This window comes from Oncorhynchus mykiss, chromosome 15, assembly GCF_057628025.1.
Source record: "Oncorhynchus mykiss isolate SJ-2025 chromosome 15, ASM5762802v1, whole genome shotgun sequence".
NCBI classification, from domain to species: domain Eukaryota; kingdom Metazoa; phylum Chordata; class Actinopteri; order Salmoniformes; family Salmonidae; genus Oncorhynchus; species Oncorhynchus mykiss.
In genome coordinates, this window is record NC_143036.1 from 14900723 (window position 1) to 14970771 (window position 70049).

The following is a 70049-nucleotide window of genomic DNA, read 5'->3' on the forward strand; positions in this document are numbered from 1 at the left end:
CTTAAGTATATTTTAGCAATTAAATGTATATTTTGATACTTAAGTATATTGAAAACCAAATACTTACTGGGTGACTCACTTTTCACATCAATGTAAGGATATTGAGTGAGGAGAGAATTCTGTGATCTCTACATACTGTAGATGCCTGGGATTACCTGATAATAACTACCATTCCTTTCACTGTCTCCAGAGCACAGGCCCAGCAAACAAAGATACAGATTAGGGAGGAGGTGGATCATCTTCACCAGTTTCTACGAGATGAAGAGGAGGCCAGGATTTAAAAAAAAATGTAATCAGGAAGCCAGTGTAGAGAGGCTAGCACTGAGGTAATATGTTCTAATTTTGAGGTTCTAGTCATGATTCCAGCAACCGTATTTAGCACTAGCTGAAATGCATTTAGTGCTTTATCCAGGTAGACGGGGAGTAGAGCATTGCAGTAGTCTAATCTCGAAGTGACAAAAGCATAGATTAGTTTTTCAGCAACATTTTTAGACAAAAAGGTTCAGATTTTTTGCAATGTTATGACAATGGAATAAAGCTGCTCTTGAAATATGTTTTACATTAGTCAAAAGAGAGATCAGGCTCCAGAGTAACACCGAGGACCTTCATTGTTTTATTTGAGTAGACTGTAAAACCATTGAGATACATTTTCAGATCAAACAGAAGATCTCTTTGTTTCTTGGGACCTAGAACTAGCATCTCTGTTTTGTCTGAGTTTAAAAGTACAACATTTGCCACCATCCACTTCCTTATGTCAGAAACGCAGCCTTTCAGGGTAGGCAATTTTGGGACTTCACCATGTTTAATCTAAGTGTACAGCTGTGTGTCATCTGCATAGCCATTGCTAAGACTTAGCATATATACTGAAAACAAAAGTGTTCCTAAAACGGAACCTTGAGGAACACCAAAACTTACCATTGATTTTTCAGAGGACAAACCATCCACAGAGACGAACTGATATCTTTCTGACAGATAAGATCTAAACCAGGCAAGAACTTGTCCGCATAGACCAATTTGGGTTTCCAACCTCTCCAAAAGAATGTGGTGATCGATGGTGTCAAAAACAGGTCTAGGAGCACAAGGAGAGACGCAGAGCCTTGGTCTGACGCCATTAAAAGGTACTTTACCACCTTCATCAGTGTGGTCTCAGTACTATGATGGGGTCTAAAGACAGACTGGAGCGTTTCGTATACATTATTTGTCTTCAGGAAGGCAGTGAGTTGCTGAGCAACAGCTTTATCCCAAACATTATCTGACACTGATAACTACACACATTCACACACACTTTCACTGAGAGAGTATTTCCATGTATTGGTAATGGTTGTAGTCTCCATCCTCCTTACCAATGAAGGCCTCTGTGCAAAAGTACAGCACAGTTTGTCTCTGGAACCACATTCAAATGATATATCAATTCTCCTTGTATAGTATAGATTCTGGCCTTTTAATGCAGAGATAGATTTTTGAATGTACCTTAATTGTACATTAGGCCTAACATATTTTCAGTTTAAAAACATTGAAATATTTACATAAAGTAAATATGTGGCCTTTATGTACAAATGTAGGCTACATAAATTCATCATAGGTTTCCTTTGAGTAGTCTAATTGCCTATTCTTTGAGTAATAAGTAATATAATAACAATAAAGTTGTAATATGAATGTTAATAAAATATTCATTGATCAATCCAAACATCTCAGCCTTACTCAACCCTCTCTGTTTGACCTTTTGACCTAGATGAGAGAATATATTTGAGTATTGCCTTTATTATGTTGCTAGCTGTCTTATTTAATAAAGCAGTTCCATAGTACACTTCCAGGATGGATGGCACACCTGAGCGAATATCCAAAGAAGTCGTACCTAGATGCTAATCTAAGGTCAGTTTGGAGATTTTTTGAGACAATGGTTAAAGGTAGCGTTTGGTGAGAGCAAGCTGATCCTAGATCTGAACAGGACAGCCTCTATGCTACTTAAAACTGAGATAGGCTACACCTGCCACAGACGCTGTTCCGCGGTTAGGTGAGTACATGGATAAACTGGGTTTAAAAAGTAGGTTATGTATTGTAAACTTTAAATGCCGAAGAAAGTTCTGTTTGTCACGATAAAAGAGACAAGACGCCCGCAACTTGTGTTTCTTTGGGGAAGCGCCACTGCGTTTTTAAGATTTCACTGTTAAATTCGGCACACAGATTGATAAAGAATTGTTGCTCCTCTTCTAGTCAGAAAGCGTATTTGATAATGGTATCTGTGTGTATGATCTGTGCTGTCTGTGTACCCGTCTTACTACAGGCAGCTGCTGAGCTGCACTAAAGGGTCAGATATTGATCTCCTAGCCTACTGATGATGTTCTACTGATGATATCCTACTGATCCAGGGTCAGATATTGATCTCATAGCCTACTGATGATGTCCTACTGATCCAGGGGCAGATATTGATCTCCTAGCCTACTGATGATGTTCTACTGATGATATCCTACTGATCCAGGGTCAGATATTGATCTCCTAGCCTACTGATGATGTTCTACTGATGATATCCTACTGATCCAGGGTCAGATATTGATCTCCTAGCCTACTGATGATGTCCTACTGATGGTTAAATTATAATAATGTTTTTTAATGAGGTTAGAACATCTGAATGATCAGTGGTTACAGCCATACATCACTCCTGGACTCAATTGCTCGCTTGACTGGATAGTATGTGTGCTAGAGCTGGGCTGGAACAAAATCCTGCACACCCTGTAGCTCTCCAGGGCTGGGTGGGGGGAGGAGGGTAAGGGACAGGGGTAAGTTTGATTTTAAACATAGCCCTAATCTTAACCTTAAACACACTGCAAACCTTATGCCTAACCCAAAGCTTAAATTAAGACCAAAAAGCATATTTTTGTAGCCAATTTTGATTTTGTGGCTGTGGAATCGTTTTTTGTGGATATAGAAGCTAGTGGAAACCGTCAATGTGGGATTGATAAAATGCCTGCTCATGTAGATGGCGATGGCTTCCTTACTGTAGCCAAGAGTTGCGCGCATCTGTGTGTGACGTCAGTGTGTCGTGTACTGGAAAGTGGTCTATACACATTAAAATACACAATACATGAAAAGCAAATGTATCTATGGTGTTTGTGTCGTGTCCCAGGTGTTTATACTGACCCAGCAGAGTGTACGTGACATGGGATGGGGTTGTGTTTTTCCAGAGGCTGGGGAGGAGCAGCCAGGTCACCCGTGATTCAAGTCAGTATTCGATGTCTGAAGACGTCAGGAGGTGACATGGAAACTGGCCACTAGGGGCAACAGGAAGGGCAAGTAGGTTTCGGTTGGCAGATGGCCTTAAGCATCTGCCTCTGGTGCCAAAGGTTGCATTGATATAAAGTTGTTTTAAAGATTTTTGTTTTAAGCCTTATCCCAAACTTTAATACCTAACATTAAGAGTTCTGAGGTAATGCCTGAACTTAAACCTAACCTTAAAAATTAAACACTTTGAAATTTGAGAAACATGGATGAACGTCTAATTTCGATGTGAGACTGTGAGAGCTAGTTGTGGAATCGAGCAGACAGCAGGACTGAGTCTGGCTCACTGCTACTGATGTAATGGAACTGGGTTAGAACACAAAGACACACACACCGTTGTACAAGGCTAAAGGAAAACTCCACCCAAAAGCTATATTTTGGTATTTGTTTCACTAGTCCATTGTGATATACTCCCAAAATGTTTTGCATGTTGTATGTCAGCAATCAAGTTTTCAAGATATTTCAAAATACAAAAATACAGCCGGTATGATGCGTTTTGCATCCTATGATGCGTTTTGCATCATACCGGCGGTATTTCTGTATTTTTAAAGATATATATCTTGAAAAGTTGAATGCTGACATAATGGTCCGACACATTTAAGGGCTTTGCTATAGACATTTTATTTTTAGATCAGGCACACAATAATCTTATGATATTAAAGCACCTTCACAATACCTTCTGCACATGATCCCCCTGGAAATGACTTTGATTGAAAAGTAAGAACATTCCATCTGTCAAACTACTAACAGTGTGAGTCTACTGATCTGACCTGTTGGCTTTGACTTCACTCTGACATGCTGATGATTGTTTGAATACATGATGTGCCGGTACTTGAATAACAAGTTTGGCTCCTTTATGTGTGTGTCTGTAATATGTCTGCAGGCTGAAAGTAGAGAAAAAACAACAATAAGCTCCTCTCGTTTATCTGTCTTGCTGGCAGGTACATCTTTCTCCTTCACTGCAAGTTTCTTCTCCCTCTCTCCTCCAGTCCCTTGCTCTTCTGTTCTCCTCAAGTTCTCTGAACATTCCAAGGCCCCTCCGCACCTTTAGCCCCCGCCATCACGCCTGGATCCGACCACAGAGAAACAGAATGTACAGTATGTATGTGTGTGACGAACTTTGTACTCCTGTGCGTCACAACATTGTGTTAGTTATAGTTAGTACGCTACAGCCTGATCTTCAGGTCTAGGGCAGTGGTTCTCAAACTGTCAGGGGCGCGAGGTTCGGCAGGGGGGGTCGCGAGTTTCGGCAGGGGATGTGTGGGCCCCCCCCCCCCCCTAAAAAAATGTGTAGAATTGCAGGAAATAACCTTTAAACCTCAACATTCTCTCCACCAATAAAAGGGGTGTGAACAGTTTGTGTCATGAACAGTGCTTGTGCCCACAGAAATAGACGTGGCACATGCACGCAAAGGGGGCGTGTGATGTTCCCCAATGCTGGAAGGGTGGCCCTGAGTGAAAAAGTTTGGGAACCTCTGGTTTAGGGCAAGGGTACTACTCATCATATGAGGGGAGTGGCAAAACTCCATTATTTGCATGTAAGACGTGTAAGTGTGTTTGTGTATTAGCTGTATGGCGTTGCGGAGCTCGAGGCCAGTCTCCTTTAGGTAGAGCATTACAGCCTTGAGGCCTAACTGACAGACGTGGCGGGGAGGGTCTACCAGAGGGTTGTCATTCAACTGTATAACCACCAGGTGGCGCAGGAGAGGAAGCAATCTGGGCAGAGCAGGTAGATGGTTAACATGCATATACAGTGGGGCAAAAAAGTATTTAGTCAGCCACCAATTGTGCAAGTTCTCCCACTTAAAAAAGATGAGAGAGGCCTATAATTTTCATCATAGGTACACTTCAACTATGACAGACAAAATGAGAAAAAAAAATCCAGAAAATCACTTTGTAGGATTTTTGATGAGGTCCAGTTGGTTGTGGCTGATGACAAGGGTGCGTAGCTGACTGAGGTCCAGTGGGATGTGGCTGATGACAAGGGAGCGTAGCTGACTGAGGTCCAGTAGGTTGTGGCTGAGGACAAGGGAGCGTAGCTGACTGAGGTCCAGTGGGTTGTGGCTGAGGACAAGGGAGCGTAGCTGACTGAGGTCCAGTGGGTTGTGGCTGAGGACAAGGGAGCGTAGCTGACTGAGGTCCAGTGGGATGTGGCTGATGACAAGGGAGTGTAGCTGACTGAGGTCCAGTAGGTTGTGGCTGAGGACAAGGGAGCGTAGCTGACTGAGGTCCAGTGGGTTGTGGCTGAGGACAAGGGAGCGTAGCTGACTGAGGTCCAGTGGGTTGTGGCTGAGGACAAGGGAGCGTAGCTGACTGAGGTCCAGTGGGTTGTGGCTGAGGACAAGGGAGCGTAGCTGACTGAGGTCCAGTGGGTTGTGGCTGAGGACAAGGGAGCGTAGCTGACTGAGGTCCAGTGGGATGTGGCTGATGACAAGGGAGCGTAGCTGACTGAGGTCCAGTAGGTTGTGGCTGAGGACAAGGGAGCGTAGCTGACTGAGGTCCAGTGGGTTGTGGCTGAGGACAAGGGAGTGTAGCTGCGCCGTAGTAGGCATCCCAGTTCCTGGCACACGGTGGCCAGCCGCTTGTGGTTAAAGTGGAGAAAAGGCTGGCGTGGTCGGAGATGTCAGGCGGGATATGTTGGAGCTGGATCCTGTCCAAGTGGACCAGGTGGGCAGGGCGATAGTCTGGCTGAGGACACCATCGTCTACGATGTGATTGGACACCAGGTCCAGAATCTCCACGGTTCTATTATTCTTCAGAACCTCAGCGAGACACTACGCCCCATCACGAGTGACACGGTTACTGAGCAGAGGAGATAAATAGAGGGGTGTATGGTGTGAGTAATTATGAGTGCACTTATAGGGGGGGGGGGGTCTTTCCACTCCAGTCTGTCATGCCCATCTTCCCCAGGTGCATCTCCCTCAGACACTGAATAACCACCAACATACCTGACATCTGGCCTGCTGCCTCCTCCTAAAGACAGAGAGATGAAAAGAGAGAGACAGATGAAACCCTTGTTGTGGAAAATTCAATCTAAAGATTAGGCAGAGACTAATTTAATTGCATAATAGTGATTCATTTTTAAAGGGAAAATGAACCCCAAAATGTCATGGATAAGGAGGACAGGAGATATTTTACCATTAAGGCTCAGCTGGAAAACAGACAGTACTTCACAGAGATTTGGGTTCAAGCCGAGCGAAACGGGTCAAAAAGTCATCCGGGTCATGACAACAAATGTTGTGGAAAATTAGATCCAAATATTAGGCAGAGACTAAATTATCATCATAATAGTGAATCTTTAATAAATACGACCAGCTGCAAGCTGTAGATCCCTCTCTGATCGCAGTCAGGGAAGGAGCTCCAAGAGTAAATGGTTCCATGTCCCTTATATAGTGGGAGGTGATCATACTATCATATTGTTTTATACAAGTAACAGTTCCAGAACACAATGGCCTTCTGTTAGGGGGCAGACATTAACAGACTCCTGGTAAGGCATAACATCACAGTCCAACACAGAACATATCCCTTGAGAAGTTATAACAGCTCACCCCAAATTCTGCCACAACACCCTGATCAGTGGTCATTCATTCATTCATTCGTCATTCCGGGCACCGAGTCCCATTCCGAGTCCCACCCGTTTTGAGCACCACACTATTAGGTAAAAAATAATAATGGGGTTGGCTGTTTTGCTTGTTATTTTGGCATCAGTTTGCAAACAATGTAAAAATAAATTAAAATAAATGTCATTGAGTTAATAAATCCGCATACAAACATGGTCTCTTTTTTGCTTTCTTGGGGAATGCAGCTCCTAAATGCAGGCGTTTCAGCCTAGCTCAGTGCTTTCTGTGGTGGTGGGGCTAGCCAGCAGAAAATACAGTGTTGCGCCTGATTGGCTCATTTTTTTGTCATGATTGTCTTAGTTTTCTGTCACTCATGGTACAGTACGTCATCCGCAATTCTAAAGTTAGAGCTCGAAAATTTTGCCATAGAGTTATATTAGAAGTGCCCATCCAAGAAGGCTCAATGTCATTGGCCACAGATAGAACGACATTAAATCACGTTATATCAACAGTAGCTTTGATTGGACTGATCAATATCTTACTTTCAAAGTCTTAGCTAGCAGTGATCATCAGTTGTCATCAAGTCCACAATCTACTGGGAAATCCTTTTTAATCCTTGTCATATGAAGATAAATAATTATGAGAAATTACAGATAAAATGTATCGGTGCCCATCGGCCATTGTACATAAAGATTACACAAAAAGTTGGAAATCACAAATTCAACAATGAGTGGTTTGGAAGGAATAGGAGGCTTACTGCAAGCGTTGCAAAGAAACCACTAACATTAGCCTGCTATTCATTGGATAAGAAACCACTAACATTAGCCTGCTATTCATTGGATAAGAAACCACTAACATTAGCCTGCTATTCATTGGATAAGAAACCACTAACATTAGCCTGCTATTCATTGGATAAGAAACCACTAACATTAGCCTGCTATTCATTGGATAAGAAACCACTAACATTAGCCTGCTATTCATTGGATGAGAAACCACTAACATTAGCCTGCTATTCATTGGATAAGAAACCACTAACATTAGCCTGCTATTCATTGGATAAGAAACCACTAACATTAGCCTGCTATTCATTGGATGAGAAACCACTAACATTGGCCTGCTATTCATTGGATAAGAAACCACTAACATTAGCCTGCTATTCATTGGATAAGAAACCACTAACATTAGCCTGCTATTCATTGGATAAGAAACCACTAACATTAGCCTGCTATTCATTGGATGAGAAACCACTAACATTAGCCTGCTATTCATTGGATAAGAAACCACTAACATTAGCCTGCTATTCATTGGATAAGAAACCACTAACATTAGCCTGCTATTCATTGGATAAGAAACCACTAACATTAGCCTGCTATTCATTGGATAAGAAACCACTAACATTGGCCTGCTATTCATTGGATAAGAAACCACTAACATTAGCCTGCTATTCATTGGATAAGAAACCACTAACATTAGCCTGCTATTCATTGGATAAGAAACCACTAACATTAGCCTGCTATTCATTGGATGAGAAACCACTAACATTAGCCTGCTATTCATTGGATAAGAAACCACTAACATTAGCCTGCTATTCATTGGATAAGAAACCACTAACATTAGCCTGCTATTCATTGGATAAGAAACCACTAACATTAGCCTGCTATTCATTGGATAAGAAACCACTAACATTAGCCTGCTATTCATTGGATAAGAAACCACTAACATTAGCCTGCTATTCATTGGATAAGAAACCACTAACATTAGCCTGCTATTCATTGGATAAGAAACCACTAACATTAGCCTGCTATTCATTGGATAAGAAACCACTAACATTGGCCTGCTATTCATTGGATAAGAAACCACTAACATTAGCCTGCTATTCATTGGATAAGAAACCACTAACATTAGCCTGCTATTCATTGGATAAGAAACCACTAACATTAGCCTGCTATTCATTGGATATGAAACCACTAACATTAAATCAAATCAAATGTATTTATATAGCCCTTCGTAAATCAGCTGATATCTCAAAGTGCTGTACAGAAACCCAGCCTAAAACCCCAAACAGCAAGCAATGCAGGTGTAGAAGCACGGTGGCTAGGAAAAACTCCCTAGAAAGGCCAAAACCTAGGAAGAAACCTAGAGAGGAACCAGGCTATGTGGGGTGGCCAGTCCTCTTCTGGCTGTGCCGGGTGGAGATTATAACAGAACATGGCCAAGATGTTCAAATGTTCATAAATGACCAGCATAGTCCAATAATAATAAGGCAGAACAGTTGAAACTGGAGCAGCAGCATGGCCAGGTGGACTGGGGACAGCAAGGAGTCATCATGTCAGGTAGTCCTGAGGCATGGTCCTAGGGCTCAGGTCCTCCGAGAGAGAGAAAGAAAGAGAGAAAGAGAGAATTAGAGAGAGCACACTTAAATTCACACAGGATACCGAATAGGACAGGAGAAGTACTCCAGATATAACAAACTGACCCTAGCCCCCCCGACACATAAACTACTGCAGCATAAATACTGGAGGCTGAGACAGGAGGGGTCAGGAGACACTGACAATTAGCCTGCTATTCATGGATAAGAAACCACTAACATTAGCCTGCTATTCATGGATAAGAAACCACTAACATTAGCCTGCTATTCATGGATAAGAAACCACTAACATTAGCCTGCTATTCATTGGATAAGAAACCACTGACATTAGCCTGCTATTCATTGGATAAGAAACCACTAACATTAGCCTGCTATTCATTGGATAAGAAACCACTAACATTAGCCTGCTATTCATGGATAAGAAACCACTAACATTAGCCTGCTATTCATTGGATAAGAAACCACTAACATTAGCCTGCTATTCATTGGATAAGAAACCACTAACATTAGCCTGCTATTCATTGGATAAGAAACCACTAACATTAGCCTGCTATTCATTGGATAAGAAACCACTAACATTAGCCTGCTATTCATTGGATAAGAAACCACTAACATTAGCCTGCTATTCAAGAAACCACTAACATTAGCCTGCTATTCAATAGAGTGGCTGTGTTACCACCATAAATCCAGAGAATGTCAGACTTTGATGACAAAGTTTGATGGCAAAATTTGCCCACATAGGACCGCTGCGCCACCTTCACAAGATGAGTCCAAAAATGTCTTGTATGCTGCTGCATAAATGATGAAATATGCCAGGGAGAAATGTATACTGTAGCTAAGAAGGTAATACTAAGTGTATGTTGTGTAGTAAGCCATTAGTAGCCCATGTGCCTCACCCTAATAATTTGGTCTATTTTCACCAACATGGTATTGTAAACACACGTTAGTAGTGGTGGTGCTTGGCTTGCACGTACAAACTCAGCACACACAGCATTCTATAATAGAATTGTGTTATTTGATGTGTCCAATTAAAAGCTTATTTAATGCGTCAAATAGTGTTATATGACGTTTATCTTTTTTTTGCTGGCATGCATCCCACATTTTTTTGTTGTTTGCCCCACCAAGATTTACATGCTAACATCGCCACTGGGTGGGCCTATGCCCTCCCATGGCTTCGCCCCTGCCCAGTCATTTGAAATTCATTGATGAGGGCCTAATGAATGTATTTTAATTGACTCATTTCCTTCTATGAACTGTAACTCAGTGAAATCGTAGAAATGGTTGCATGTTGCGTTTATATTTTGTTCCAGTTACGATCCAGGTGTGCAAAGCCCTTAGATACTTACCCAGAAACACTCATAGCTTTAATCACTGCCAAAGGAGCTTCTACAAAGGATTGACTCAGGGGTGTGAATGCTTTATGAAAATCAGACATTTCTGCATTTCATTTTCAATAAATGTACAACTATTTCTAAAAACATGTTTTCACTTTGTGGCATTGTGTGTAGATGGGTGAGATTTTTGAATTTATTTAATCCATTTTGAATTCAGGCTGTAACACAAGAAAATGTGGCATAAGTCAAGGGGTATGAATACTTTCTGAAGGCACTTTAGCTACTCCAGTGTTTATAATTAATGTATAAATACATACAGTCAAACTCTTGGTGATGTATTCATCTGTCTGAATGTCAGGTCCAGAGAGCGCAGACGCACATTCTCCTGACACAAATAGCACACAGGTTAATACACACCCACCTGTGTTCTCATCAACCTCCAATATATGTGAACAGTACCTCGAGGTCAGCGTCGGTGATGCAGTTGTACCTCAAGTCCAGACCTGTCAATCAACAACACACGTGTGCATCTCAATATCTCGACTTCCTCTACCTGCAATGATCAGAGAACTAGACAGGTGAAAACATGATATCCCTGTGCTTCCATGCGTTCACCTATCCTATTCACTCACTTCTCAGCGCAGATGAAGAGGTTCCCACTTGAGACTTTTGTTAGAATGCAGCCAATGCAAGCTATGTATTGTCTCAACAGTAAACATGACCTAGCTACCTTTAACTGAGTCGTTGTCTCAGAGGGGTCTGGACAGAGTGAGTGTGATGTCCAAACGGAATGCAGAGACAGGCTGGGGTTGTTTATGCTCATTTGTGAAGGAAAAGTGAACACCAGTACAAGTAGAAAATGAACTGTGCATGATGCTGCGAACCTACCCCGTCTTCCCCTCCGTCTCATGCAGGAATTCTAAAATGTTCCATTGGCTGGTAGTTATTTTTCTTGGCAGACAGATTAGTAAACAAACTTCTGTAATACCCATAGAAGAGAAACTAGGCTAGCTGCGAATATAACAAAACCAGGCCTAGGACGAGAATAAAATGTTTACGTTCCTATGGCAAAAGATGCGCTGGGAAAACCAAAATGCAAGGGGAGAACGTGCGCCAACATTCATTAGAATTAATTCTCTGAAATTGTTTTTTAAAAATCAACACTATTTAAAAACGTTAACTCTTTAATCCGCAATGATGGAAAAGGTTCAAAGGTGAAATTGCATCCTAGTGGTGCATCTATAAAGATACTGAAATGTTGTAGAAAGGATGAGAAAGCCCAGAGATTTCAGATATTTATTCCTCAGAATAAAGAATAAAGCTGTTTATTTGAAGAAAAAAAATGTAGACTTTTCATAAATATCCATCCTATCTCAACATAACCTCTAGCTTATACATAAGCCCCATGTTACTGAGACGTGGGTTTAAAACCAGAACAATGAACAGAGAACCATCAGAGAAATGCAAGCCAGCATACGGTGAGCCTGGCTCTTCTGTGGGGTAGGTCCTCAGTGACTATCTCACTTAACTATATACAGCAATTAAAAACACACCAGAAAAATAAAATACTTTTAGATCTGAGATGGAGAGAATTACATGACATATTAACATCGCCACTATTCACACAGTTCTATATCTGACTACAGCTGAATCATATGTGATCTAATCGAATCGGCGGGCTGACTCCAGGCCTGAAAGAGTAACGTTAGGGTCTGGGTTAGGGGTCAGGGCAGAGGTCGTTGTCCAATGTTCTAATGATGATGATCTGCTCTATATTTTCGGCGGGGGAGACTGGGGAAGAGAAGGAGAGGGAAGATGTATGCAGCTGCTCCACTAGAACACAGAGAGGGTTAGGGCTCAAGTTAGGTGTCGCGGGCTCAAGGTTGTCTGGTTCCTCGGGGTCTGAGTTGTCTGGTTCCTCAGGCACAGGGCTGGGCGCATCGCGGGAGATCATTCCCTGGTGATCAATAGGAATGTTGTGGTGGAGAGCACCTTCTGGAACATCCACTGGAGAACACACACACACACACACACACACACACACACACACACACACACACACACACACGTTAAAGAGATTGAACGAAATCTTAAGCACTTACAAACTTGTAACATATTGTACGCGTTGGAATCCGTAACATATCATGCGAATTGCAGAACGTAGCATATCATACAAAATGGATGACGTACACAATAGTAAACCATTTTCAGGGGCCTGTTTTGGCTCGTGAGCACTACTTTCAAAACTACTAGCTGAAATGATACAAAACCTTTATAACATAGATACAGTGCATTTGGAAAGTATTCAGACACCTCCCCCTTTTGTTAACCCCCCCCCCAAATTTTACATTTACATAAGTATTCACACCCTTTACTCAGTACTTTGTTGAATGACATTTTGCAGCGATTACAGCCTTGAGTCTTCTTGGGTATGACGCTACAAGCTTGGCACACCTGTATTTGGGCAGTTTCTCCCATTCTTCTCTGCAGATCCTCTCAAGCGCTGTCAGGTTGGATGGGGAGTGTCGCTGTACAGCTATTTTCAGGTCTCTCCAGAGATGATCAATCGGGTTCATGTCTGGGCTCTGGCTGGGCCACTCAAGGACATTCAGAGACTTGTCCCAAAGCCACTCCTGTGTTGTCTTGGCTGTGAGCTTAGGGTCATTTTCCTGTTGGAATGTGAACCGTCGCACCCAGTCTGAGGTCCTGAACGCTCTGAAGCAGGTTTTCATCAAGGATCTCTCTTTCCCTCGATCCTGACTAGTCTCCCATTCCCTGCCGCTGAAAAACATCCACACAGCATGTATAGCCGTAGAGATGGTGCCATGTTTTCTCCAGACGTGACGCTTGGCATTCAGGCGAAAGAGTTCAATCTTCGTTTCATCAGCCCAGAGCATCTTGTTTCTCATGTTCTGAGAGTCCTTCATGTGCCTTTTGGCAAACTCAAAGTGGGCTGTCATGTGACTTTTACTGAAGAGTGGCTTCCTTCTGGCCACTACCATAAAGGCCTGATTGGTGGAGTTCTGCAGAGATGGTTGTCCTTCCATTTTAGAATAAGGCTGTAACGTAACAACATGTGGAAAAGGTCTGAATACTTTCTGAATGCTCTGTATAGTGCCTTGAAAATGTTTTCAGAACCCTTGGATTTCTTCACGGGGCAATATCTCTCGCTGCCAAATGTGCTTCTAACATGTATGTATTCAGCTCCTTCAGTCAAGAAGCGAATACTATATTTTAGCAATTACATTTTTAGATCATTTTTTTAAAACAAAAGTATTGTGTAGATTTTGGACAATGTATTTATTTTTTAATCCCACTTTGTAACACAATAAAATCAAGAATAATTTTACAAGGCAGTGTAGATGGTAAAAGAGATAGAAGACACAGACAGAATCTCACCTAAGTGTTGTCTCTCTTGGTGTTTCTTCAGGCTGCTCATGCCAGCGTAGGTGTTTCCACACAGCTCACATGTCACACGCTGCTTAACAGCTGGATCTCCACCTACACACACCGCACATATCCCCTCATTCTCTACAACTAGGGCCAGGAGTCTTTCCTGGTCAAGTCACAGTCATGAAAAGCAAAGGGCCATATCTTTAATCTCAAAATAAGCTCCTTTATCAGTCTATCCCTCCTTCTTCATCCTGTTAAATACCTACACCTCTCTCTCCTCTCCTCACCCTCTCCAACCTGTGTTTCCTCCTCACTCTCTCCAACCTGTTTCCTCCTCACTCTCTCCAACCTGTTTCCTCCTCACTCTCTCCAACCTGTGTTTCCTCCTCACTCTCTCCAACCTGTGTTTCCTCCTCACTCTCTCCAACCTGTTTCCTCCTCACTCTCTCCAACCTGTGTTTCCTCCTCACTCTCTCCAACCTGTTTCCTCCTCACTCTCTCCAACCTGTGTTTCCTCCTCACTCTCTCCAATCTGTGTTTCCTCCTCACTCTCTCCAACCTGTGTTTCCTCCTCACTCTCTCCAACCTGTGTTTCCTCCTCACTCTCTCCAACCTGTGTTTCCTCCTCACTCTCTCCAACCTGTTTCCTCCTCACTCTCTCCAACCTGTTTCCTCCTCACTCTCTCCAACCTGTGTTTCCTCCTCACTCTCTCCAACCTGTGTTTCCTCCTCACTCTCTCCACTCCAGGGCAGAAACCCTTCTAGAACACAGTAGATATACTAATAACTAACAGACAGTGATGGATTTGACAGCTGGACACTTCGCGCTTGTCACTCACTCACTCCGTTGCTGTTACTATTTATTTACCTAAGCTGCTCAACCATGTCACTCCCCACTTTAGCGCATTCCATAGTCTATACTGTATACTCTTACTGTGATATATTGCAAACATTACTATTTTCTTCCTTTACTACTTTTTATAACTTGTATTTGTTTTATAAATGTGTATTGCACGGTTGAGGAGAGCTTGTAACTAAGCATTTCACTGTGCCATTTACACCCTGTATCCAGTGCACGTGACCAAAAACTTTGATTTGATCTTTCCCTTGGATGAAGTCAACGTTGTCGGTTCTCACGTGTGCGCGTTACGAAGACTCACCGGTGTGGATGCGAGAGTGTTTGTTGAGTTCTCGTTTGGTAATGAAGGCCCTCTGACACACCAGACATTCATGTGGCGCTTCACCTGGAAAACACACAGACAACCACAGGTCTGAGAAGACAGGGACCCCTGCTCGCTCTCACACTTACACTCTCCTTGCCTCAGTGGGTTACCTGTGTGTTTGCGTTTGTGTGTGATGAGAGAAGAAGAGACGGAGAAGGCCACCCCACAGGTGTCACATTGGTAAGGTTTCTCTCCTGTGTGGACCCTAATGTGATAGGTCAGAGTGCTGGCCTGGGCAAAACCCTTCCCACACCGTTCACACACATACGGCTTCTCTCCACTGTGCTTCCTATATGGACACACACACACACACACAGTTAGATAGATGAACTCACATTCGGCTTCTCTCCACTGTGCTTCCTATATACACACACACACAGTTAGATAAGTCTCTCAGTGTTGCTGCTTGTTATAGACCCCCCTCAGCCCCCAGCTGTACCCTGGACACCATGTGTGAATTAATTGACCCCCATTTATCTTCAGAGTTCGTACTGTTAGGTGACCTAAACTGGAATATGCTGAACACCCCGGCCGTCCTACAATCTAAGCTAGATGCCCTCAATCTCACACAAATTATCAAGGAACCTACCAGGTACAACCCTAAATCTGTAAACACGGACACCCTCATAGATATCATCCTGACCAACCTGCCCTCTAAATACACCTCTGCTGTCTTCAACCAGGATCTCAGCGATCACTGCCTGCGTCCGTAACGGGTCTGCGGTCAAACGACCACACCTCATCATTGTCAAACGCTCCCTAAAACACTTCAGCGAGCAGGCCTTTCCAATCGACCTGGCCCGGGTATCCTGGAAGGATATTGATCTAATTCTGTCAGTAGAGGATGCCTGGTTATTCTTTAAAAAGTGCTTTCCTCACCATCTTCAATAAGCATGAAAAATGTTGAACTAAGAACAGATAAAGCCCTTGGTTCACTCCAGACTTGACTGCCCTTGACCAGCACAACATCCTGTGGCGTACTGCATTAGCATCGAATATCCCCCACGATATGCAACTTTTCAGGGAAGTTAGGAACCAATATACACAGGCAGTTAGGAAAGCAAAGGCTAGCTTTTTCAAACAGAAATTTGCATCCTGTAGCACAAACTCCCAAAAGTCCTGGGACACTAAAGTCCATGGCGAATAAGAGCACCTCCTCCCAGCTGCCCACTGCACTGAGGCTAGGAAACACTGTCACCACCAATACATCTACGATAATTTAAAAAAGCATTTTTCTACAGCTGGCCATGCTTTCCACCTGGCTACCCCGGCAAACAGCTCTGCACCCCCAACAGCAACTTGCCCAAGCCTCCCCCACTTCTCCTTCACCCAAATCCAGATAGCTGATGTTCTGAAAGAGCTGAAAAATCTGGACCCCTACAAATCAGCTGTGCTAGACAATCTGGACCCTCTCTTTCTAAAATTATCCGCCGCAATTGTTGCAACCCCTATTACTAGCCTGTTCAACCTCTCGTTCGTATCGTCTGGAATCCCTAAAGATTGGAAAGCTGCCGCGGTTATCCCCCTCTTAAAAGGGGGAGACTCTAGACCCAGACTGTTACAGACCTATATCTATCCTACCCTGCCCTGCCTCTAGACCCAAACTGTTACAGACCTATATCCATCCTGCCCTGCCTCTAGACACAAATTGTTACAGACCTATATCTATCCTACCCTACCCTGCCTCTAGACCCAAACTGTTACAGACCTATATCTATCCTACCCTGCCCTGCCTCTAGACCCAAACTGTTACAGACCTATATCTATCCTACCCTGCCCTGCCTCTAGACCCAGACTGTTACAGACCTATATCTATCCTACCCTGCCTCTAGACCCAAACTGTTACAGACCTATATCCATCCTGCCCTGCCCTGCCTCTAGACCCAGACTGTTACAGACCTATATCTATCCTACCCTGCCCTGCCTCTAGACCCAAACTGTTACAGACCTATATCTATCCTACCCTGCCCTGACTCTAGACCCAAACTGTTACAGACCTATATCTATCCTACCCTGCCTTTCTAAAGTCTTCGAAAGCCAAGTTGACAAACAGATCTCCGACCATTTCGAATCCCACTGTACCTTCTCCGCTATGCAATCAGGTTTCAGAGCTGGTCATGGGTGCACCTCAGCCACGCTCAAGGTCATAAACAATATCATTACCGCCATCAATAAAAGACAATACTGTGCAGCCGTATTCATCGACCTGGCCAAGGCTTTCGACTCTGTCAATCACCGCATTCTTATCGGCAGACTCAACAGCCTTGGTTTCTCAAATGACTGCCTCGTCTGATTCATCAACTACTTCTCAGATAGAGTTCAGTGCGTCAAATCGGAGGGCCTGTTGTCCGGACCTCTGGCAGTCTATGGGGGTGCCACAGGGTTCAATTCTCGGGCCGACTCTTTTCTCTGTATACATCAATGATGTCGCTCTTGCCGCTGGTGATTCTCTGATCCGCTTCTACGCAGACGACACCATTCTGTTGGAAGTCGGCCGATTAATTAGGAGTGATTTCAAGTTTTCATAACAAATCGGTAATCAACATTTTTGGACGCCGATTACATTGCACTCCCCAAGGAGACCGCGTGGTAGGCTGACCACCTGTTACGCGAGTGCAGCAAGGAGCCAGGGTAAGTTGCTAGGTAGCATTAAACTTATCTTATAAAAAACAATCAATCTTAACATAATCACTAGTTAACTACACATGGTCGATGATATTACTAGTTTATCTAGCTTGTCCTGCGTTGCATATAATCAATGCGGTGCCCGTTAATTTATCATTGAATCACAGCCTACTTCGCCAAACGGGTGATGATTTTATAAGAGCATTTGCCAAAAAAGCACTGTCATTGCACCAATGTACCGAACCATAAACACCAATGCCCTTCTTAAAAATCAATACACAAGTACAATTTTTTTAAACCTGTATATTTAGTTAGAAGAAATTCATGTTAGCAGGCAATATTAACTAAGGAAATTGTGTCACTTCTCTTGCGTTCTGTGCAAGCAAAGTCAGGGTATATGCAGCAGTTTGGGCTGCCATAATTGTAATCGTTGTAATTGTCATTATTACAAATACCGATTAATCGGTATCAGCCTTTTTTGGTCCTCCAATAATCAGTTTCGGCGTTGACAAATCACAATCGGTCGACTTCTACATTCTGTATACTTCTGGCCCTTCTTTGGACACTGTGCTAGCAAACCTCCTGACGAGCTTCAATGCCATACAACACTCCTTCCGTGGCATCCAACTGCTCTTAAATGCAAGTAAAACTAAATGCATGCTCTTCAACCGATCGCTGCCCGCACCCGCTTTGCCCGTCTAGCATCACTACTCTGGACGGTTCTGACTTAGAATATGTGGACAACTACAAATACCTAGGTGTCTGGTTAGACTGTAAACTCTCCTTCCAGACTCACATTAAGCATCTCCAATCCAAAATTGAATCTAGAATCGGCTTCCTATTTCGCAACAAAGCCTCCTTAACTTATGCTGCTAAACATACCCACGTAAAACTGACTATCCTACCGATCATTGACTTCGGCGATGTAATTTTAAAAAATAGCCTTCAACACTCTACTCAGTAAATTGGATGCAGTCTATCACAGTGCCATCTGTTTTGTCACCAAAGCCCCATATACTACCCACCACTGCGACTTATATGCTCTCGTTAGCTGGCCCTCGCATCATATTCGTCGCCAAACCCACTGGCTCCAGGTCATCTATAAAAGTCTGTGCTAGGTAAAGCTCCGCCTTATCTCAGCTCATGGTCACCATAGCAACACCCACCTGTAGCATGCGCTCGAGCAGGTATATTTCACTGTTCATACCCAAAGCATACTCCCCCTTTGGCCGCCTTTCCTTCCAGTTCTCTGCTGCCAATGACTGGAATGAATTGCAAAAAACACTGAAGCTGGAGACTTATATCTCCCTCACTAACTTTAAGCATCAGCTGTCAGAGCAGCTTACCAATCATTGCACCTGTACACAGCCCATCTGTAAATAGCCCACCCAACTACCTCATCCCCATATTGTTCTTTTTTTTCTTTCTCCTTTGCACCCCAGTATCTCTACTTGCACATCATCTTCTGCACATCCATCACTCCACTGTTTATGCTAAATTATAATTATTTCACCACAATGGCCTATTTATTGTCTTACCTCCCTAATCTTACTACATTTGCACACACTGTATATAGATTTTTCTATTGTGTTATTGACTGTACGTTTGTTTATCCCATGTGTAACTCTGTGTTTGTGTCGGACTGCTTTACTTTATCTTGGCCAGGTCACAGTTGTAAATGAGAACTTGTTCTCAACTGGCCTACCTGGTTAAATAAAAGCTAAAAAAAAAAAAGATAAACACAAATAGGCCATCTTTCCACACAGTCCTCCTACCTGCTGTGGATCTTGTAGTTAGATGAGGTAGTGAACTGCAGCCCACATTGTTCACAGGTGTAAGGCTTCTCTTCTCCATGGTACATTCTACAGTGAGCCACCAACTGACACTTCTGGGTAAAACCCTTGTCACACTGAGAACATGCAAAAGGCTTCTCTCCTAGGAAGGCAGAGAGACAGTTAGGGTCCCACCTGTGTGTATTTGTGTGTCTCACCTGTGTGTATGTGTGTGTGTGTGTGTATCTCACCTGTGTGTATGCGGAGGTGAATCTTGAGCTGGTTTCCCTGTGTGAAGGCTCTGGAACAGAAGAGACACTGGAAAGGTTTCACTCCTTTATGGATCCTCATGTGTCTCCTCAGGCTACTGATCTCAGAGAACTCATTGTTACACTCCACACACACCGGCTTCTCTTTCACTTTCACCTGTTGGTTCTTCAACCCAGCCTTCCCCTTATCATAATTTCGCTCATTTACCTCTCCATCGCTTGATCTGTTCTCCTTCAGTTTCCCTCTTCCTCTGCCCCTCCCTCTCTTTCCTCCTCTCCTCTCTCCACTACTCACCCTCTTCCTCTTGACAAGTTTCAGTGACGATGGGCTGAGGTCTGTCTGGTTCTCCTCGACGATCTGAGGGTCTGATGCTTCTAACGACAGATCCCTTCCCCTTCCTCTCCCCCTTCCTCTCCCCCTGCCTCTCCCCCTGCCTCTCCCCCTCTGGGGCTGGGTGACTTTTGCGTCATCTGGAATGTCGTCATGGCTAGCTGATGTTTGGTTACTTGGCAAGGTTTGGTTTTCAGGTGAGGTCTGGTTTCTAGGTGTGGCCTTGGGCTTTCTTCCCTTCCTCTTCCTGGCTCCTCTCCGGGGGGATGTTGGGGGGCTTGGGGAGGGAGGGATGTACTCTGGATCTTCCCTCTCTTCCTCCTCCCCCCTCATTCCTTCCCTCTCCTCATCCTTCTCTACAGAGCCCACTCCAGAAAGGCAGGACAGAGGTTCGATTACTTCTGGGCTGGGGGGTAAGAGAGGGGAGGAGGGTGAGGGAGCGGAGGGGGTGTGTGTGGCTGACTCTATCCTCGTCTTCTGTTGGCTGTCTGTTTTGTCTTTCAGGAGACGCTCCGCCTCCCTCATCCCCAGGAACACTGCTGCTCTCAGCACGGCCTCAGACTCCTCACTGTTATGGTCAACCACAGATAAACGAGAGCAATAACAACAGATGAACAACAATAATGTATTATACATAGTTATTGTGATACTAAAATTGTGGTGTAGTCATATTATTCAGGGGAATTGGTGAATAGGGGAGCTTACACACCTTTTGATTTGGTGAATAGTGTTTCCACACCTATTGCTAAATTAGCCTTGTACACACCAGTGTAGTTATGTACTGACCTGTTAGTGTGTAGTTCTCCAGTATAGATGTATTTCAGCAGGGTGTCCAGGGCCTGCTCACTGACAAACTCAGGGTTAAGGGTCGTGACCCGGTGACCTCTGTCAGGCAGTGCCGAGAAGAACCCGCTGAATGCCGCCAGGACATTACGGTGCGCCCGGAACAGTGTGTCGCCCACAACGACCGTGATGTCACACAGAACGTTGCTTTCCCGCTGCCAACGCAGCTGCTCCAACAGGTGCTCGCTGTGGGCCTGCTGTGACATCACTGCTTCACGCCAGGGTCAAACTGCCTGGAGGATAATTCATTTCAAATGGGGTTGTTTAACTATGAGTGCTTTACCTATACTAATAAAACTTCATGGCATAGGAGGTTGTGTGTAATTTTTCACTGACAGTGCAGGCTAAGACAGGGCCAACCTCTGACAGTATTTAAAGCGTTTCTCTTTTATGCTAATTGAATATATTACTACCAGTCTTTTTACAACCTTGTCCCATGTTACTGTTTCACTTCATTTTAAAAATGTTTATTTAACTAGGCAAGTCAGTTAAGAACAAATTCTTATTTAAAATACGGCCTACCGAAATGCCTCCTGCGAGGACAGGGACCAGGGATTAAAAATAAATACAATTAAAATATAGGACAAAACACACATCAAAACAAGAGACAACACAACACTACATAAAGAGAGACCTAAGACAACAACATAGCAAAGCAGCAACACAACATGGTAGCAGCACAAAACATGGTACAAACATTATTGGGCACAGACACCAGCACAAAGAGCAAGAAGGTAGAGACAACAATACATCACACAAAGCAGCCACAACTGTCAGTAAGAGTGTCCATGATTGAGTCTTTGAATGAAGAGATTGAGATAAAACTGTCCAGTTTGAGTGTTTGTTGCAGCTCGTTCCAGTCGCTAACTGCAGCGAACTGAATAGACGAGTGACCCAGGGATGTGTGTGCTTTGGGGACCTTTAACAGAATGTGACTGGCAGAACGGGCATTGTATGTGGAGGATGAGGGCTGCAGTAGATATCTCAGATGGGGGGGGGGGGGGAGTGAGGCTTAAGAGGGTTTTATAAATAAGCATCAACCACTGGTTCTTGTGCCTGGTATACAGAGATGACCAGTTTACAGAGGAGTAGAGTGCAGTGATGTGTCCTATAAGGAGCATTGGTGGCAAGCATTCATCAAGAATATTTAAAACATTTTCTCTACCAAAATATTTGTTTTATCTATTCATCTAGCTATTGCCGTTGTTCTTGTTGGTTCTTTACTTGTCTCTCCCCCAGCAGTATTATAGCTACATTTACATAAATACACATACTCACCCTTTATAATAGCGTTATTGTTTGGTTGAAAATACCAGGTGTTGTTCTGTTGGGATAAAATTAAGTGATTGAAATGAATACACATTACGGAATCACTCATCTCATTGTACTCTGTAGCAACACAGTAGATCCCAGAGTAACGTTAACGCTATGAAAATAAAAGTTCATCACGAAACCTTACAATGGCTTACTGCACCCACAGGAATCTGCGCAAATCAGCTACATTTTATTTTACCATGATTATATCAATGACATTGATTCAATATCTATTCTTGTATACTGGGCAGATAAACGATTACGGAGCTTGAAACCATTTACTTAATGTGAAGTTTAGCTAGGTTAGGCCCACTTGGTTATCGAGGATGAGCGCGCTAACGTTAATAACAACGGGCTCTTATTTCGAAATGCGACGAGTACGCGGTAAACTACGTGGGGAAGTTTTAAAATAACCGGGCATTCGGTTGCGTAATCACACGGATACGTATAACATTGAAACATATTAAATGTAGAAATTAAGCACAGAAACGTGTGTAAAATGACAATACCTTATAATCCCTTTGATTGAGTAGCCATTTTATGATGACGTCAAGGCACGACTACTCTCGCGAGGTTTGGAACTAGAGAGCAATAGTATATTTATTTTATTTAACCTTTATTTAACTAAAAAAAATATATTTACAGTGACAGCCTACCAAAAGGCCCCCTGTGGGGACGGGGGGCTGGGATTAAAAATAAATATAGGACAAAACACACATCACGACAAAAGAGACCTAAAGCAACAACATAGCATGGTAGCAGCACAAAACATGGTATAAACGTTATTGGGCACAAACAGCACAAAGGGAAAGAAGGTAGAGACAATAATACAGCACACAAAGCAGCCACGGCTGTCAGTAAGAGTGTCCATGATTGAGTCTTTGAATGAAGAGATTGAGATAAAACTTGATTACAGCTCATTCCAGTCGCAAGCTGCAGCACCATACTAAATGGCGTCTTTTTGTGAATTTTGAAGCATATTTGTAATTTTAAATAAACGCTTCATAATTCATGAAGGTGATTTTAATTTAATGATATCATAGAACAAAACGTATAAGATCTCCTAAACCTGTGTTAACCTATAAACGTATTTTCTGCGTTTATCCCAAAACTAAAACCCCTGAATGAAGAGGTAAATCATTTGCGGGTTTTAAGATTATAAAGTGCCGAGCTCTAAATACATTCTCGTCACTTTATTTGTTACATCAACATTTTGACATGAAATGGAAAGACAAACACGTTACCACCACATATAGAACAATGATCCAAATATTTCACCAGATGTATAAATATTAAGCATCCGGATTGCGTTTCCACTCACTACCAAAGATGGTGATGAGAGGAAGCCCAGTGGGAGATGGAGCGAGATGGATTTTGGACAACATTCTTCAAATGTTCTCATCAATGAAACATTTGATCTCCATACAGTTTTCTGTTTCCAAAACTACAATCTGTAACAGACTGAACTGCCTTTTGTATACTTTACCAAAGTTTTAAAAATGTATTTGTTTCGGAGTGCAAGGGCAATTTGAGTTATTGTACACTTTTTGTACTTCAAAGTAGGCGTTCCCTAACGGACATATGCAAATAGACGCCAGAACACGCCAATAGGATCTCACTAGCTCGTACTTAGCTCTGACCGCCTCCTTGCTTGTTCTACCCACTATGATTAATTTATTCCCATTGGAAACGACAGGCTCTAGTCTATCTTGGGTTAGTTATCAAAAATCTTCGACCTTACTGTACAAGTCTCTTTATTTAAATGTAAATAATATTTTAAATTCAAACCAGGGAAAACAAGAATGTTACGAATAAAATAATTAAATGACAGAGTAGACCATGACGTGGCAGTGAATTTATGTACTGTACAGAACACTATACAGAAATGAGACAAAAAATAACAAAACATTAACAAAATTGAGTCCAAACTTTAAAATGTCAATTTAAAATGTGCATAACAAATAAATAAATACACATTGTAAAATCTTCTCTACCTTTTCCATTTAAAATACAACAAGTTGTCCATGTATGATGCCGTATTCCAGTTTATTTCGTTTTATTTCACCTTTCACCTAGTTGACAGCAGCATAGCAGCCTGGAAGGGTTGATTATCAGGGTTTGAGTTGTATTATTGTGTGTGTGTGCGTCGTATTCATGTTTAAGTGTGTGTGTGTGAATGTTGATAGTTATGTAGGTAGATATGCGTATAGGTTGATAAGTAGATAATAATTCCATTCCAGCCATTACAATAAGCCTCCTATAGCTCCCCCCACCAGCTCCCTCTGGTGTGTATTACAGCGGGGGGAGGCCTATGTGGTGCACATTGCAGTATGGCTGTATGAGGTATCTGGCTGTAGACCAGAAAGTGTTGGTGAAGCCGAGTCCTGTACAGTGGTCGTAGCAGCCGGGGACCATGGAGACCAGGACACCCAGAGGAACCAGGAAACCCAGGGTGAAACCTCCTGCTGCTCGGACACCTCTCACCATATCTGACCACACACCACTCTTCTCCTCTAGCATCTGTTTCTCCTCCTTAACCACCTCCTCTTTCTTCTCATCCGCCTGTCTTTCTACACTCTCCTCCACTCTCTGCTCCTCCTCTATCTTCTCCTCCCTCTGCACCTCATCAGAGGAGTCCTCCTGGGGTAGGAAGTGAACACACGCATTTAGCAACAGTGTCTCTCCCCCAGGGTGTGTGTGTGTATGTGTGCAAAGCTGTAGGACGGGCTCATTGTAAAACTGGAAAGGAATTCATGGAACGGTATCAAACACATCAAACATGTGGAAACCACATGTTTTAATCTGTTCCATGAATTCCATTCCAGCCATTACGGTCAGCCTGTCCTCATTCACTGGCACGAAAACACTCTCCCAGCTAAGCCCTACCTAACCCTAAACTCACATTGTCCTGTAGTACTACTTGATCACCACACAGAGGAGACAAACACTCAGCCATGATCAGTCATGTGTGTGTGTATGTGACCCACCATCATGCATGGCAGTAGACCCAGTTCCTCTGCTAGAGAGATGGAGCGCTGAGTGGCTGCAGACAGAGTTCCATCTAATGACATGTAACCCCCCTCTCCTCCATTACTACAGACAGAGAAAGACATGAGGAAAGAGAGAGGGTATGAGCGATTACAAACGTGACAAAATTAGAGAGGGTGTGAGGGATGTTACGATTGTGTGTGTATGTATGTGTGTGTAGTTACATTAGGGCCTCTGCCAGTTGGCTCTGCAGATCCTTCATCTTCTCCTTCAGATCCTGAGAACAGAGAAACACACACACACATAAAGCCCCGAGTGTATTTCAGTTAAATATCTGTGTGTGTGAGGTCTGTATCAGGCATATGTAAAATGTCTGTGTGTGTGTGTGTGTGTGATGTACCTGTGCAATGGAGGAGTACTCTGTAAGGGACTGCCCCAGCTGCTCAACTACAAAGTCCTTCTGAAGGAGACACGTGCACACAAAGTTATGTTGAGCAAAGGCCAGCCAGCTAATAGACTGCAATGGACCACATTTAAACTGGCAATCCATGTGGCATGCCTAAAGAAAAACTTGTACATTTATTGGGTATTTAGGGCATATTTCAAATGTAAACATCATCTTCAATACGTAGGTTGCGCCTACCTTACGTAGGACCTCATCCCTGTGATCCAAAGCGAGTCTGCTCTCCTCGAGTCGAAGCTGTTTCTCACACACACGTTACTAGTTACTAGTAGGGCTGGGAAAAATCCTGCGGCCTCCGAGGACCAAAATTACCCCCCTCTGATCTGGTGGTAGGATACCCGAGTGTGTGTGTGTGAGAGTTACCTGTAAGGCTTGTAGAGCCTGGCTGAGGTTAACGATCTTCTTCTTGTCAGTGGCTCTGTCTGGTATAATACGGGACATCTAGGGGTGAGAAACAGACAGACAGAACGAGAGAGAAGAGAATAGAATAGAAAAGTTCTGTTATGTTTTGACAACAATGTGTATTATGCCTCCATATTGGCTGGCCAGTGAAACGTTCAATTTGTCTGTTTTACCAGGGTCAAAGGTCAAGAGTTAGGTCATCATACCTCACTGCCGATGGTTTCAATCTGGTCCTCCAAAATCTCCTTCTCTTTCTCCTGCAGGAACGAGGGATGAAAACCGTTGTATTTCTCACCATCATTTTATCAATACTTTCTTCCCAAGTTACTTCACATTTACCAATTAGCTCAGTTGGTGAGGTGATTGGTCAAATCAGATGTGTTCACTTGGATGGTTTATTTGTCATATATATACAGTTGAAGTCGGAAGTTTACATACACTTAGGTTGGAGTGATTAAAACTCGTTTTTCAACCACTCCACAAATTTCTTGCTAACAAACTATAGTTTTGGCAAGTCGGTTAGGACATCTACTTTGTGCTTGACACAAGTCATTTTTCCAACAATTGTTTACAGACTGATTATTTCACTTACTGTATCACAATTCCAGTGGGTCAGAAGTTTACATACACTAAGTTGACTGTGCCTTTAAACAGCTTGGAAAAATCCAGAAAATGATGTCATGGCTTTAGAAGCTTCTGATAGGCTAATTGACATAATTTGAGTCAAGTGGAGGTGTACCTGCGGATGTATTTCAAGGCCAACCTTCAAACTCAGTGCCTCTTTGCTTGAAATCGTGGGAAAATCAAAAGAAATCAGCCAAGACCTCATAAAAAGTATTGTAGACCTCCACAAGTCTGGTTCATCCTTGGGAGCAATTTCCAAACGCCTAACCACGTTTATCTGTACAAACAATAGTACGCAAGTATAAACACCAAGGGACCATGCAGCCGTCATACCGCTCAGGAAGGAGACGCGTTCTGTCTCCTAGAGATGAAAGTACTTTGGTGTCGAAAAGTGCAAATCAATCCCAGAACAACAGCAAAGGACCTTGTGAAGATGCTGGAGGAAACCGGTACAAAAATATCAATATCCACAGTAAAATTAGTCCTATGTCGACAACCTGAAAGGCCGCTCAGCAAGGAAGAAGCCACTGCTCCAAAACTGCCATTAAAAAGCTAGACTACGGTTTGCAACTGCACATGGGGACAAAGATTGTACTTTTTGGAGAAATCTCCTTTGGTCTGATGAAACAAAAATAGAACTGTTTGGCCATAATGACTATCGTTATGTTTGGAGGAAAAAGGGGGAGGCTTGCAAGCCGAAGAACACCTTCAGAACATGGTACCGTGAAGCACAGGGGTGGCAGCATCATGTTGTGGGGGTGCTTTGCTGCAGGAGGGACTGGTGCACTTCACAAAATAGATGGCATCATGAGGTAGGAAAATGATGTGGCTATATTGAAGCAACATCTCAAGACATCAGTCAGGAAGTTAAAGCTCGGTTGCAAATGGGTCTTCCAAATCAATCAATCAATCAAATTTATTTTATATAGCCCTTCGTACATCAGCTGATATCTCAAAGTGCTGTACAGAAACCCAGCCTAAAACCCCAAACAGCAAGCAATGCAGGTGAAGAAGCACGGTGGCTAGGAAAAACTCCCTAGAAAGGCCAAAACCTAGGAAGAAACCTAGAGAGGAACCAGGCTATGTGGGGTGGCCAGTCCTCTTCTGGCTGTGCCGGGTGGAGATTATAACAAAACATGGTCAAGATGTTCAAATGTTCATAAATGACCAGCATGGTCGAATAATAATAAGGCAGAATAGTTTAAACTGGAGCAGCAGCACAGTCAGGTGGACTGGGGACAGCAAGGAGTCATCATGTCAGGTATTCCTGGGGCATGGTCCTAGGGCTCAGGTCCTCCGAGAGAGAGAAAGAAAGAGAGAATTAGAGAGAGCATATGTGGGATGGCCAGTCCTCTTCTGGCTGTGCCGGGTGGAGATTATAACAGAACATGGCCAAGATGTTCAAATGTTCATAAATGATCAGCATGGTCGAATAATAATAAGGCAGAACAGTTGAAACTGGAGCAGCAGCACAGCCAGGTGGACTGGGGACAGCAAGGAGTCATCATGTCAGGTAGTCCTGGGGCATGGTCCTAGGGCTCAGGTCCTCCGAGAGAGAGAAAGAGAGAAGGAGAGAATTAGAGAACGCACACTTAGATTCACACAGGACACCGAATAGGACAGGAGAAGTACTCCAGATATAACAAACTGACCCTAGCCCCCCGACACATAAACTACTGCAGCATAAATACTGGAGGCTGAGACAGGAGGGGTCAGGAGACACTGTGGCCCACTCCGAGGACACCCCCGGACAGGGCCAAACAGGAAGGATATAACCCCACCCACTTTGCCAAAGCACAGCCCCCACACCACTAGAGGGATATCTTCAACCACCAACATACCATCCTGAGACAAGGCTGAGTATAGCCCACAAAGACCTCCGCCACGGCACAACTTAAGGGGGGGGGGGGGGGGGGCGCCAACCCAGACAGGATGACCACATCAGTGACTCAACCCACTCAGGTGACGCACCCCCTCCAGGGACGGCATGAGAGAGCCCTAGTAAAGCCAGTGACTCAGCCCCTGTAATAGGGTTAGAGGCAGAGAATCCCAGTGGAAAGAGGGGAACCGGCCAGGCAGAGACAGCAAGGGTGGTTCGTTGCTCCAGAGCCTTTCCGTTCACCCTCCCACTCCTGGGCCAGACTACACTCAATCATATGACCCACTGAAGAGATGAGTCTTCAGTAGAGACTTAAAGGTTGAGACCGAGTTTGCGTCTCTGACATGGGTAGGCAGACCGTTCCATAAAAATGGAGCTCTATAGGAGAAAGCCCTGCCTCCAGCTGTTTGCTTAAAAATTCTAGGGACAATTAGAAGGCCTGCGTCTTGTGACCGTAGCGTACGTGTAGGTATGTACGGCAGGACCAAATCAGAGAGATAGATAGGAGCAAGCCCATGTAATGCTTTGTAGGTTAGCAGTAAAACCTTGAAATCAGCCCTTGCTTTGACAGGAAGCCAGTGTAGAGAGGCTAGCACTGGAGTAATATGATCAAATTTTTTGGTTCTAGTCAGGATTCTAGCAGCCGTATTTAGCACTAACTGAAGTTTATTTAGTGCTTTATCCGGGTAGCCGGAAAGTAGAGCATTGCAGTAGTCTAACCTGGAAGTGACAAAAGCATGGATTAATTTTTCTGCATCATTTTTGGACAGAAAGTTCCTGATTTTTGCAATGTTACGTAGATGGAAAAAAGCTGTCCTTGAAATGGTCTTGATATGTTCTTCAAAAGAGAGATCAGGGTCCAGAGTAACGCCGAGGTCCTTCACAGTTTTATTTGAGACGACTGTACAACCATTAAGATTAATTGTCAGATTCAACAGAAGATCTCTTTGTTTCTTGGGACCTAGAACAAGCATCTCTGTTTTGTCCGAGTTTAAAAGTAGAAAGTTTGCAGCCATCCACTTCCTTATGTCTGAAACACATTCTTCTAGCAAGGGCAATTTTGGGGCTTCACCATGTTTAATTGAAATGTACAGCTGTGTGTCATCCGCATAGCAGTGAAAGTTAACATTATGTTTTCGAATAACATCCCCAAGAGGTAAAATATATAGTGAAAACAATAGTGGTCCTAAAACGGAACCTTGAGGAACACCGAAATTTACAGTTGATTTGTCAGAGGACAGACCATTCACAGAGACAAACTGATATCTTTCCGACAGATAAGATCTAAACCAGGCCAGAACTTGTCCGTGTAGACCAATTTGGGTTTCCAATCTCTCCAAAAGAATGTGGTGATCGATGGTATCAAAAGCAGCACTAAGGTCTAGGAGCACGAGGACAGATGCAGAGCCTCGGTCCGATGCCATTAAAATGTCATTTACCACCTTCACAAGTGCCGTCTCAGTGCTATGATGGGGTCTAAAACCAGACTGAAGCATTTCGTATACATTGTTTGTCTTCAGGAAGGCAGTGAGTTGTTGCGCAACAGCCTTTTCTAAAATTTTTGAGAGGAATGGAAGATTCGATATAGGCCGATAGTTTTTTATATTTTCTGGGTCAAGGTTTGGCTTTTTCAAGAGAGGCTTTATTACTGCCACTTTTAGTGAGTTTGGCACACATCCGGTGGATAGAGAGCCGTTTATTATGTTCAACATAGGAGGGCCAAGCACAGGAAGCAGCTCTTTCAGTAGTTTAGTTGGAATAGGGTCCAGTATGCAGCTTGAAGGTTTAGAGGCCATGATTATTTTCATCATTGTGTCAAGAGATATAGTACTAAAACACTTGAGTGTCTCTCTTGATCCTAGGTCCTGGCAGAGTTGTGCAGACTCAGGACAACTGAGCTTTGAAGGAATACGCAGATTTAAGGAAGAGTCCGTAATTTGCTTTCTAATAATCATAATCTTTTCCTCAAAGAAGTTCATGAATTTATCACTGCTAAAGTGAAAGTCATCCTCTCTTGGGGAATGCTGCTTTTTAGTTAGCTTTGCGACAGTATCAAAAAGGAATTTTGGATTGTTCTTATTTTCCTCAATTAAGTTAGAAAAATAGGATGATCGAGCAGCAGTAAGGGCTCTTCGGTACTGCACAGTACTGTCTTTCCAAGCTAGTCGGAAGACTTCCAGTTTGGTGTGGCGCCATTTCCGTTCCAATTTTCTGGAAGCTTGCTTCAGAGCTCGGGTATTTTCTGTGTACCAGGGAGCTAGTTTCTTATGAGAAATGTTTTTAGTTTTTAGGGGTGCAACTGCATCTAGGGTATTGCGCAAGGTTAAGTTGAGTTCCTCAGTTAGGTGGTTAACTGATTTTTGTCCTCTGGCGTCCTTGGGTAGGCAGAAGGAGTCTGGAAGGACATCAAGGAATCTTTGTGTTGTCTGTGAATTTATAGCACGACTTTTGATGATCCTTGGTTGGGGTCTGAGCAGATTATTTGTTGCAATTGCAAACGTAATAAAATGGTGGTCCGATAGTCCAGGATTATGAGGAAAAACATTAAGATCCACAACATTTATTCCATGGGACAAAACTAGGTCCAGCGTATGACTGTGACAGTGAGTGGGTCCAGAGACATGTTGGACAAAACCCACTGAGTCGATGATGGCTCCGAAAGCCTTTTGGAGTGAGTCTGTGGACTTTTCCATGTGAATATTAAAGTCACCAAAGATTAGAATATTATCCGCTATGACTACAAGGTCCGATAGGAATTCAGGGAACTCAGTGAGGAACGCTGTATATGGCCCAGGAGGCCTGTAAACAGTAGCTATAAAAAGTGATTGAGTAGGCTGCATAGATTTCATGACTAGAAGCTCAAAAGACGAAAACGTCATTTTTTTTTTTGTAAATTGAAATTTGCTATCGTAAATGTTAGCAACACCTCCGCCTTTGCGGGATGCACGGGGGATATGGTCACTAGTGTAGCCAGGAGGTGAGGCCTCATTTAACACAGTAAATTCATCAGGCTTAAGCCATGTTTCAGTCAGGCCAATCACATCAAGATTATGATCAGTGATTAGTTCATTGACTATAATTGCCTTTGAAGTAAGGGATCTAACATTAAGTAGCCCTATTTTGAGATGTGAGGTATCATGATCTCTTTCAATAATGACAGGAATGGAGGTGGTCTTTATCCTAGTGAGATTGCTAAGGCGAACACCGCCATGTTTAGTTTTGCCCAACCTAGGTCGAGGCACAGACACGGTCTCAATGGTGATAGCTGAGCTGACTACACTGACTGTGCTAGTGGCAGACTCCACTATGCTGGCAGGCTGGCTAACAGCCTGCTGCCTGGCCTGCACCCTATTTCATTGTGGAGCTAGAGGAGTTAGAGCCCTGTCTATGTTGGTAGATAAAATGAGAGCACCCAATGGACAATGACCTCAAGAATACTTCCAAAGTTGTGGCAAAATGGCTTAAGGACAACAAAGTCAAGGTATTGGAGTGGCCATCACAAAGCCCTGACCTCAATACTATAGAAAATGTGTGGGCAGAACTGAAAAAGCGTGTGCGAGCAAGGAGGCCTACAAACCTGACTCAGTTACACCTGCTCGGTCAGGAGGAATGGGATAAAATTCACCCAACTTATTGTGGGAAGCTTGTGGAAGGCTACCCAAAACATTTGACCCAAGTTAAACAATTTAAAGGCAATGTTACCAAATACTAATTGAGTATATGTAAACTTCTGACCCACTGGGAATGTGACAAAATAAATAAAAGCTGAAATAAATAATTCTCTCTACTATTATTCTGACATTTCACATTCTTAAAATGAAGTGATCCTCACTGACCTAAGACAAGGAATTTTTACTCAGATTAAATGTCAGGAATTGTGAAAAACTCAGTTTAAATGTATTTGGCTAAGTTGTATGTAAACTTTCGACTTCAACTGTATATATAGGGACCTAGTCAGTTGTGAAACGTGTCTTCCGCATTTAACCCAACCCCTCAATCAGAGGTGAGGTGGGCTGCCTTAATCGAAATCCACATCTTCCGCACCCGGGGAACAATGGGTTAACTGCCTTGCTTAGGGGCAGAATGACAGATTTACCTTGTCAGCTCGGCAATTTGATCAGTTACTGGCCCAACGAGCTAACCACTAGGCTACCTGCCGCCCCTTTAACATATATATATATATATATATATATGTTTCCACAGGAGGTTGGTGGGACCTTAATTGGGAAGGATGGGCTCGTAGTAATGGCTAGAGCGGAATCAGTGGAATGGTATCAAATACATCAAACATATGGTTTCCATGTGTTTGATGCCATTCCATTTGCTCCGTTTCAGACATTATTATGAGCCGTCCTCCCCTCAGCAGCCTCCACTGATGGTTTCTTGTTTACTATTGCTGTACACCACTTCCTGGTTAACCACCAGTTGTTTGATGTAGGCCTCCAGATTGCCCGTAGCATCGTCTTTCTCAACCAATAGGCTCCGGATCTCCTCCAGCTCGTCCATCAGCTGCTCTGCATCATGGATCGATTGCTTCATCCTGACAAACACAAATAATGATGAACAGCCTGACTGATTGATGGTTACATTTGACTTGGTTGTGCAGGGCAGTGTGTGTGGTTGCTAATATGGTTACCCTTTGACTTGGTTGCGCAGGGCAGTGTTCTCGGTGCGTAGCAGTGTGTTGTTGTCATCGGCTATCTCTACTGTTCTCTGCAGCTCTGAGTTCAATTGCTTCAGTCTGCTTCGGGAATACACCAACTCTGCTAGAACATCACGCCTCTCCTCTGAACTCCTACAAACACACAAGTTAGAAAGTGGTGAGTACACAAACTGCTATCACAACAGCCTTGATGTCCAGATCACGAAGGACCTATCATGGTCTAAACACACCAACACAGTTGTGAAGAGGGCACGACAAAGCCTCTTTGCCCTCAGGAGGCTGAAAAAATTTGCCGTGAGCCCTCAGATCCTCAAAAGGTTCTACAGCTGCACCATTGAAAGCATCTTGACTGGCTGCATCACCTCTTGGTATTGCAACTGCTTGGCATCTGACCGCAAAGCGCTACAGAGAGTATTGTGTACAGACCAGTACATCCCTGAGGCCAAGCTCCCTGCCATCTAGGACCTCTATACCAGGCGGTGTCAGAGGAAGGCCCTAAAAATAGTGAAAGACTTTAACCACCCAAGTCATAGACTGTTCTATCTGCTACTGCACGGCAAGCGGTACCGGAGCGCCAAGTCTGGGACCAAAAGGCTCCTTAACAGCTTCTTTCCCCAAGCCATAAGACTGCTGAACAGTTAATCAAATTGCTTCCCGGACTATTTGCATTGACCCCCCCCCATTTGTACTGTCTCTATGCACACTGATTGGACTATACCCATTCTACACTGACACTCTCACATTGAAGCCACAGACAGACTTTCACATGCTGCTGCTACTCTGCTTATTATCTCAGCTTTTTTTCAAAATGTTTTATCTATGCATAGTCACTTCACCCCTACCTACATGTACAAATTACCTCAACTAACCTGTACCCCCGCACACTGACTCGGTACCGGTGCCCCCTGTATATAGCCTCATTATTGTTATTTTATTGTGTTAATAATTTTATACTTTTTTACTTTAATTTGGTTTAAAAAATCTGGAACTCTTCTTGAACTGCACTGTTGGTTAAGGGCTTGTAAGTAAGCATTTAACGGTAAGGTCTACACTTGTTGTATTCGGCACATGTGAAAAATAAAGTTTATTTTGATTATTATATATCCTGATTGCCTAGTCATGTTTACCCCTACCTACATGTACATATTACCTCACCTTTGCAACCTCGTAGCAAATTCTTCTTTCTTTTTAACTGTGCATTGTTGGGAAAGGGCTCGTGAGTAAGATTTCACAGAAAAGTCTACACCTGTTGTATTCAGCACATGTGACAAATACAATTTGATTCGCTAGGAGTCGTCTGGGTGTAAGGCCCTTACAGGTCTGCAGAGTTGAGGATCCTCTCTTCCTCTGACACGTACAGCCTGACAGACTCACCATTCTGCTTCCCCTCTGAAACACGCACAAAACATCAAAACAGACACCCACACACCCCCCACACCCACACCTTTTAATTGGTCGTAAAGAGCAGCCAATAACCAATGAAAAACTCACCTTCATAATCATAGCTATCATCTTCCACTGAGTCTGACCTAAACACACACACACAGAGCAGCGAAATGTGTGGACACACAGATTTGAGCAGATAGATTAAGGCTATGGCTCTAACTGTGTGTGTGTATGTTCACCTTAGCTGGTCTGAGCTGGTATACAAATCCCTCCATCTGGGTCCCCTGGTGCTACCTAGACAGGGGACAGGAAAGAGGAGGGACCATGTGTTACACATACATCCCTGATCTGTCAATGAATCTGACTACTACTGCATGGTTGACACCTCAAGAGCCCAGTTCTACCTCACTTCCCACTCTCTGAGCTGAGACCCCAGTTCCACCCCACTTCCCACTCTCTGAGCTGAGACCCCAGTTCCACCTCACTTCCCACTCCCTGAGCTGAGACCCCAGTTCCACCCCACTTCCCATTCTCTGAGCTGAGACCCCAGTTCCACCCCACTTCCCACTCTCTGAGCTGAGACCCCAGTTCCACCCCACTTCTCACTCTCACAACCGAGAGCCCAGTTCCACCCCACTTCCCACTCTCACAACCGAGAGCCCAGTTCCACCCCACTTCCCACTCTCACAACCAAGAGCCCAGTTCCACCCTACTTCCCACTCTCTGAGCAGAGACCCCAGTTCCACCCCACTTCCCACTCTCACAACCGAGACCCCAGTTCCACCCCACTTCCCACTCTCTGAGCAGAGACCCCAGTTCCACCCCACTTCCCACTCTCACAACCGAGAGCCCAGTTCCACCCCACTTCCCACTCTCTGAGCTGAGACCCCAGTTCCACCCCACTTCCCACTCTCTGAGCTGAGACCCCAGTTCCACCCCACTTCCCACTCTCTGAGCTGAGACTCCAGTTCCACCCCACTTCCCACTCTCACAAACGAGACCCCAGTTCCACCCCACTTCCCACTCTCTGAGCTGAGACCCCAGTTCCACCCCACTTCCCACTCTCTGAGCTGAGAAGGTAAATAATCCAAATTGGACAAAATTGTATATTGTCCTACGAGTCGGTACTCACCATTAGAAGAGGGTGTGACCACTAACCCACCGTCATCCTCCCATTGGCCAGCCTCGGCAGGCCCCTGGTACCGGCCCTGCCGCTCATCCTCCCATTGGCCAGCCTCGGCAGGCCCCTGGTACCGGCCCTGCCGCTCATCCTCCCATTGGCCAGCCTCGGCAGGCCCCTGGTACCGGCCCTGCCACTCATCCTCCCGTTGTCGTGAACCCCGGTGACCTCGGTGGAGAGACGGGAGGTCGAGCACCGAGCATGATGTCACACCGTGGGAGGCACAGTCCAATAGACCCAGCTGCTGCAGCCGCCCCGCCTACATTAGAACCACAACAACTTAATCTTGAAAGGCTTTACGTCTACACACACATCTCTGAACGTGCTGACAAATAAATGGCTGTTAAGATAAATGGCAGACTACTAGTACAGTATTCAGGTGAGCTTTATTGACATGAAACTGAAATAACCAAATGTTGCCAAAGCAATACACTATTTTTTATTTTTGTGTTGACACAATATGAACGAATTCTAGCTATATCTAGATATTACCTCAATGGGGAAGGAGACGGTCCTGCGCAGCATTCTCCCTCAAAGCCCCAATGCCGCTAGAAATCTCTTTTCCCTTGAGAGATTCAGACTATTTCAGACGATTTATTTTTTTCAAATCAAATCAGTTCAAAAAGTGTGCTGTTACAAATGACAAGTCATGAAGTAAAGACAGATCGGTAGCTATCTACTAGGAGAGCTAGATCATTCATGAGCTTGAAAAACAATTCCAAATAAATAGGTTCAGTTCATGTAGGCGTTTATGACGTCACAGTATAAACATCATGCCATCACACCAACAACCACGCCTCCAAAGACTAAGCTAAAAAATAGCAATCATTTAAAAAAACTAAGTTAAGTAGTTACTGTAGATAGCTAACTGTCCGTCCTTTTCATCAGGAAAATGTGATCAGTTTTCAGCTCCTATTATAGCAATGTTGTTGCTTATCTTTCTTAGTTAGCGACCAAGCTAACTTTAGCTAAAGCGGGATCGCAAACTGACTAGCTACTGTAATAGCTAGCTAATTGATATTTTTCAATCAAGTAGCTAGCTAACAACAGTGACGTAATACATTATTGGCAGATTAAATTATTGGTTGACACATTTTTTTTGTTTTACCTATCTAGCTAGCTAATTATTGCAGTTTCATTTACCTACCCAACTACTCTCCTATGACCTCCGTCTCCCTCACCAAAGCAGTGCGCACGAGCAACTATAACTTCAGCCAATCAGTGATCGGTTTTATTATTAATGCACTTACTGGACTGACCCCTATGTTTTCTGTTTTAGGAAGTCAATTGGGATGGCTGACGCTAGGTCAACGATTTTTATAACTAAACCAAGACATACGACAGCTTGTCGTTTCCAATGGGAACAAATTAATCATAGTGGGCAGAACAAGTAAGGAGGCGGATAGAGCCAAGCACGCGCTAGCGAGATCCTATTGGTGCGTTCGAGTATACATTAAAATATTTCCGTTAAAAAACGTCTACTCTGTGAAGTGCGCGTGTTTTACAACTCATTTTGCATTTGCACTCCTGAACAGCGCGATTTTTTTAGCAAAGGGTAAAGTCTACAAAACTTAGTCCACTCCGTTCATAACATATTCTAGTTTTGGGAGCAGAAAACTGTATTGAGATCAAATGTTTAATCGATGAGAAAATGTGCAGTATGTATGGCCAAAATCCATCTCGTTCCATCTTCTCCCACTGTTCGCAAGTGGGCTTCCTCTCACTACTAGTGGCAACGCCAACCGGCTGCTTCACATTTATACTTCCAGTGAAATATCTGTTTCATTGTTCTATCTGTGGCTTTATATTGTATTGAGAAGCCACGAAGCCACCCACCTGTTGGGCATATTGGCACTTCCCAGAAGGAGCAGTCCTCCACAGAAAGGAATGGAATTCTACAGTATTTCAATTAAATGTTTAAAGGACAAAATTAAATGTATTTAAGTATTTTTTGTTGTTGTAATGGAGACAGTAACTTTAGTCATCAACAAATGTTTATATATATTTTTTTGGGGGGGGTTATATTTTAGCTCACATAATATAATTTAAAAGTATGCATTAAGGTGTCTGTAATATAATACATGTGGCAAAAATGAATGTAGACATGAATAAATGCATTTACGTAGCTTTCTAAATACTTTTTACAATGGTGGGGGAATCCCAATATGGAGGCTCGGTGTCTTCAGTACAGAGCCTTCTGTTAGTCATTTAGATATTGGTTGAGACCAATAATATATAGTATTTAGATATTTATATAAAATATAATATTTAGATATTGGTTGAGACCAATATATATATATATATATATTATTGACCTCAACCAATACAGTGGGAGAAGATGGAACGAGATGGATTTTGGCCATACATACTGCACATTTTCTCATCGATATATATAAAATCAAATCAAATCAAATTTTATTTGTCACATACACATGGTTAGCAGATGTTAATGCGAGTGTAGCGAAATGCTTGTGCTTCTAGTTCCAACAATGCAGTAATAACAAGTAATCTAACTAACAATTCCAAAACTACTGTCTTGTACACAGTATAAGGGGATAAAGAATATGTACATAAGGATATATGAATGAGTGATGGTCAGAGCAGCATAGGCAAGATACAGTAGATGGTATCGAGTACAGTATGTACAAATGAGATGAGTATGTAAACAAAGTGGCATAGTTTAAAGTGGCTAGTGATACATGTATTACATAAGGATACAGTCGATGATATAGAGTACAGTATATACGTATGCATATGAGATGAATAATGTAGGGTAAGTAACATTATATAAGGTAGCATTGTTTAAAGTGGCTAGTGATATATTACATCATTTCCCATCAATTCCCATTATTAAAGTGGCTGGAGTTGAGTCAGTGTCAGTGTGTTGGCAGCAGCCACTCAGTGTTAGTGGTGGCTGTTTAACAGTCTGATGGCCTTGAGATAGAAGCTGTTTTTCAGTCTCTCGGTCCCAGCTTTGATGCACCTGTACTTACCTCGCCTTCTGGATGATAGCGGGGTGAACAGGCAGTGGCTCGGGTGGTTGATGTCCTTGATGATCTTTATGGCCTTCCTGTGACATCGGGTGGTGTAGGTGTCCTGGAGGGCAGGTAGTTTGCCCCCGGTGATGCGTTGTGCAGACCTCACTACCCTCTGGAGAGCCTTACGGTTGAGGGCGGTGCAGTTGCCATACCAGGCGGTGATACGCCAGGATGCTCTCGATTGTGCATCTGTAGAAGTTTGTGAGTGCTTTTGGTGACAAGCCAAATTTCTTCAGCCTCCTGAGGTTGAAGAGGCGCTGCTGCGCCTTCTTCACGATGCTGTCTGTGTGAGTGGACCAATTCAGTTTGTCTGTGATGTGTATGCCGAGGAACTTAAAACTTGCTACCCTCTCCACTACTGTTCCATCGATGTGGATAGGGGGGTGTTCCCTCTGCTGTTTCCTGAAGTCCACAATCATCTCCTTAGTTTTGTTGACGTTGAGTGTGAGGTTATTTTTCTGACACCACACTCCGAGGGCCCTCACCTCCTCCCTGTAGGCCGTCTCGTCGTTGTTGGTAATCAAGCCTACCACTGTTGTGTCGTCCGCAAACTTGATGATTGAGTTGGAGGCGTGCGTGGCCACGCAGTCGTGGGTGAACAGGGAGTACAGGAGAGGGCTCAGAACGCACCCTTGTGGGGCCCCAGTGTTGAGGATCAGCGGGGAGGAGATGTTGTTGCCTACCCTCACCACCTGGGGGCGGCCCGTCAGGAAGTCCAGTACCCAGTTGCACAGGGCGGGGTCGAGACCCAGGGTCTCGAGCTTGATGACGAGCTTGGAGGGTACTATGGTGTTGAATGCCGAGCTGTAGTCGATGAACAGCATTCTCACATAGGTATTCCTCTTGTCCAGATGGGTTAGGGCAGTGTGCAGTGTGGTTGAGATTGCATCGTCTGTGGACCTATTTGGGCGGTAAGCAAATTGGAGTGGGTCTAGGGTGTCAGGTAGGGTGGAGGTGATATGGTCCTTGACTAGTCTCTCAAAGCACTTCATGATGACGGATGTGAGTGCTACGGGGCGGTAGTCGTTTAGCTCAGTTACCTTAGCTTTCTTGGGAACAGGAACAATGGTGGCCCTCTTGAAGCATGTGGGAACAGCAGACTGGTATAGGGATTGATTGAATATGTCCGTAAACACACCGGCCAGCTGGTCTGCGCATGCTCTGAGGGCGCGGCTGGGGATGCCGTCTGGGCCTGCAGCCTTGCGAGGGTTAACACGTTTAAATGTCTTACTCACCTCGGCTGCAGTGAAGGAGAGACCGCATGTTTTCGTAGCAGGCCGTGTCAGTGGCACTGTATTGTCCTCAAAGCGGGCAAAAAAGTAATTTAGTCTGCCTGGGAGCAAGACATCCTGGTCCGTGACTGGGCTGGATTTCTTCCTGTAGTCCGTGATTGACTGTAGACCCTGCCACATGCCTCTTGTGTCTGAGCCGTTGAATTGAGATTCTACTTTGTCTCTGTACTGGCGCTTAGCTTGTTTGATAGCCTTGCGGAGGGAATAGCTGCACTGTTTGTATTCGGTCATGTTACCAGACACCTTGCCCTGATTAAAAGCAGTGGTTCGCGCTTTCAGTTTCACACGAATGCTGCCATCAATCCACGGTTTCTGGTTAAGGAATGTTTTAATCGTTGCTATGGGAACGACATCTTCAACGCACGTTCTAATGAACTCGCACACCGAATCAGTGTATTCGTCAATGTTATCTGACGCAGTACGAAACATCTCCCAGTCCACGTGATGGAAGCAGTCTTGGAATGTGGAGTCAACTTGGTCGGACCAGCGTTGGACAGACCTCAGCGTGGGAGCCTCTTGTTTTAGTTTCTGTCTGTAGGCAGGGATCAACAAAATGGAGTCGTGGTCAGCTTTTCCGAAAGGGGGGCGGGGCAGGGCCTTATATGCGTCGCGGAAGTTAGAGTAACAATGATCCAAGGTCTTTCCACCCCTGGTTGCGCAATCGATATGCTGATAAAATTTAGGGAGTCTTGTTTTCAGATTAGCCTTGTTAAAATCCCCAGCTACAATGAATGCAGCCTCCGGATAAATTGTTTCCAGTTTGCAGAGAGTTAAATAAAGTTCGTTCAGAGCCATCGATGTGTCTGCTTGGGGGGGGATATATACGGCTGTGATTATAATCGAAGAGAATTCTCTTGGTAGATAATGCGGTCTACATTTGCTTGTGAGGAATTCTAAATCAGGTGAACAGAAGGATTTGAGTTCCTGTATGTTTCTTTCATCACACCATGTCACGTTGGCCATGAGGCATACGCCCCCGCCCCTCTTCTTACCAGAAAGATGTTTGTTTCTGTCAGCGCGATGCGTGGAGAAACCCGTTGGATACACCGCTTCGGATAGAGTCTCTCCAGTGAGCCATGTTTCAGTGAAGCAAAGGACGTTACAGTCTCTGATGTCCCTCTGGAATGCTACCCTTGCTCGGATTTCATCAACCTTGTTGTCAAGAGACTGGACATTGGCAAGAAGAATGCTAGGGAGTGGTGCACGATGTGCCCGTCTCCGGAGTCTGACCAGAAGACCGCCTCGTTTCCCTCTCTTTCGGAGTCGTTTTTTTGGGTCGCTGCATAGGGTCTACTCCGTTGTCCTGTTTGTAAGGCAGAACACAGGATCCGCGTCGCGAAAAACATATTCTTGGTCGTACTGATGGTGAGTTGACGCTGATCTTATATTCAGTAGTTCTTCTCGACTGTATGTAATGAAACCTAAGATGACCTGGGGTACTAATGTAAGAAATAACACGTAAAAAAACAAAAAACTGTATAGTTTCCTAGGAACGCGAAGCGAGGCGGCCATCTCTGTCGGCGCCGGAAGTGTTTATTTGTGCATAATACTGTAGTATTTACTATAGTTATCTACAGTATACTACAACATTCTAAAGTAAGCACTACATAATCAAAGGATATTACCCTGTCGTACCCAATTGATGCCCCTGCTCGCCTTGTGATGATAACAACAATATATATATATATATATATATATATATATATATATATATATATATATATATATATATATATATTTTATTGGTCTCAACCAGTGGTCTCAACCACAGATAGAAGGGGTTAGCTACCAGTAGTCTCTTTCTCTCAACTTAATGTTGAGCTTTATAATAGTAGATAACACAAGGTGCCATTCAAAAATGTGGTTGTGCATCAGCAATTTTCCTGTTCTGTTTTGTTTTTATTTTTAAAACAACTTTGAGATTCTTCTTGTATTGAAAGGCGCTATATAATATAAATCCATTATTATAATTGTATTATTGTTATATTTAGGCTCCTCCCCCTCTCCCCACTGGGCCAATGGGTGGCAAACTCTATTGAGGGCGTGGCCAAAGCAAACCAGCCATGTTGGTTGTCAGCTTCTTCAAAGGTGAGACGTGGACCCAGTCCCAACCACCCCTAGACCCAAATAAACCATGAACCCCCTGCCCCTTCGCCCCCAACCCTAGCATTTAGCCCTAGCCCCTACCTTACGTATGTATCTCTGTGTGTCTCTAGGTTTCCCAGGTGATCTATACTGGGTTCTGTGTACAGACTACAGTAGTTTCTCTCTTGTCTACTCCTGCGCAGATTATTAAGACTGTTCTGGGAATTCCCAATGGAATATGAGTCACAGGAGATTGGTGGCACCTTAATTGGGGAGGGCGGGCACATTGTAAGGAATGATGCTGCAGAAGAGAAGCAGGAACAGGGAGATGACATTTCATTTGGAACGGACATGCAACGAGACAGGAACAGCGTGATGCAGGGCAGCCTGGCGCCCTCGAGCACCAGGGGGGAAGAGTGGGAGCAGGCATTACACACATGGTAATGGCTGGAGTGGAATTGGTAGAATCGTATCAAATACATCCATTTGCCCCATTCCTGCCATTATTATAAGCCGTCCTCCCCTCAGCAGCCTCCACTGCTTGGAATGGACTGCTGTAATTGGAATGTGAATTGACTTATTTGGAATCCAACACCCCTAGGTCTGTTCCATGTCGATTCTTGCCTGCACGCGCTTGTTGCCAGTGATGTCATCAGTCGTCTCCATGGTGTCCAGGAGGCCATTGGTGTCGACCTCAGATCAGACGGGCTGTGGCCTTAGAACAAACACACAGGCCCACAGAGAGACAAACGTCTGTTTTACTATCCTAGTTAAGACCAAACATTTGATTCCCATTCAAAATCCTATTTTCCCTAACATAACACTTAACCTAAACCTAACCTTTACCCCAAACCCCTAAACCTAACTCCTAACCCTAATTCGAACCTTAACTGTTACCCTAACCGTAGACTAACCCCTAAGCCTTTAATAGCATTTTTCCTTGTGGGGACCTTGAATGTTCTTTGTTTTACTATCCTTGTGGACTTCTGGTTCCCACAAGGATAGTAAAACCAAACACGCACGCACACACACACACACAAACACACACACACACACACACACACACACGCTTAGTAACTACAAGTACATTATCTTATGAAATAATTAAGTTATATTCAATTTGTTTTATTTTATTTGTTAATTTGAAGACTATTGGGGCCTAACTCACTGTGATTTTCCAGTAACAGAACGATAAGAGGAGACGAAAGCCTGAATCAGCGGTTAAATGACAAGACAGGCATCTACTCTCTCTCTTTCTCTCTCTCTCTGCCCTTTCTCTCCAGAATGCGCCCAAAGAGGAAACCGTCTCATGACAACAATTTCGCTAATCACCTGCCTTGTGCTGGGTGCACTCTCAGTGATGACTCAGACAGACACACAGACACACACTCACTCTCTGTCATCCCAAGACCTAAGCATCGCTGCAACTTTAGGAAATATACTCTGTTGAATATACATACTTCTGCAGCTAATATTTTTCCCTCAGGTGTGTAAAAAGAGCACAGGTAAGAAACATTTCTCTTATAGGTCTCTAGGTGGTGAAAAAGTATTGTTTAGAAATATATTATGTAACATATTTGGGTGTCTAGAAATTCATGAGATAAAGTTAATAGCATACTGGTAAGAACTTATTATGAACTGTTGAATATTCAAATAACTGTTCGTTTTTTAAAAATGTAATCTAAAACATGATGCATGCTTGGAACATAGGAATGTAAAGTGACTGTGTGACATCATGGGATGACATTTGGCTGAATTCCTTTGTCAATGTCGCAAAAGTCAATGTAAACAAACCATATTGAAATAAAGACTAGTCTAGCTTACAGTGGAGTAAGTAGGTGTTTTATGTAGTCCTGAAAGGCGTCTGTTTAATAAAATGTATTATTATTATTAAGTGTACAGTATAATACTATGTTTTGACCTGTATTTTTTTACAAACCATCTAATAGATTTAGGAGAAAAGCGTTCTATTTAATTCACACAGGCATCTTTGAGATGTTGTTTTTCAATGTAGGATGAAGGTCGTTGAGGCTGGTATGTTTTGTATTCTGAGGGTTGGTCACAGTAGGGGAACACACACACAAACACAGACACACACACAGACACACAGACACACACACACACACACACACACACACACACACACACACACACACACACACACACACACACACACACACAGTATTCCCATCATAGAAACATGTTCACAAGGAAGGGAACTGGAGGAACAGGTGTAGCTGTACAGGTGTTATGTAGTCTGTCTGCAGACTTTAATCACTCAGATGGCATGTCAAGGTACAACAGATGGAATGTAAAGCAAAGCATTTCAGATAGTCACGCTAACCTTTTGTTAAGGTTACCTGTACTTCATAGGCATACATCTGTACTATACCTTACGGCTTTACCGTTCTTCCCCCATAAGAAAAATGTTTCCTATATTTTGGATCCTCCTCCTTCTTGCTCTGGTCTCCGCCCAGACATACCATTGGGGTCCATGCCCCACCCCCAGTGTCCAGCCCAACTTCAGCCTGCAGCAGGTAAACACACACACACAAACACATACACACACAGAGCTTTTTTGTGATTTAAAGCATACATTTTTAACAACCCCTCTCCTACCCTTATCAGTACCTGGGCACGTGGTATGAGATAGCGAAACTTCCAGCATCCTTTGAGAGAGGGAAATGCATCCAGGCCGATTACACTCTGAGGGGAGACGGCACCATCCGAGTCCTCAACTCCCAGTTCTAGTCAGTATTTATATGCATGTGCATGTGTGAGTGTTTAAGTGTGTCTCAACTATGTCAATCTTTACCTCATACATAGCCATTTAGAAGTCAACTGTCCTCCCTGAACTGAAAGCTAGTACTGTTTTCTCATAGACATGTTTTTTCTAAAAGTGGTGACAGTGTATATCTCTGCCTCCAGTAAAGGTAAGGTGCGGACTGTGGAGGGGACAGCAGTGGTCCAGGACCCCAAAAAACCAGCCAAACTGGGAGTCAGCTTCTCCTACTGTGAGTCTCTACGGTCTATAACTCTATTACCATGACTATATCGAGTCTCTACTGTCTATAACTATATTACCATAACTCTACTGAGTCTCTACTGTCTATGAGTCTATTACAATGACTTTATCGAGTCTCTACTGTCTGTAACTCTATTACCATGACTCTATTGAGTCTCTACTGTCTATAAGTCTATTACCATGACTATACTGATCATCTACTGAGTCTCTACTGTCTATAAGTCTATTACAATGACTTTATCGAGTCTCTACTGTCTGTAACTCTATTACCATGACTCTATTGAGTCTCTACTGTCTATAAGTCTATTACCATGACTATACTGATCATCTACTGAGTCTCTACTGTCTATAAGTCTATTACAATGACTTTATCGAGTCTCTACTGTCTGTAACTCTATTACCATGACTCTATAGAGTCTCTACTGTCTATAAGTCTATTACCATGACTATATTGAGTGTCTACTGAGTCTCTACTGTCTATAAGTTTATTACCATGACTCTATCGAGTCTCTACGGAGTCTCTACTGTCTATAAGTCTATTACCATGACTATACTGAGTATTTACTGAGTCTCTACTGTCTATAAGTCTATTATCATGACTATATCGAGTCTCTACTGTCTATAAGTCTATTACCATGACTATATTGAGTGTCTACTGAGTCTCTACTGTCTATAAGTTTATTACCATGACTCTATCGAGTCTCTAGGGAGTCTCTACTGTCTATAAGTCTATTACCATGACTATACTGAGTATTTACTGAGTCTCTACTGTCTATAAGTCTATTATCATGACTATTTCGAGTCTCTAATGTCTACAACTCTATTACCATGACTCTATCGAGTCTCTACTGTCTATAAGTCTATTACCATGACTATGTTGAGTCTCTACGGAGTCTCTACTGTCTATAACTCTATTACCGTGACTCTATTGAGTCTCTACTGCCTATAACTATATTACCATGACTTTTGAGTATCTACTGAGTCCACACGGTCTATAACTATATTACCACGATTCTATCGAGTCTATACTGTCTTTAACTCTATTACCATGAGCCCTTACTGTCTATAACTCTGTTAGCAGGACTCTATTGAGTGTCTACTCTCTATAACTATATTACCATGACTATTGAGTCTCTACCGAATGTCTACTGTTGCACAGGTCTTGTTACTCTAGTGTCCTGGATGAATTCAGCTCTGACTCATGGCCTGTGAGAGAGGGCAGTTAATCTGATAATGACATCATCCCTGTGACTCTGAGTCTGTCTTAATATTTATCCCCCTCGACCTCTTCTCCCTCCCCCACCGCCCTCTCCACCCCCTCTCAGTCACTCCCTACAGTCCGTACTGGGTGCTGAGTACAGACTATGTGAGTGGAGCGGTGGTGTACAGCTGTACTGACGTGTTGAGGATTTTCCATGTCGACTACGCCTGGATCCTGGGACGTTCCCGCTTCTTGCCCGCAGAGGAAGTAGAGTACGCCAGGCAGCTGCTGGCTAAAGAAAACATTGACACCTTCAAGATGAGGGTTACTGACCAAACAGGCTGCGACTAGATGGAGGTTTAGAGGTCAGCGGTTAGGGTTGTAGGGTTAAAGGGTTATCTATGTGTCCACTTCCCTAGTCCTAACCCCTAGACACTTCTCCCTCTACTCCCAATGCTCTATCCACATGTCATTTGAGCCCTACCTCTATAGATACAGACAGAAATACGACCATCACATACTAGACCTAGTGTCCACCTCTCGTGTCTAATTAAGCAATAAGGCACGAGGGGGTGTGGTATATTGCCCTTAGCCGTGGTATATTGGCCATGTACCACAAACCCCCGAGGTGCCTTATTGATATTATAAACTGGTTACCAACATAATTAGAGCAGTAAAAATAAATGTGTTGTCATACCCGTGGTATACGGTCTGATATACCTTGGCAGTCAGCCAATCAGCATTCAGGGCTCAAACCACCCATTTTATAATAGTTTATATACACTGACAGTTGGTCTTATAATCATATCATCCAACATACCTACCATCTCATTTAGACTATCTATCACATGTATTTTATATTTAGAGACTTTATAGTCTGTAGTTGGAGATCTGTTAGTTTATAAGGTAGTTTGAATTATTAAATGTCTAGCTATGTAACAATGGTGACGGTTTCTTCATGGGATGAATAGAATGCTGACAGCATGAGTCAGTTCTCTGAGGGTTGGGCACGGTTCCTATAGGGGCAAACACACACACACGCAGTATCCTCATCATAGAAAGATGTTCACAGGTAAGGGAACTGGAGGAACAGGTTTAGCTGTAAAGGTTTCATGTAGTCTGTATATTAGTAATTAAAGTTTTGTTTTGATGTGAAACTGATGACTGTCTTTTCTTCTGCAAAAGTGTTTAGATTGCAATTGGGACAAACAATCTCTGCTACCCCCTCCTGAGCATTTAGTCAAACAGCAAGTACTGATGTGGCCACTATAAAGTGTGGTTGTGACAAGGGGGGTTATGTGTCTGTGTGTGTGTGTGTGTGTGTGTGTGTGTGTGCGCGCACGCTTCTTGGGGGGGGGGGGGGGGGGGGACACGTGATCTTACAACAGGATCGTGCTCCGTCATTTCTTCCGTGAGCTTTAGACTCCTCTGAACCCGAGACCGACAGCACCTCTGGCAAATCAAATCAAAGTTTATTTGTCACGTGCGCCGAACACAACGGGTGTAGTAGACTTTACAGTGAAATGCTTACTTACAGACTCTAACCAACAGTGCAAGAAAGGTAATAGGTGACAATAGGTAAGTAAAGAAATAAAAACAACAGTAAAAAGACTATAAAAGTATTGAGGCTACATAGAGGCACCGGTTAGTCAGGCTGATTGAGGTAGTATGTACATGTAGATATGGTTATAGTGACTATGCATATATGATAAACAGAGTAGCAGTAGCGTAAAAGAGGGATTGGTGGGTTGTGGGTTGCGGGACACAATGCAGATAGCCAAGTTAGCCAATGTGCGGGGGCAATGGTTGGTCGGGCCAATTGAGGTAGTATGTACATGAATGTATAGTTAAAGTGACTATGCATATATGATAAACAGAGAGTAGCAGCAGCGTAAAAGAGGGGCTGGGGGGGCACACAATGCAAATAGTCCAGGTAGCCATTTGATTACCTGTTCAGGAGTCTTATGGCTTGGGGGTAAAAACTGTTGAGAAGCCTTTAGTAGAGCGGTAGTAGAGAGAACAGACTATGACTGGGGTGGCTGGGGTCTTTGACAATTTTTAGTTCCTTCCTCTGACACCTCCTGGTGTAGAGGTCCTGGCAGGCAGCTTAGCCCCAGTGATGTACTGGGCCGTACACACTACCCTATGTAGTGCCTTGCGGTCGGAGGTCGAGCAATTGCCATACCAGGCAGTGATGCAACCATGCTCTTGATGTTGCAGCTGTAGAACCTTTTGAGGATCTAAGGACCCATGCCAAATCTTTTTAGTTTCCTGAGGGGGAATAGGCTTTGTTGTGCCCTCTTCACGACTGGCTTGGTGTGTTTGGACCATTCTAGTTTGTTGGTGATGTGAACACCAAGGAACTTGAAGCTCTCAACCTGTTCCACTACAGCCCCGTCGATGAGAATGTGGGCGTGCTCGGTCCTCCTTTTCCTGTAGTCCACAATCATCTCCTTAGTCTTGGTTACGTTGAGGGATTGGTTGTTATTCTGGCACCAACCGGCCAGGTCTCTGACCTCTTCCCTATAGGCTGTCTCGTCGTTGTCGGTGATCAGGCCTACCACTGTTGTGTCGTCTGCAAACTTAATGATGGTGTTGGAGTCGTGCCTGGCCATGCAGTCGTGGGTGAACAGGGAGTACAGGAGGGGACCTAGCACGCACCCCTGGGGGGCTCCAGTGTTGAGGATCAGCGTGGCAGATGTGTTGCTACCTACCCTCACCACCTGGGGGCGGCCTGTCAGGAAGTCCAGAATCCAGTTGCAGAGGAAGGTGTTTAGTCCCAGGATTCTTTTTTTTTTTCTTTTTTGAATTTGACCCCCTTTTTCTCCCCAATTTCGTAGTATCCAATTGTGTAGTAGCTACTATCTTGTCTCATCGCTACAACTCCCGTACGGGCTCGGGAGAGACGAAGGTTGAAAGTCATGCGTCCTCCGATACACAACCAACCAAGCCGCTGCTTCTTTAACACAGCGCACATCCAACCCGGAAGCCAGCCGCACCAATGCGCCGGAGGAAACACTGTGCACCTGGCCACCTTGGCTAGCGTACACTGCGCCCAGCCCGCCACAGGAGTCGCTGGTGCGCGATGAGACAAGGACACCCCTACCGACCAAGCCCTCCCTAACCCGGGCGACGCTAGGCCAATTGTGCGTCGCCCCACGGACCTCCCGGTCGCGGCCGGTTACGACAGAGCCTGGGCGCGAACCCAGGACTCTGATGGCACAGCTGGCGCTGAGTCCCAGGATTCTTAGCTCGTGATGAGCTATGGTTTTGAACGCTGAGCTGTAGTCAATAAATAGCATTCTCACATAGGTGTTTCTTTGTCCAGGTGGGAAAGGGCAGTGTGGAGTGCAATAGAGATTGCATCATCTGTGGATCTGTTTGGGCAGTATGCAAATTGGAATGGGTCTAGGGTTTCTGGGATAATGGTGATGATGTGAACCATGACCAGCCTTTCAAATCACATGGCTAAGGACGTGAATCCTGCGCGTCTGTAGTCCTTTAGGCAGGTTGCCTTCGTGTTCTTGGGCACAGGGACTATGGTGGTCTGCTTGAAACATGTTGGTATGACAGACTCAATCTGGGACATGTTGAAAATGTCAGTGAAGACACCTGCCAGTTTGTCAGCACATGCTCGGAGTACACGTCCTGGTAATCTGCTTGGTCCCGCAGCCTTGTGAATGTTGACCTGTTTAAAGGCCTTACTCACGTCGGCTACGGAGAGCGTGATCACACAGTCGTCCAGTGTTGCTTGCCTCGAATCAAGCATAGAAGTGATTTAGCTCGTCTGGTAGGCTCGTGTCACCGGGCAGCTCATGGCTGTGCTTCCCGTTTGTAGTCTGTAATAGTTTGCGAGCCCTGCCACATATGACGAGCATCGGAGCTGGTGTAGTACGATTCAATCTTAGCCTTGTATTGACGCTTTGCCTGTTTGATGGTTCGTCGGAGGGCAAAGCAGGATTTCTTATAAGCTTCCGGGTTAGAGTCCCGCACCTTGAAAGCGGCAGATCTACCCTTTAGCTCAGTGCGAATATTGCCTGTAATCCATACCCTCAGTTATGTTACCTTCTGCTTGCTCTTCGTGGCTTTAGGCCGGGGTTGATGTAAAGCATTTTACATCAAATTGTTTAGTAAATAGTGCTGTATGTGCAATTCATGTTAAAGTGTCATAATAAGTATGCAGTATTGAAGATAACTGACTCAGATGGCAGATAACTATGACTAACTGTTGTATTCAGTAAGGACAGATTGCTGCATCCATAAGGCGAGGTCTGTTTTGAATGCTGCATGTGTACAAAGAGCACTGTGTGTTCGTATGTGTGTGTGTGTGTGTGTGTGTGTGTGTGTGTGTGTGTGTGTGTGTGTGTGTGTGTGTGTGTGTGTGTGTGTGTGTGTTCGTGTAAACCCAGTGAGGAATAATATTTGAGGAGGATGGAAGTTTCTTCAGGTATTCCAGAGTCCTCGTAGGAGGACTGTCATTTTTCCGGACTCTCAATCGAGTCTTTGTGTATGGAATACTTGGTACGCTTCAGAATGCTAAACTCCATCTCCCATCTCTCTCACTCCTACAGATGCTAGAGGCTTCACCCCTGAAGGAGGTAAAATAGACACACACACACACACAGACCTCTACAGCACATACACACAGACCTTCTGTAACATGTACTGATAGGATCTACATGGTTCTTATATTATGTAGACTTCCTTGGGGTTGTCAGTCAGTGAGTGTTGTGATTCGTTTCTGTCTGTGTGTTTGTAGTTCCATACGAGTAGTTTTTTGTATGTATGTTTTACAATGATAACGTGATTTTACAATCAGTTATAGGTTTCCCATCCTTGGGTATGTAACTCCTTTCATCACCTGGAGGTTTGTACCATATTTGACCTGGTTTTACCTAAGTCTGTAGGAGCTGTACCTGGCTATCTTCTGTAGCCTACCTCTGCTTCAATCTGTACACCCAAACGACCGTTGGTTCCTTGTGAAAGTCCAGGGCATTATACTGTTACCAAATCAGGAAGTGGTGTTACACGGAAAAGGGTCCCGTTTCTATTGTTTACGTTGCCTGAGAACATCTAGCTAGATAGATAGCTAATATTCATTACGGTACCTAGTCAAAAACAGACATTATCATGAAACCAGCGGTGGACGAGATGTTCCCTGAAGGCGCCGGGCCTTATGTGGATCTAGACGAGGTTAGTAATCATCTGGGGACACGAGAGAATCGCCGAACTAGCCTAGCTACAGTAACTCCACCGCTAACCTAGCCACCTAACCAACTAACGTTGGTGACTGATAGAAAAAACGGCTGCTGTTAATTAAGAGCGGCGACGCTCGGTCTGGATATTAACATACATCGCTTGCGGTACGGTTTAGGAAGCATAAGGACTTTATGTGTCATATCAACAATAACAAAAACGAGGGGCGTGTTTCGAAAGCCGAATCGCAAGTGATGATTATTGACGTTTCTAAACGTTAGAACACAGCGTTGGAATTGTAGTTCACATGAGCCAGTTGTGGGCGAAGCTGGGGATGAAAACTGTATGGAGAAGGCAGAGTGCTGCCAATAATTTTCGAGAACTAGATGTGCATGCCCAGTAACACAGTCGTGTCCTCCGTGGACCGGCTCGTACATAAAACATCCTACATTCAGGCTGCAAAGGCATCGATTCTATCGTTAACTAGTTTTTTTTTAGCCCTCAGCTTCGCCCACGAATGAAGGATGCTTTATGTACGAGCCGGTCCACGGAGGACACGAGTGCATTACCGGGAATGCACATCAACCCTAGGCGATAGTTCATGGGTGTTAGGCTATAACACAGACTGTTTTTAAAAAACCTAAACTGTCACCGTTTTGTCTGTAGACTTAACTGTCTTTGATTTCTAGCTGATGTGTATTCCTTACTTGGCTTAAACGGAATACATTGTTTTAAAATTGTTCCTGTGTGTGGGTGTGTCTGATTCTTCAGGCAGGGGGCAGCAGCGGTCTGCTCATGGAACTGGCAGCAAATGAGAAAGCAGTGCACTCAGACTTCTTCAACGGTCAGTCAGACAGACACACACACACACACACACACACACACACACCGTAGAGGCTAGGTGGGGCTAGAGGCTAAACTAGAGCAGTGTTTCTCAAACCTAATCTTGAGTATCCCATTTCACTTATTTGTTCTATTCCAATACTAGCATATGTGATTTAAACTAATCGAGTGCTGATGAGTAGTTGACCAGTTGAATCAGCTTTGCTGGTGGAATGGGTGGAGAGGTTGGGGGGAACACTGGGCTAGACTGGGTAGAGAAGCATCTTGTGGGCTAGGGAGGGGTCTTATGAAAGTGCTCTGTGTGTGTTTGCTTTGCCAACAGGGCCGTCTCACAGAAACTAACATGTCTTTTCCCTGTAAACTTAAATTAACAACACACACCACACAGTGTAGCTAATGTGTTTTCCATCTGGCAGTGTTAGCCACGGGACAAACAGTTTATGGCTCAGCAACACATGACCTAGAAAGTGATCATTAAAAAGAGGAGAAGAGAAGAGAGAAGGAATGGTTAAAGGGATACTTCAGGAGGAATGGTTAAAGGGATACTTCAGGATTTTTGGCAATGAGCATCCTAACGCTAGTTAGCGTTGGCTCGTGAAACTACCACTAACTTCTTTCATACTAGATACAGAGATATGACAATGGTATCCACCAGTTCATCTGACTCTGGGGACGTAGATAAAGGGCCTCATTGCAACAAAAACCCGAAGTATCCCTTTAAAGAAGATGTAGAGGAGGAGAGGGGGAGTAGAGAGAAGAAGAGAGTAGGGAACGGATAGGAGTAATGTCAGGAGGAGATGAGAAGAGAAGGGGAGCAGGGAAAGGAGGAGAAGAGAAGGGGAGCAGGGTAAGGAGGAGAAGAGAGGGGGAGAAGGAAAAGGAGGAGAGGAGGATGATAAAGGGTTTTATGGTTCCTGTTAGACTGAAACCCAGCAGGACACCTAGCCAGCCTGCCGCTTTGAACACACTCAAACACACCACGCATCACCCACACACCACGTATCACACACACACACCACGTATCACATAGGCACTCACACACACCACGTATCACATAGGCACTCACACACACCACGTATCACACACACACCACGTATCACACACACACCACGTATCACACACACACCACGTATCACACACACCACGTATCACACACACAACATGTATCACATAGGCACTCACACAGACCACGTATCACACAGGCACTCACACACACCACTTATCACACAGGCACTTACACACACCACCACGTATCACACAGGCACTTAGGCTTACCCAGCAGAAAAACACATTCCCCTGTGTTTCTGTGGTGTCAGTGATTTTTGGCTTTTGAGTGGTTGTAGCTCCTGTAAAGCAGCACATTTGTTAACACCAAACCTCTCCTATCCTTAGGGAACCTAAAGTCCTAAGGCATTACCTACTAAATACTGACCTACAGTACTACTGCATGACCTGTCATGAGTCAGACTACAAACTGGACTACTATTTTATTATGTTTTCAAACTTCAGCATGCATATACTGTATCATGTCACTCAGCAGATAGAGCTGTCAATCAATCACATCAGAAACTCACTGTGTTCTTTTTCTCTGTCTACTTGTCTCTCTGTCTCAGACTTTGAGGATCCGTTTGATGATGAGGACCTGCAGTGAATGAGGAAGACCCTATATACCCATGATTACCTGTGTGTGTGTGTGTGTGTGTGTGAGAGAGAGAGAGGGAGAGACATTAAGATCGTAAGAACTGTAAAACCAGAACCATTTCCATGTTGGAAGAGCTTTTGAAGATCCGCCCTCATTTCCACTGTGTTTGTTAAATAAATCCTTTTCTAAAAAGCAGGTGTGGGTGAATTCTGTGGATTCTATGCATTCCATAGACTGGCGAAATGATCAGTGTTGCCGTCGTGTTTCAATGTGCTGCGGCAGGTCTGTAGGCGCTGAGAAACACCTGTTAGTGGAGAAATAATTACATACGCCATAACATCACATACTCACGCATACCTATAATATTTATATCAACATCCCCAGCTAACATGACCACTACACAGATAGCTATTGTACAGCAACACTACAAATCATGTGGAGCAGTGGTATTTGAAGTCGGGGTAGCGGGGGAACTGCAGTAGGGTTGCCTAATTTCTTTTCCCCAATTTCGTGGTATCCAATTGTTAGTAATTACTATCTTGTCTCATCGCTACAACTCCAGTACGGGCTCGGGAGAAACGAAGATAGAAAGCCATGCGTCCTCTGAAACACAACCCAACCAAGCCGTACTGCTTCTTAACACAGCGCGCATCCAACCCGGAAGCCAGCCGCACCAATGTGTCGGAGGAAACACCGGGCACCTGGCGACCTTGGTTAGCGTGCACTGTGGGAGTCGCCCAGCTACAATAAATGCGGCCTCGTCATATGTGGTTTGCACAAAGTCCAGTGTAGTTCCTTGACGGCCATCGTGGTATCGGCTTGAGAGGGAATATACATGGATCTGACTAAAACTAAAAATAATTATCTTGGGAGGTAATACGGTCGGAATTTGATTGTGAGGTATTCTAGGTCGGATGAACTAAAGGACTTGAGTTTCAGTACGTTACCACAATCATACCATGAGAAGTTAATCATAAAACATACACCACCGAGTTCAATGTGTGTGTGTGTGTTCAAGACTTACACGATGGCATCAACACAGGGTGGCATGGCGTTTTGGATGTGGTATCCTTGCAGTCTAAATTTGATGTGAGAGTCAGACACTCTTGTGCAGCAACTTGTGGTTACCTTAGTTGGCCGACGAAGTGAGAGAGAAAGGGAGACAGAGAGACAGAAATAAAAGATTTAGACAGGCAGCACAATTCTGTTCTTTGTTTTTACTAATTGGTATTTTGATCAATCAGATCAGCTCTGAAAAAGATCTGATGTGAAAGAGATCTGATGTGATTGGTCAAAAGACCATTTAGTGGTTAAAATAAATGAGAATGGGCTGCCTGTGTAAACGCAGCCTCTGATCTCTAAACCATAAATATGTTGTGTTTTTAGTTTGTATTTATTATGGATCCCCATTAGCTCTTCCTGGGGTCCAGCAAAATTAAGGCAGTCTATACAATTTCAAAAACATTACAATACATTCACAGAAGGCAAAGGGTGGCTATTTGAAGAATCTAAAATCTAAATAGATTTTTTGGTTACGTCATGATTCCATATGTGTTATTTCATAGTTTTGTTGTCTTCACTATTATTCTACAATGTAAGAAAAAATAAAGAGAAACCCTTGAATGAGTAGGTGTTCTGAAACTTTTGACTGCTACTGTATATACTTTCTTTTTTTGGGGGGGAGGGGACAAAACATTTAGAGTACAGATTATTGTATGGGACAATAAACAAACATTTTTGAGAAAGATAATTAGAAAAATAAAATATTGAGTAAATGTATTTATTTGTTTATTTTCATTTTGATAATAGATGAAAATTCAATGAATTTATTTGTTGATGTAAAAATACATATTTACTGATTTTAAGGTTGTGCCATTAGATTTGTAGTGGGATGGGGTCACAAGAAATTCTTGGGGAAGAAATTGGGTCCCCACTGAAAAAGTTTGAATAGCACTGATGTAGAGAGGGTGGTATGATCCAGTAATCCAGTTTGTAATCCAATTCCAAATTTGCCTTGAGGCCACAGGTATGTGATGCTGAAGTGAGACTCGCTTCCAAAGCAACTACAGAACAGGGAATCCAAAGCTTCCATAGTAGGAAAACAAACATTTATTTTTCAAACAAAAGGTCATTTCATAGGTCATATTCCATCGATGATCAAAGTCAAAGCCATCAGATTTAAACTGTAGACAAAAGGTCATTTCATAGGTCATATTCCATCGATGATCAAAGTCAAAGCCATCAGATTTAAACTGTAGACAAAAGGTAGACTAGTAGCAGCTTTCTAAGTCTTGACGTGGAGTAGTGGTCAAAACACGAAGTTACTGCCATACCTGAGGCCTAGTAGACCCAAACCTACAAAAACCTAAGTAGCTCAAGGGAAGGGGAACATGGGAAAAGGCTCCATAATGCTTTTAAATACCCATGATAACCATGATAGAAAAACCAAAAACAGGAGTTCATCAACCATACTCCATAATTCATTATGAAATATTTATACTTACATTCAATAATACTATTATTATAAATGGCGCAAAACCATGAACATAGCACAAATAAAGAAAATGGGAATTTAGGTCCAACAGGTGGCAAAATATTTTTTACATTTTGCAATGCACCAGGGCTGTTTTCATTACTGCACACTGTAACAAAATGTCTCGCAGCAGAAAATGATTTCTTATTGGACAAGTTCAGGTCGTCACTCCCCATTTCAGCCTGTTAGCTTCAGTTTTGTTCCTAATGAATACGACCCTGATGTAAGGACCTTTTATATGGGACACCGTTATTATACCTATATTGACCACTACTAAGAAAGGCGCTGAACACAGAGATTTTGTATCTGTAAATGTTTTTTCTATGGGGTTCGGATAAATTGACGGATAACAGAGAGGAGAGCTATCTGTGATATTTCTGCAACTTTTTCCATCGTTTTACGTACATAAAAAGTTGAAATGTGATTTTTTGGGGGACGAACAGCATGGATACAAAACAAAAAGGACAAATGCATAAATGACACCCATCACTACGTGGCTGCGATTTAGTTGGAGTGACTTGTGAGTCCCAAACCGTCAACCGTTTGGGTTTGGGTGCTACTGCATTATACAGGGACAACACCGATCGAGAGCCACTGTAAGCAAGTAGGACCTGTGTGTGTAAATGTGTATGTGTGTGTGTAAACCCTTTGTAACAGGGCAGATGTGTCTGAACAGTAGAACTAAGGAGGAAACTGTAGATTATGATAATTCCTGATGGTTAGACCAGCTGTCAGCGTGCCAACAGGGCTGTCTAACAGTGGCTAACAGGCAGGGGTTTGGGCCTCCCTCCTACAAAATGGGGTTCTGGGAAGTGCTTATGTGGCACCTTTGTCCTCCTTCCCCCTTCATTATTTCCTCTGTTTTTACATGTTGCTCTCTCTCTCTTTTTCTCTGTCTCTGTCTCTCTCTTTTTCTCTGTCTCTCTCTCTTTTTCTCTCTCTCTCTCTCTCTGTCTGTCTGTCTGTCTCTCTCTCTCTCTCTCTCTCTCTTTTTCTCTGTCTCTCTCTCTCTCTTTTCTCTGTCTCTGTCTCTCTCTCTCTCTCTCTCTCTCTCTGTCTGTCTGTCTCTCTCTCTGTCTCTCTCTCTCTGTCTATCGCTCTGTAATTACGTAGTCTGATTGGTCAGGTGGCTGAGCTGACAGCAGCCAATAGCAGCTCTGGTAGCAGTGCCCCCCCCCCCCCCTGGCAAGGTGTGTGTGTTAATGATTAGGGGTCCGTTTAAAACCAGATGGAACCATTTGTGGGGGCACAGTCTGTCAGTAGGGCCAGAGGGACAGGGTGCACCAGGAGACTCACACACACTTGAACATCCAACCGAACCGGGCCAGGCGGCTTCGTCTGATACAGCCTCTCCTCAAGATCCAACAGAAAATCAACTACACACAATACAGGTAAGACAACCGGTTCAAGGTTTCGGTTGTTTGTTAACACCTTAAATATCACATATTGATCCAAACTGACCTGATGTCTGTCAGGTTGGTGAGTCAATCTCTTCAGTATGAGATTAGATTGGTCTGATCAACAGAGAGATGGGGACCAGAGAGACTCTAGGTCAGGATTAAGTTCAGTTCAAGGTTAGGTTTAAGTTCAGTTTAAGGTCAAAGTTAGAAAGTTGAAGTGCTCTGCCTCTGAAACACCTCTAGCCTGTGTAGGAGAGTCAACCAGCAGAGCAGCCTAAACCCCCGGATGAGACTCAGGCTTGCAGACAGAACACCCTCTGAGGCTGCAGTTTAGACGGGTGGAATCAGACCCACTGGTGGCTATAGCCTGGAGACAATGTTTTTTTTTTCTTGTGTCAAGCAAGACATCTAAAGATTGATTTAGTCCGACCAGGACAGTAAGTCGTTTTTACAGTGGTAGGTATTTAACTGAAATTGTCCATAGGAGAGGTGGAGGCCATGGCTGGTGGGAGGAGAGCATCATTCTCTGGTGTGCTCACTGTTGCTCTGCTAGCCACCATACTGCTGCCTGGTGAGTCACATGCATGTACGCTCAATCAAACATAGTTAAGGTCAGGATGGATGAAGGACTTTCTGATGGATGGGGTTTCTGATGGATGGGGTCCTGTGTGGCTCAGTTGGCAGAGCATGGTGCTTGCAATGCCAGGGTTGTGGGTTCAGTTCCCACTGGGGAACACTACGGGGAAAATGTATGAACTTACTGTAAGTCACTCTGGAAAAGAGTGTCTGCTCCATGACCTAAATGTTAAAATTGATTGTTGACCTCACCTATCCTCAAGCCCTAGTTGAATCAGGTCTGGGATACAACAACAATGTGCATTGTCCACTCAGAGACCAGTGTCTGATAATGACCTGTTATTATAACATGAAGTCATTTATGTAACTGCCTCCAGCCCAGGTGTTTCTGGTCATGTGATGACATGACTGACAGTTCCCCTCAGGGGCGCTCTATACGGAATCTGTCTCTCAAATAATTCTAACCTTAACTAACCATCATGTATTTACAAGGAGGGGGAAGAGGAGAGGAGAGGGAGGGAAGTGCGTTCTTTCAGCGTTACAACTCTTGTAAAAGCTTATTACCTGTCAGCATCAGAGTCCCGCTCTCTCCTGCACCCCTCCCCTCCCCCATCCTGTAAAGACGGTTGTTTCCAGATGTTCCAGTCTTTTACTGGCTCCTTAAATATAATACAGCGGACACACAGCAACATTTACCCACACAGACCTCCATCCATCCATCTCTCTCCATCCATCCATCCATCTCTCTCCCTCTCTCTTCCCCCTTCTCTCTCTACCTCCATCTCTCTGAAAACTGTTAACACCTCTTCCCTGTGGAGATGAAAGAGCAGGCATGCAGAGCTGTGTACTGTTTCCTACACACACACACACACACACACACACACACACACACACACACACACACACACACACACACACACACACACACACACACACACACACACACACACACACACACACACACACACACACACACACACACACACACACACACACAGGTAGCTGGCCCAGTAGGGGTCCACTGTTACAGGCTCACCTATAAAATCTACAAAGAGCCGTAGTCACCGACCCTCCAGGCCCTGCCAGTTACCCTTGCCCTGTAAACCTGTGTGTGTGTTTAATCACACACATCTCCACACAGTGTGCTATTAGTGTACGCAAGCGTTTTTGCTGTCTGCAGCTGACATTGGCAACATCTGGCTCTGACAGTGTGTGTGTTTTCCCAGAATTCCTGTCGGCAGGGCCGGTGGTTCAGATGCTCAAAGGAGATGGTAAATATGGGACTACCTAACAAACACACTTAACACACTTTACATACACAACAATGTTTGATGCTTGATGTGTCTCCAGTAGGGGATGCCACTGAGGAGACAGCGGTTGCCATGGCGTCACCAAGGAGGCTTGTCCGTAACCGTAGAAACATCAGCTGGTACAAGCAACACTCAGACTTCTGGAGCTGGTACAAATACTTCACGGACAATGGAAACACGGAGGCAGTGAGTAGACTCTGAGGAGTTTGGGGAGTTATCTATGTTGGCCTCATACCTCTAACCTCGTATACCTCTAACCTTATTCTCATATACCTCTAACCTCATATACCTGGTCCCAAGAGACCAACACTAACTAACCACCCACCATCAGAGTTGATTATCGTCTGCTTAGAGAATAAAAGGGATATTGTGTTTGAGAATGACATGGGAACCTGGGGGAACTCCGCAGGTATCTCTCTCCATGTTCTTGCTTATTTCCTAGCTTTTGCTTTCATCTTTACGAACCTCGTATATACCTAGTCCTTTTCTTTAATACCTCTAACCTCATAAACCTCTAACCTCATATACCTCTAACCTCATATACCTCTAACCTCATACCTATATTCTCATATACCTCTAACCTCATATTTTCTCTATCCCCAGGTCCAGGAGCTGGACAAGGTCTACCTGGCCTACCTCCAGAATAAGAACCGAGCTGAGGGCCGTCGCTCCTACAAGGCCTACCTGGGTCACCTAGGAGACATCTACAAGGCCTGCGCCAACTCAGAGGACCCAAACTGTGTGGCCTCTGCAACCAACCGGCCCAAACCTGAACCCAAGACCCCTCCCAAGCCCGTCCCCGCCCCTGTCAAGGCCTGTGACCCCTACAGGTCAGTCATGTTCATTTATGTCTGTGGTATATCATTTTATGCTCATTAATTGATTCTAATCTAATCTCCTGTGTAGGGACCCGTATTGTGTCTATGCCGCTCTGGCACGAGCCAAGAGCCAGCCCCCACCTTCCCCCGCCCCGGTCAAGGCCCCAGCCCCCCTGTATGCACGCTCCCCTGTGGCCATTAAAGACCCTCATTCTGGGTACTACTACTACTCCCCTGCCGTGCAGTCCTTCCTCTCCAAGGTACAGTATTACTGCTACTACTGTACTGCTACTACAGTATTACTACACTACTACTGCTACTACTGTACTGCTACAACAGTATTACTACACTACTACTGCTACTACTGTTCTGTTACTACAGTATTACTACACTATTACTGCTACTACTGTACTGCTACTACAGTATTACTACACTACTACTGCTACTACTGTACTGCTACTACAGTATTACTACACTACTACTGCGACTACTGTTCTGCTACTACAGTATTACTACACTATTACTGCTACTACTGTACTGCTACTACAGTATTACTACACTACTACTGCTACTACTGTACTGCTACTACAGTATTACTACACTATTACTGCTACTACTGTACTGCTACTACAGTATTACTACACTACTACTGCTACTACTGTACTGCTACTACAGTATTACTACACTATTACTGCTACTACTGTACTGCTACTACAGTATTACTACACTACTACTGCTACTACTGTACTGCTACTACAGTATTACTACACTATTACTGCTACTACTGTACTGCTACTACAGTATTACTACACTATTACTGCTACTACTGTACTGCTACTACAGTATTACTACACTAGTACTGCTACTACTGTACTGCTACTACTGTACTGCTACTACAGTATTACTACACTACTACTGCTACTACTGTACTGCTACTACAGTATTACTACACTACTACTGCTACTACTGTACTGCTACTACAGTATTACTACACTACTACTGCTACTACTGTACTGCTACTACTGTACTGCTACTACAGTATTACTACACTACTACTGTACTGCTACTACAGTATTACTACACTACTACTGCTACTACTGTACTGCTACTACAGTATTACTACACTAGTACTGCAACTACTGTACTGCTACTACTGTACTGCTACTACAGTATTACTATACTATTACTGCTACTACTGTACTTCTACTACTGTACTGCTACTACAGCGTTACTACACTATTACTGCTACTACTGTACTGCTACTACAGTATTACTACACTACTACTGCTACTACTGTACTGCTACTACAGTATTACTACACTACTACTGCTACTACTGTACTGCTACTACAGTATTACTACACTACTACTGCTACTACTGTACTGCTACTACTGTACTGCTACTACAGTATTACTACACTACTACTGTACTGCTACTACAGTATTACTACACTACTACTGCTACTACTGTACTGCTACTACAGTATTACTACACTAGTACTGCAACTACTGTACTGCTACTACTGTACTGCTACTACAGTATTACTATACTATTACTGCTACTACTGTACTTCTACTACTGTACTGCTACTACAGCGTTACTACACTATTACTGCTACTACTGTACTGCTACTACAGTATTACTACACTACTACTGCTACTACTGTACTGCTACTACTGTACTGCTACTACAGTATTACTACACTATTACTGCTACTACTGTACTGCTACTACAGTATTACTACACTACTACTGCTACTACTGTACTGCTACTACAGTATTACTACACTACTACTGCTACTACTGTTCTGCTACTACAGTATTACTACACTATTACTGCTACTACTGTACTGCTACTACAGTATTACTACACTACTACTGCTACTACTGTACTGCTACTACAGTATTACTACACTACTACTGCTACTACTGTACTGCTACTACAGTATTACTACACTATTACTGCTACTACTGTACTGCTACTACAGTATTACTACACTACTACTGCTACTACTGTACTGCTACTACTGTACTGCTACTACAGTATTACTACACTATTACTGCTACTACTGTACTGCTACTACTATACTGCTACTACTGTACTGCTACTACAGTATTACTACTACAGTATTACTACACTATTACTGCTACTACTATACTGCTACTACTGTACTGCTACTACAGTATTACTACACTATTACTGCTACTACTGTACTGCTACTACAGTATTACTACACTATTACTGCTACTACTGTACTGCTACTACAGTAGTTGGCTGGCCCTCTCTAGTCACTCGTAGGCTCAGTCACTGGTATACTTTTATTTACAAAGCCATTTGGGGTTTACTACCTTTTGATTTGGGCATTTTTATTGTTCAGAAATGTGGTGGCTACTCTCTTCGTTCGCTGGACTTTATCCTGCTACCTGTTCCAAATGTCCCAACTGAATTTGGTAAAAGGGCTTTTATGTACTCTGCGCCATCGTCTTGGAACACCTTACAAAATACTTTTAAACTGGAAGAACTTGTCCCGATTGGTGTTTTTAAATCACTGATGAAGGATTTTGAGGCTGATTCCCTGACCTGTCAATGTTTTTAATTTGCTGTTTTTGATTTTGTTATACTCTTGTGAATTCTATGGTTTTTACTAGATTACTTGTAGTTTTTCATGTTGTCTGTCTGTAATTTTTGTAATGATATGGTGCTGCCTATCTTGGCCAGGATGCTCTTGAAAAATAGATTTTAAATCTCAATGAGCCCTTCCTGGTTAAATAAAGGTTAAATATATATATATATATATTTTTTTTAAAACAGTATTACTACACTATTACTACTACTACTGTACTGCTGTAAATTAACGTAGTCATGATTGTTTTTATTCCCATCCAGGAGCAGAAGTCGGAGCTGCTGCGTATCTGTTCAGCGGAGGACGTGGAGTGTCTTCAGTTCCACCTGAGAGCTGCTTTCGGCCACAAACCCTCCGCTGGGCCCCTGCCCTCCTACGCCCACCTGGGCTGTGACCCGAAAGACCCCGCTTGTAAACCCCAGCTGGTCCAGAAAGGCCCCTCCGGCCTCTTCCTCCGTTACCCCAACTGTGACCCCAGAGACCCTCGCTGCGCCTACGCTGCATCACTACAGGTAAGATCATCATTATTATTATTTTAGCTATTATCATTTTATTATTATGATCATGACTGTCCTTCCGTCCCCAGGCACCCCGTGCCCCCGCCCCCTACGCCCCGGCGGGTCCTGGTTCCTGCAACCCTCTGTTTGAGGACGGCTGTAACCCTCTCACCGCCACAAAGTTTGCCACGGCACCGGAGAAGTTCAAGGAGGAACACAAAGACGATCCTGCCGCAATGAGCGCCGCGGCCCCAGCCCCTGAGCAAAGCAGTGACCCATTCACTATGTACAGGGATGCTTATGCTAATGCTAACCGCCAAGCCAATGCTCCCAGCGCTCCAGCTAGCGACCCATATGCCATGTACCGCCAAGTTATTGCTAACGCTCAAGCTAACGACCCAAACGGCATGTACAAACAAGCTAATGCTAACGCTAATACTAACGACCCCTTTGCAATGTTTCGTGAAGCCGCAACCTCCATGCACAGACGTACCCACCCCTCCCCCCAGGGGCAGGCCCCTGTTCCACCTCCCCGCTATGAGGAAGCCCCCCAGGAGGATCGCCACCCGTTGGGCCCCCGAGGAAAGACCAAGGACGGCTACGAATGCTACATTGGCTATGACCAGGAGTGCTACCCAATAACCCGCACAGAGCCGCGTTCCGGTGCCCACCGTAACACCGCCTACCCCGCCGAGCCCTACGAGCCACATCTCAACGCTGATGGATCACGGAACGGAGTCCTGGAGCCTTCCGACCCCGACTGTGACCCAGAGTATGACACCAACTGCCGCCTGCGCCGTTACCAAACCCAGGAGGAGCTGCTGCCATACGCCAACGCCCAGGCTGAACACCATGGGGGGCCAAAGGCAGAGCCCAGCCAGGACCACAGTTACAACCAGGGAGAGCCAGAGAGAGACAGCGAGGCAGAGTCAGAGCCATACCAGAGTGGCCAGGAGGAGACCTACGGGACTTATCCCCCTCCCTCGCAGGGGCTGTCGTATGGGTCCTACCCCTCACCCCAGCGGGGAATGCCCAGCTTCCAAGACATGCTGAGAGGATACGGAGACCAGTACCCTGAACAGGACGACCACAGAGCATACGCTGCTGACTACAGCAAAAAATAAGTAAACACACACACACTGCATACACAAAGACACACTACATATACCATAAAGACTACAACAATAAAAATGAACACCAGCTAAAATGGGAGCAGATGACGTGGGACACTATTTAATACAAAATAATAATAAAAGACTGATTGAAGTCTGACACACACATGTCATGTACGCACGCGCGAACAGGCACGCACACACGCAGTAAAGTGCTCTTAGCAGTAGGAGTTTCTCTCCACTAGATGTTTTTAGATGTTTTATCTGGCAGTTTGTTAGCTTTTATTGATTGATTGACAATAATTGACAATTGATTGAGCCCCTCCTTATTTAATAAATTCTCGCAGCTCCGCTTCGCTTCTGTAGCTACAAACCTCACATGCTTTTTGTGTTTGTTTTGTTCATGATGTATTATGTAAAGTTTTTTTCCCCCTATGAATGTTTTAAATAAAAGCTTTGAAAAACGTGTATTTTACTCTTTATGTCCATGTTCCTGACCCCTATTGGCCATCAATGGTAATATTATTTACTGATCCCTATAGGTCACCAGTGGTAATATTATCTACTGACCCCTATAGGTCACCAGTGGTAATATTATCTACTGACCCCTATAGGTCACCAATGGTAATATTATCTACTGACCCCTATAGGTCACCAGTGGTAATATTCTCTACTGACCCCTATAGGTCACCAGTGGTAATATTATCTACTGACCCCTATAGGTCACCAGTGGTAATATTATCTACTGACCCCTATAGGTCACCAGTGGTAATATTATCTACTGACCCCTATAGGTCACCAGTGGTAATATTATCTACTGACCACTGCAGGGTAGCCTAGTGGTTAGAGCGTTGGACTAGTAACCGGAAGGTTGCAAGTTCAAACCCCCGCACTGACAAGGTATAAATCTGTCGCTCTGCCCCTGAACAGGCAGTTAACCCACTGTTCCTAGGCCGTCATTGAAAATAAGAATTTGTTCTTAACTGACTTGCCTAGTTAAATAAAGGTAAAACATTGTTTTATTTTTTTTTAAATAGGCCAACAGTGGTAATATTATCTACTGACCCCTATACACTTATAAAACATTACGGTACTTCATATACCTAAATTGATGTTGACTCCTTTAAAATACACCTGGAGTTAGCGAGTGCACACGTTGGGGAGAAGGGTACAGAGCAAATTAACAGAGAGAGAAGGGGAAGAAATTGAAATACCTTTTGAAAATCTCTCCTCCCCCAACACTCCCACCTCTCCCTCAACCTACAGAAAGCTAAGAAAAAAACACTGTTTGAAACATCAACTCAACTTTATCAATCCAAGAGGACTCAGACACAGTAACAACAGCTGTGAGACCAGAGGGAAAACACTCACACAGCTCTGTGTGTGTTTGTGCGGCAGATTGATCTTTATCATTACAGAACTAGACTGAGATGATAATAAACACACGCTGGCCCTCTGGGCTGGAGTCCTGCTGACAGACAGAAGAAATAAGAGGGAGAGTGTGAGGATGGGGAGGGAGGGAGAGAGTGTGAGGATGGGGAGGGAGGGAGAGTGTGAGGATGGGGAGGGAGGGAGAGTGTGAAGATGGGGAGGGAGGGAGAGAGTGAGGATGGGGAGGGAGGGAGAGAGTGTGAAGATGGGGAGGGAGAGAGTGTGAGGATGGGGAGGGAGGGAGAGAGTGAGGATGGGGAGGGAGGGAGAGAGTGTGAAGATGGGGAGGGAGGGAGAGAGTGTGAGGATGGGGAGGGAGGGAGAGAGTGAGTATGGGGAGGGAGAGAGAGTGTGAGGATGGGGAGGGAGGGAGAGTGTGAAGATGGGGAGGGAGGGAGAGAGTGAGGATGGGGAGGGAGGGAGAGAGTGTGAAGATGGGGAGGGAGAGAGTGTGAGGATGGGGAGGGAGGGAGAGAGTGTGAAGATGGGGAGGGAGAGTGTGAAGATGAGGAGGGAGGGAGAGAGTGTGAAGATGGGGAGGGAGGGAGAGAGTGTGAGGATGGGGAGGGAGGGAGAGAGTGTGAGGATGGGGAGGGAGGGAGAGAGTATGAAGATGGGGAGGGAGGGAGAGAGTGTGAGGATGGGGAGGGAGGGAGAGTGTGAGGATGGGGAGGGAGGGAGAGAGTGTGAGGATGGGGAGGGAGGGAGAGAGTGTGAGGATGGGGAGGGAGAGAGAGAGTGTGAGGATGGGGAGGGAGGGAGAGAGTGTGAGGATGGGGAGGGAGGGAGAGTGTGAGGATGGGGAGGGAGGGAGAATGAGAGGATGGGGAGGGAGAGAGAGTGTGAGGATGGGGAGGGAGAGAGAGTATGAAGATGGGGAGGGAGGGAGAGAGAGAGTGAGGATTGGGAGGGAGAGAGTGTGAAGATGGGGAGGGAGGGAGAGAGTGTGAGGATGGGGAGGGAGGGAGGGAGAGAGTGTGAAGATGGGGAGGGAGGGAGAGAGTGTGAGGATGGGGAGGGAGGGAGAGAGTATGAAGATGGGGAGAGAGGGAGAGAGTGTGAGGATGGGGAGGGAGGGAGAGAGTATGAAGATGGGGAGGGAGGGAGAGAGTGAGGATTGGGAGGGAGAGAGTGTGAGGATGGGGAGGGAGGGAGAGAGAGTGAGGATGGGGAGGGAGGGAGAGAGTGTGAGGATGGGAGGGAGGGAGGGAGAGAGTATGAAGATGGGGAGGGAGGGAGAGAGTGAGGATTGGGAGGGAGAGAGTGTGAGGATGGGGAGGGAGGGAGAGAGAGTGAGGATGGGGAGGGAGGGAGAGAGTGTGAGGATGGGGAGGGAGGGAGGGAGAGAGTGTGAAGATGGGGAGGGAGGGAGAGAGTGTGAGGATGGGGAGGGAGGGAGAGAGTGTGAGGATGGGGAGGGAGGGAGAGAGTATGTAGATGGGGAGGGAGGGAGAGAGTGAGGATGGGGAGGGAGGCAGAGAGTGTGAAGATGGGGAGGGAGAGAGTGTGAGGATGGGGAGTGAGGGAGAGAGTGAGGATGGGGAGGGAGAGAGGGAGAGAGTGAGGATGGGGAGGGAGGGAGAGAGTGAGGATGGGGAGGGTGGGAGAGTGTGAGGTGGGGATGGAGGGAGAGTGTGAGGATGGGGAGGGAGGGAGAGAGTGAGGATGGGGAGGGAGGGAGAGTGTGAGGATGGGGATGGAGGGAGTGTGAGGATGGGGAGGGAGGGAGAGAGTGTGAGGATGGGGAGGGAGGGAGAGAGTGTGAGGATGGGGAGGGAGGGAGAGAGTGTGAAGATGGGGAGGGAGGGAGAGAGTGGAGTATGGGGAGGGAGGGGTGAGAGGGAGGGGGGGGGGGAGGAGGGGGAGAGTGTGAGGATGGGGAGGGAGAGAGAGTGTGAAGATGGGGAGGGAGAGTGTGAAGATGAGGAGGGAGGGAGAGAGTGTGATGGTGGGGAGGGAGGGAGAGTGTGAGGATGGGAAGGGAGAGAGAGTGTGAAGATGGGGAGGGAGAGTGTGAAGATGAGGAGGGAGGGAGAGAGTGTGTGGATGGGGAGGGAGAGAGAGTGTGAAGATGGGGAGGGAGGGAGAGTGTGATGATGGGGAGGGAGGGAGAGTGTGAGGATGGGGAGGGAGTGAGAATGTGAAAATGGGTAGGGAGAGTGTGAGGATGGGAGGGAGAGATAGTGTGTGAGGATGGGGAGAGAGAGAGAGTGTGAGGATAGGGAGGGAGAGTGTGAGGATGGGGAGGGAGAGTGTGGGGATGGGGAGGGAGGGAGAGTGTGAGGATGGGGAGGGAGGGATAGTGTGAGGATGGGGAGGGCGAGAGGGAGAGTGTGAGGATAGGGAGGGAGAGTGTGAGGATGGGGAGGGAGAGAGGGAGAGTGTGAGGATAGGGAGGGAGAGTGTGAGGATGGGGAGGGAGGGAGAGTGTGCGGATGGGGAGGGAGAGTGTGAGGATGGGGAGGGAGGGAGAGTGAGAGGATAGGGAGAGAGGTGGAGGATAGGGAGAGAGGTGGGGATAGGGAGAGAGGTGGAGGATAGGGACATAGGTACAGGAGGTACGTGGTACGTGGAGGTACGTGGAGGTAGGGACAGAGGTGGAGATAGGGAGAGAGGTGTAGATAGGGAGAGAGGTGGAGATAGGGAGAGAGGTGGAGGATAGGGAGAGAGGTGGAGATAGGGACAGAGGTGGAGATAGGGACAGAGGTGGAGGATAGGGAGAGAGGTGGAGATAAGGAGAGAGGTGGAGATAGGGAGAGAGGTGGAGGATAGGGAGAGAGGTGGAGATAGGGAGAGAGGTGGAGATAGGGAGAGAGGTGGAGGATAGGGAGAGAGGTGGAGATAGGGACAGAGGTGGAGGATAGGGAGAGAGGTAGAGATAGGGAGAGAGGTGGAGATAGGGAGAGAGGTAGAGATAGGGAGAGAGGTGGAGATAGGGAGAGAGATGGGGATAGGGAGAGAGGTGGAGATAGGGACAGAGGTGGAGATGTGGAGATAGGGAGAGATGTGGAGATAGGGAGAGAGGTGGAGATAGGGAGAGAGGTGGAGATAGGGAGAGAGGTGGAGATAGGTGGAGATAGGGAGAGAGGTGGAGATAGGGAGAGAGGTGGAGATAGGGAGAGAGGTGGAGGATAGGGAGAGATGTGGAGGATAGGGAGAGAGGTGGAGGATAGGGAGAGAGGTGGAGATAGGGAGAGAGGTGGAGATATGGAGAGAGGTGGAGGATAGGGAGAGAGGTGGAAATAGGGAGAGAGGTGGAGATAAGGAGAGAGGTGGAGATAGGGAGAGAGGTGGAGATAGGGAGAGATGTGGAGATAGGGAGAGAGGTGGAGATATGGAGAGAGGTGGAGATAGGGAGAGAGGTGGAGATAGGGACAGAGGTGGAGGATAGGGACAGAGGTGGAGGATAGGAGAGAGGTGGAGTTGGGCGAGAGGTGGAGATTAGGGAGGGAGGTGGAGATAGGGAGAGAGGTGGAGGATAGGGAGAGAGGTGGAGGATAGGGGAGAGAGGTGGAGGATAGGGAGAGAGGTGGA

The 70049-nt window shown here is 44.7% G+C and overlaps 6 protein-coding genes across 13 annotated transcripts; 3 read left to right on the forward strand and 3 right to left on the reverse strand.

Annotated features, from left to right (window-relative positions):
* Positions 1–3651: 3651 nt before the first annotated feature.
* LOC149977402 (uncharacterized) lies at positions 3652–7106 on the reverse strand. Its single transcript, XM_090199337.1, has 2 exons — positions 6825–7106; positions 3652–6249 (listed from the first exon to the last, which is right to left on the reverse strand). The coding sequence occupies exon 2, from the start codon at positions 5826–5828 to the stop codon at positions 5166–5168; it is 663 nt and encodes a 220-aa protein (XP_090055463.1). The 5' UTR covers positions 5829–6249; positions 6825–7106; the 3' UTR covers positions 3652–5165.
* Positions 7107–11824: 4718 nt separating this feature from the next.
* Positions 11825–23085, reverse strand: LOC110489642 (uncharacterized). 5 transcript variants are annotated; one of them, XM_036943797.2, is made up of 9 exons: positions 22818–23085; positions 22273–22318; positions 20938–21227; positions 19803–20719; positions 19555–19714; positions 15265–15443; positions 15092–15175; positions 13938–14039; positions 11825–12545 (listed from the first exon to the last, which is right to left on the reverse strand). In XM_036943797.2, the coding sequence occupies exons 3-9, from the start codon at positions 21198–21200 to the stop codon at positions 12256–12258; spliced, it is 1995 nt and encodes a 664-aa protein (XP_036799692.1). In that variant the 5' UTR covers positions 21201–21227; positions 22273–22318; positions 22818–23085; the 3' UTR covers positions 11825–12255. The 5 variants fall into 5 exon arrangements, 3 of the variants coding, with proteins under 3 accessions (XP_036799692.1, XP_036799693.1, XP_090055462.1); XM_036943798.2 differs by lacking the exon at positions 22818–23085 and adding an exon at positions 22454–22640; XR_016486560.1 differs by lacking the exon at positions 15265–15443.
* Positions 23086–24150: 1065 nt separating this feature from the next.
* Positions 24151–36431, reverse strand: LOC110489643 (uncharacterized). The gene is made up of 14 exons (XM_036943800.2): positions 36386–36431; positions 35846–36152; positions 34953–35007; positions 34819–34856; positions 34644–34716; positions 33301–33459; positions 33087–33204; positions 26368–26418; positions 26123–26200; positions 25940–25996; positions 25697–25756; positions 25521–25573; positions 25296–25401; positions 24151–24948 (listed from the first exon to the last, which is right to left on the reverse strand). Exons 1-14 carry the CDS (start codon positions 36416–36418, stop codon positions 24601–24603), a joined length of 1536 nt encoding a protein of 511 aa, XP_036799695.2. The 5' UTR covers positions 36419–36431; the 3' UTR covers positions 24151–24600.
* A 7145-nt stretch (positions 36432–43576) lies between these two features.
* On the forward strand, positions 43577–47691 carry LOC110490923 (apolipoprotein D). The gene is made up of 5 exons (XM_036943803.2): positions 43577–43813; positions 44731–44845; positions 44937–45058; positions 45237–45322; positions 46659–47691. The coding sequence occupies exons 2-5, from the start codon at positions 44735–44737 to the stop codon at positions 46883–46885; spliced, it is 546 nt and encodes a 181-aa protein (XP_036799698.2). The 5' UTR covers positions 43577–43813; positions 44731–44734; the 3' UTR covers positions 46886–47691.
* Positions 47692–47952: 261 nt separating this feature from the next.
* Positions 47953–54407, forward strand: LOC110489644 (COP9 signalosome complex subunit 9). Its single transcript, XM_021562382.3, has 4 exons — positions 47953–48112; positions 51106–51727; positions 52502–52574; positions 54187–54407. The coding sequence occupies exons 2-4, from the start codon at positions 51665–51667 to the stop codon at positions 54222–54224; spliced, it is 174 nt and encodes a 57-aa protein (XP_021418057.1). The 5' UTR covers positions 47953–48112; positions 51106–51664; the 3' UTR covers positions 54225–54407.
* Positions 54408–57542: 3135 nt separating this feature from the next.
* On the forward strand, positions 57543–65552 carry LOC110489645 (uncharacterized). 4 transcript variants are annotated; one of them, XM_036943806.2, is made up of 8 exons: positions 57543–58139; positions 58633–58719; positions 59951–59995; positions 60078–60220; positions 60638–60864; positions 60941–61112; positions 63739–63987; positions 64062–65552. In XM_036943806.2, exons 2-8 carry the CDS (start codon positions 58647–58649, stop codon positions 65094–65096), a joined length of 1944 nt encoding a protein of 647 aa, XP_036799701.2. In that variant the 5' UTR covers positions 57543–58139; positions 58633–58646; the 3' UTR covers positions 65097–65552. The 4 variants fall into 4 exon arrangements, with proteins under 4 accessions (XP_036799701.2, XP_036799699.2, XP_036799700.2 ...); XM_036943804.2 differs by having other exon boundaries at positions 57574–58139; positions 60075–60220; XM_036943805.2 differs by having other exon boundaries at positions 57978–58139; positions 58638–58719; positions 60075–60220.
* The last annotated feature ends 4497 nt before the right edge of the window (positions 65553–70049 follow it).

What these genes read in the sequence shown, in the direction of transcription:
- LOC110489644 (XM_021562382.3), top strand. Translation starts at nt 51,665, where the DNA reads ATGAAACCAGCGGTGGACGAGATGTTCCCTGAAGGCGCCGGGCCTTAT. An exon ending in CTTATGTGGATCTAGACGAG is followed by an intron (nt 51,728 to 52,501) that starts GTTAGTAATCAT and finishes CTGATTCTTCAG; the next exon opens with GCAGGGGGCAGCAGCGGTCT. An exon ending in GCACTCAGACTTCTTCAACG is followed by an intron (nt 52,575 to 54,186) that starts GTCAGTCAGACA and finishes TCTCTGTCTCAG; the next exon opens with ACTTTGAGGATCCGTTTGAT.
- LOC110489643 (XM_036943800.2), bottom strand. Translation starts at nt 36,418, where the DNA reads ATGCTGCGCAGGACCGTCTCCTTCCCCATTGAG. An exon ending in AGTACTCCTCCATTGCACAG is followed by an intron (nt 25,574 to 25,696) that starts GTACATCACACA and finishes CTCTGTTCTCAG; the next exon opens with GATCTGAAGGAGAAGATGAA. An exon ending in GTCTACTGCCATGCATGATG is followed by an intron (nt 24,949 to 25,295) that starts GTGGGTCACATA and finishes TTCCTACCCCAG; the next exon opens with GAGGACTCCTCTGATGAGGT.
- LOC110489642 (XM_036943797.2), bottom strand. Translation starts at nt 21,200, where the DNA reads ATGTCACAGCAGGCCCACAGCGAGCACCTGTTGGAGCAGCTGCGTTGG. An exon ending in ACACTCTCGCATCCACACCG is followed by an intron (nt 14,040 to 15,091) that starts GTGAGTCTTCGT and finishes CGGTGTGTGTAG; the next exon opens with GTGGAGATCCAGCTGTTAAG. An exon ending in CCAAGAGAGACAACACTTAG is followed by an intron (nt 12,546 to 13,937) that starts GTGAGATTCTGT and finishes TGTGTTCTCCAG; the next exon opens with TGGATGTTCCAGAAGGTGCT.
- LOC149977402 (XM_090199337.1), bottom strand. Translation starts at nt 5,828, where the DNA reads ATGCCTACTACGGCGCAGCTACACTCCCTTGTCCTCAGCCACAACCCA.
- LOC110490923 (XM_036943803.2), top strand. Translation starts at nt 44,735, where the DNA reads ATGTTTCCTATATTTTGGATCCTCCTCCTTCTTGCTCTGGTCTCCGCC. An exon ending in CCAACTTCAGCCTGCAGCAG is followed by an intron (nt 44,846 to 44,936) that starts GTAAACACACAC and finishes TACCCTTATCAG; the next exon opens with TACCTGGGCACGTGGTATGA. An exon ending in GTCCTCAACTCCCAGTTCTA is followed by an intron (nt 45,059 to 45,236) that starts GTCAGTATTTAT and finishes CTCTGCCTCCAG; the next exon opens with TAAAGGTAAGGTGCGGACTG.
- LOC110489645 (XM_036943804.2), top strand. Translation starts at nt 58,647, where the DNA reads ATGGCTGGTGGGAGGAGAGCATCATTCTCTGGTGTGCTCACTGTTGCT. An exon ending in ACAATGGAAACACGGAGGCA is followed by an intron (nt 60,221 to 60,637) that starts GTGAGTAGACTC and finishes CTCTATCCCCAG; the next exon opens with GTCCAGGAGCTGGACAAGGT. An exon ending in AAGGCCTGTGACCCCTACAG is followed by an intron (nt 60,865 to 60,940) that starts GTCAGTCATGTT and finishes TCTCCTGTGTAG; the next exon opens with GGACCCGTATTGTGTCTATG.